The sequence below is a fragment of the Pinus tabuliformis genome, chromosome 5_1 (genome assembly GCF_031772625.1).
Source record: "Pinus tabuliformis cultivar Carrire ecotype Pingquan chromosome 5_1, CPIR1, whole genome shotgun sequence".
Classification (NCBI taxonomy): domain Eukaryota; kingdom Viridiplantae; phylum Streptophyta; class Pinopsida; order Pinales; family Pinaceae; genus Pinus; species Pinus tabuliformis.
In genome coordinates this window covers 299,401,161-299,473,249 of record NC_142305.1, presented here as the reverse complement: position 1 = coordinate 299,473,249, position 72,089 = coordinate 299,401,161, and the positions used below count along the sequence as shown (strand labels likewise).

Below are 72,089 nucleotides of genomic sequence, written 5' to 3'. Positions count from 1 at the left end.
TTCCCGGTCTCTAAGAAGCTCGAACCCTTGACCCAATATCTGGAGAAAACCACAAAGACACCACAACACACAGACCAACCTCTTCTTCGCCATGGGGGGCAACGTCCCACGTCAATCTGGCGTGTTTCCTGGCTTTCCACCGCTTGATTCCTGTGAATTCGGCCTCGCAATGCACACATAGTCCATTGACCGCCTTCAGCACTCTGGCTCTTTCCAACTGTAGAGAGATATGACGAAACCAGTGCACCTGACCTTTATATTCTAACGCAAAAGCATAGAAAGATAGTAATGGATTCATTCTCATCGGTATGGACGCTCACTGTTTCTAATGGAGAGAGGGGAAGCAGAGGAAGAAAAAAGCCGACCAATAGTACCCACTTCTAAGCTAGCTTCGGATTACCTAGCTATACCGGGTGCATTTATGTTATTTTTCTCTTGCTCTTATAAAAACAACATCAGTGGTTTCAGTGTCCTGCCTTGTAGTTGTTATATATGTCATGGCAAGCTATCTTGTTATAGTAGAATACCTGATATGCTTGATATGATAAAAGTCAAACAGTTGACTTTGTTCATGTCTATCAAAAAACAGTTGACTTTGCTTAATGATCAGTTAGCTTTGCTCATGTATATCAGAATTCTCGAATAGTCATATCCCTGTATTGAGATTTTATTCACATGATCAATAATCCCCTTCTTATCCACCTATGGCTTTACATGCAATACCGTCCTAAAGCGTTATCCTGTAGGTACACTTCAGTAAGTTTCATATGTGGCCTGTTTTGTGCCCTGGCTCACAACCTCTTGTTTCCAGTCTACATATACTATTACACAATACTAGATATACTTGCACTGATATGCCCATTGATGGTACCTTCTTCAGCGATCTGTGGTCACAGCTTGTAGCAGCTTTAATTTTATTTCAAATGTCTTGCCATTCTAACATGTTTGTTTTTCCTTTGCAGATTTTCTTGTCCAGTGTGCTCCAAATCTGTCTGTGATATGTCTAAATTGTGGGAGAAACTTGACCGAGAGGTAGATATTTTCGACAAGATGAACATCTTGAAGTCAACTTGCAATGGGTTGTATAAAGAGTAGCTTATTAGATGTGTTTTTGCTAATTTTGATTTCTCATATTTGAAATTTTCTTTCGTCCAATGGCAATTGATTTTTTAAGTTTCTTGAGTGGATTCTGATATTTTTTTTTGTCATGTAGGTTGCTTTGACTCCAATGCCTCAAGCTTATAAGAACAAAATGGTAAGTTGTCTGATGGTAGCGTGAGAGAAAATACCTCACCACTTTCTCGTCGGTCATTTGAGCAGGTTTGGATCTTATGCAATGACTGTGGAGTAACTTCTAAAGTAAATTTTCACATTGTTGCACACAAGTGTCAAAGTTGCAACTCTTATAACACCTGGCAGACCAGGGGAGGTCCTTTTGCAAGTTCATGTGGATCTCATCTTTGATATTCTCAAATGTTCAGATTCGTGTATCCCACTTTACCACTTGTAACGTTGCCTTAGCACTGCCTATGTAGCATGAAAAACAGCGGTACTGCAAATTGCTATGCAGTGGCATTACTGTAAGAATTCATTGTAACCGTTGAGTTTTCCACAAACGAAAAATTCAATAATTCCAATTTAATAATACCATTTCATAAGGTTTAATATTTAATTAAATTTTATTTTAAAAACTAAAAATAATTAATATTTAAAATATATTAAATTTGATTTACAATAAAAACAATAATATAAATTATAAATTTTATTTTTGTGATTAGTCAATATAAGTCGAATGACTAAGGCTAATTTTATTTGGTGCTACATGCCATTTTGTTGCATTAGGCAAATGACCATTGGTTTGGATCTCTCGCTATCCATGAATGTGTTCGAGAGTACTCTAATGCAAGTTTGAAACTAAACCATCCCAAAGAAAGTGGAATTCTTGGATCCCATAGTACAAAACCTTGATTTTAGCTATCTGTGCAGTTCCCTAGTTGATTTTTGCGCATACACAAAGAAGACCATTAATAGTTGCACATAAGTACGCATTGTCTTCCATTATGACTTGCGAACATGACTTAAAGTATGTAAAAATGAAAAGTAAAGTTTAGAAGCATTGTTGAGAGCATCTATCACAACCAATAAGCTTTGAATGGGTGCCTATTTAGTATTGATCCCTCCTATCATGGAGTAGCTCCCTTTCCTTTGTGGAACCTCTATCCCACTAATAGTGGATCTCATCCCTTGGAGAATGGATCCAAAACTTCCCATTCCTGGCCTATAAAGCCACTACAGGTCTGAGGATTTGGAGAGGACGGTTGGAAGTAGGTTTATGTTGTTGAGATTAGGTTGGAAGGCTTTTCTTGCAAGGGAGAGTGTTGGATATTGTAGAAGGGACTTGCAACATCAAGCCTATATGGTTGTAAGGCTTTTCTTTAGTTTTATGAAGATAAAAGAAATTGTTCTTTCTCAATTACATCTTTATTGATTTAATTTGTAAGATTTCTTGATCACCTACATGGATTTCGGATGCATATTCATCAGTTTATATATAATTCGTTAATTAGTCCATTTATCTCTTTGGTTATATATTGTATGCTTTGATATCTTATTTGCCTATGTCTTTGCAGATCTCTTTCAAGATAGTATGGATAAGCTGTCAGGAGCGATGAGAGGACATCTAGAGCATCAAGGAGAAAATGGTCAAAAGCTTTGAGGGACTTCATCAATCATTTTGTTAAATTGGTAAGAGGGTTCTATCATTCTAGTTGCTTTCAGTTAATTAGAGTCTAGAGAAAGGTAGTAGTACCCTGTTTATTTTTTACAAGGGTTATTTAAAGTTTAGGGAGATCGCTATTGTCTACAAGAGGGATAAGTCCACATAACATATGGTCTCACGGTTTGTTGAATTTCCACTACAACTTAGACACCACTAATTCTACAACTTGGTTCCCATTCATACTGTGTGCAATGCAATGTCTAATATTAAAGATTTACATTAGACTCTATAATTTATTTAGGACAAGTTCTTTAACAATGTGGGTTAATTAGAGTTGACATTAGAGGTTTCTATGAATTTGACATTTGAATTTCCCAAAAAATCAGGATGAAAAGTTATTTTACTTAAAAGTATTTTTTTCAAAAGTAATAATAATAACAATAATTCCTAAAATTTTAAGATTTTAAGGATTTAAAAAAAAATAAAAAATCCTATTACAATGATTGAAAAATGAGCACATGTTCATTTGGTTCAAAGTGCAATGTATTTAGTGTCTTTATGGTTGGCAGTTATGAAAATATTGCTTGTTAGTTGGGCATGCAAACCCACAGGTATTGGTCTCCTTTGTTTAGTGGTTGGATATGTAATGTTGTTGTTGTTATCATTAGCCTTGTTTTATAGCAATTTTCTTTTTTGGCTAGTGGAAATACATTTACCAACTTGGTGTCATCAAGATTTGTAGAAGGTTGTAGGAAATTTGTGAAAAGAAAGAAGCCAAACAACTTTGCAATGAGGTCATTCATTTGCAATAAATCATTGTTGTTGTTAAAACACATACAAAAGTTAATAGGAAGAATTAGGATAAATCTTGTGATTAAAGAGGTCTCTTGGACTTTTGTGAATGTTGGAATTCCTCCATACAAACCCTAACATATAACATGTCCAACATATAGCTCATTTCGAGGAAGAAAATATATATGTCGATCCATAACATCACATCTAGGATCTGTACTTGCATAAATAGGTTTTTTTGTTACAGTAATTTACACTTGAAAATTTAAGATAGGCAATCAAGCCATCATATTGTTGAAGAAGATATCAATAGTTGACTTGGGAAATATTCTTATTTCTTCTAATGTCAAACTAAGGATGAAAACCAAACTAAATTCTACTACACTGGGCTAAATAATGCATCAACAAGCCAAGAGAATAATTAAATGAACATTTCCCATCCCAAATCAAGCCCAAGAAAGTGTCAATCTTGACACATTCTAGACCAGAAAACCAACCCACAAATAAGCTCTAAATCAAACTGCAATAACCCCTTAAATCCAAAATCAAAGCCCATTTAGAATGCATTGTCATCCACTCTGAGTGCCATCAAAATGAACCTTACTTCAAAGACAATAAACTATAACAATAGAAATCCTGCTCTAGACAAGAAGAAATGAATAAAAAAAAGCAGACACAATATAAAGGAAATGGATTATTACCACTTCATTCACAAACACTACATAACTCATCTAACAACACAGAAATGGCATTCAAAAGTTTTAAAGCATCACCAAGAGGGATTACAAACTAGAAAGAAAAACAATTTTCACATTAATATTTTAAAAGGTGTTATAGAGATATTAGCAACAATTAGAAATAACTCATTCTGAGGAAGAAAAAATTGATGTCAATCCAGAACATCACATCTTGAATCCGTACTTGCAAAAATATTTTTTTTCTTATGGTAATTTGCACTTGAAAATTTAAGATAGGCAATCAAGTCATCATATTGTTGAAGAAGATATCAATAGTTGACTTGGGAAATATTCTCATTTCTTCTAATGTCAAACTAAGGATGAAAACCAAACTAAATTCTACTAAACTGAGCCAACTAATGCATCAACAAGCCAAGAGAATAATCAAATGAACATTTCCCATTTCAAATCAAGCCCAAGAAAGTGTTAGTCTTGACACATTCTAGATTGGAAAACCAATGTAAAAATTAGCTCTAAATCAAACAACAATAACCCCTTAAATCCCAAGTCAAAACCCATTTAGAATGCATTTTCATTCAGTTTGAGGGCCATCAAAATGAACCTTACTTCAAAGATAACAAAATATAAAATCTGAAAATTCATATTGATGTCATAAATTTCGAGCCCTATTGCCAATACCCATTATCAATTTTAATAAATTTTGAATTTCTTCCACATTGCAAGAAAAGAAAAAACTCGAAGGAACCAGAGAGAATATACACTATGAGGTTCAGAGATCACTTGTATGCAGTAGTAGAAATTAAAGATTGCAGAGACAAAGAAACTCATAATCTAGTAGTAGAAAATTAGAATTTCATGTGGGATGTGAACATTTTATATACAATTGATAATTTCTCAGGGGTTTACCATGACTATCGCATGTTCATCTCTCTGATTAACTAATAAAAGAATAAAAATCACTATAATATTCACTGTACTAAAACAACAGTTCTCATATTTTGTGATAAACAACACTAATATCTTGGCATGCTTATTTTCTCTATTCTTATAATGTCTACAGAGAATCCAAGAAAGAAGTACTGAAATAGATACAACATAAGACAATAATGAATATAAATCCAACTATAACGAACTAATATCCTATACAACACGTACGCATAATAATACAATGAAATGGGTGTGAATTCCATCAAAAAGAAACATTGTGGAACCCTTTTAACTACATAGCAAAGTTGTGGAGATAAAATCACTTCGCAAGCAAAGCACCTTTAACAAAGAGTCTCAAGAAACTGCAATAATCCCTTAAATCCCAAATCAAAAACCATTCACAATGAATTGTCCAAACGGAGACATTTTTAGTAACAAAAATTATATCAATCTCAAATACTATTGCAAAAGCAAAGTTGCAAACAAATTTTGGCCTCAATTAAGAAGTGAACTACAAAGCCCAAGCCACTAAACTAGCCTCAACTTAGAAATTAACATCAAAAGCCCAAGAATCTGTAATAACCCCCTAATTTCGAAATCAACATTCAGAATGCATTATCCAAATAGAGACATTTTTAGTAACAAAAATTATATCAATATGAAATCATATTGCAAAAGCAAAGTTGCAAACAGATTATGGCCTCAATTAAGAAATGAACTACAAATTCCAAGCAACTGAACTAGCCTCAACTTACAAATTAACTTCAAAATCCCAATAAACTACAATAACCCCTTAAATCCAAAATCAAAACCCATTTAGAATGCATTGTCCAAACAAAGACATTTTTAGCAACAAAAATTATATTAATCTCAAATCCTATTGCAAAATAAAAGTTGCAGACAGATTATGGCCTCAATTAAGAAATGAACTACAAATCCCAAGCGATTGAAATAGCCTCAATTCAGAAATTAACTTCAAAATCCAAAGAAACTGCAATAACCCCTTAAATCCAATATCAAAACCCATTTAGAATGCATTGTCCAAATAGAGACAAGCCTCAATTTCGATTCAATGATAGTAGAGGGAAAACTCATATACGAATAGACATCAAGACCCAAACCCAATAACACTAAAAACCTTAAACCCTCCAACAAAACCCAAGTCGTCAAACAACAAATTCAAGTGTTGAAAAACACAAAACCGCAACCAGAGCTAAATTCCCAACAACAAATTCAAGTGTTAAAAAACACAGAGTGGTTGGTAGGATTTAGAATCCTACTGGAGAGCTGCAAAAGACACCACCATGTCCAAATGTTTCCCAAAACTTTATCAGACGTCTTCAACGTTAATGATACAAATTACCTGCAACAAAAATAGAGAAAAAATAGTTGTGAATAATAAACACAAAAAGTATAGCCAAATTTGCCAAAAAAACCCTAGAAATTCACCAGTCAGCCACCGACCTTCATGTTGACCACCGAAATTCATGTTGACCACTGAAATTTCTCACATCTCCCACTGGATCCTTTAAAAACAAGGAAAAGCTTCGAAAAAACAACCACAGAGCCCCCATGGACCAGGTGAACAAACAAAGGAGAAACCATAAACCCAAAATCAACCTCTGCAAATAGCAATGTCGTCTGAGCAGCACTAGAATAACAGACCAAGTGCATAGACAAAGGTGAAACCATAAACCCAAAACCAACCTTTGCAAACAAAAATGTCAGGTAAGCAACGCTACAATGGCGAACTAGGTGAATAGTCAAAGGCAAAACCACAAACCCAAAACCCACTTATGCAAACAATGATGTCGGCACCTCATCTCAGCAATGGCGGACCAGGCGAATAGGAAATGCAGTCGAATGGAGCCATCGTCAGCCAAGAAAAATTCCCACACACTGGGCCCGAACAAGATAACACATGGTGAGAAACAAATTGAAGAAAACCGCCCAGAAGAAACCCTAAACCCTTCGTTAATGAAATGTTTTATAATGAAAAGTTTTATAACTCCCACCAACCGTGATTCATGGTAGCGTACAATGTACACCTATCGTACGATAAATTTTTTGGGTTGGCCATTGATTTCCAAATTGGAAGGGAGGGAACGCAAGTAATGGTATCCCTCCCCTAGTCATGTATGGGAAATTTTTTCCGAGTTGGCATTTCCAAGGGATGACAATAGATAGAGGGGAATTGAAAGGTTGTTAACATGAAAGGTTGGTAGCAATAGGCCAAACATAAAGTCTAAAAGTAGGTTAGACAAAATATAAAGTGAATAAGAAATGCTCTTAGTGCGTAACCTACCCCAACACCAGAATAAGACACATCAGATAAGCATGCCAATCTATACACTCTTTCTGAATCTATAATTACAACTCGACTGAAAGGACACTTGGGTTGGGAATGTGGATTTTGATTTATCCATAATTGCGTAAGTAAAATCATCCATCTTACTAGTTCGTTTTCCTCCTGCTATCTCTGTGGAAATTCAACACCTTACTGAAAATAGAGCCATCATTTTACGCTTTTCTTTATTGATGGAAGAACCTATTATTTACAGCTCTTTGTAAATCAAAGGGACAAAGTCACTCATTCATCATATAGGTGATGGTGCTAATGCACACTCAACTAAAAGGAGAGGATGCCACTATCAACCTTGTTTTGTAGGCCTAAACCACCTATAGCTTAATTTTACTTCTCATGTTTCTACTATTGGAAGATATTAACTCACTTTTACTTCTCACATTTCTACTATTGGAAGAGATAAACGTGTCCTTTAATTTTATGCAGACAGCTAGATTGGGTGATGCTTTCTAAGTCTGATAGAAAGCAATGAGAAAGTTGTGATACCTGGGGGAAAATTATGGAACAAAGGGTTTGAACTAATATATTTCAGAGAAAATACCAACCTTTATGTCCTAGGTTTTGGATAACTTGAGAATACTAATGTGAAATTGGCAGCTAGTGCCCCCTAATAAAAAAAAGTCGCAACCCAATAACAAAATTGTAAATTTAAGAGAAAATATTGATCTTTACATTCTGGGTTTGGGATAGTTTGAGAATATTAATGTGAAATTGTAGCTAGTGCCCCCTAATCAAAGCCACAACCCATCAAAATTGTGGTGAAAATGCATATTGAGACTGGTACTCAGAACCATTATTACCAAAAACGGGATGGTAACCACTGTTCCCACGAAAAAATGCAATAGAAACATGATGGAACCGAAAACGTCGTTTCTTACACCATTTTAATTAACAAGTGCATATGTTTATTACGAACAAATAAGAGGGACTTTTCCATGGGTTCGAGCTCAATTCATCATATTTCATTCCTTTATAGTTCTTTCTCAATTGTGTATTTTTTCTCTTCATAGTAAGGCTTTCATGCATATATTTATTTAATAGTCTAGAGGCCAGTTCATCGTAGTTTTTTCCTTAACAATGTGTTCCCAACTGTGTGTATTTTTTCTCTTTATTGTAAGGCTTTCATGCATATATTTATTTAATAGTCTACAGACCTATTTTTCTCTCATGTATATATTTATTTATTAGTCTAAAGGCCTATGGAAAGTCACCAAAAAGTTGATCTAGTTATTCAATGCCTTTTCTTAACATTTTCCCTAACTTATGACAGGTTTTGTTTTTCACATGGGCCTAACCCTTGGATGAAAAAGGGATCTATTCAAGATAGAGTCAAAACAAGCTTGAAATTCAAACAATATCTTATGTCTATTTAGCATGTATATAGCATGTATATTGGTAAAACTCATAGCTTAAAATATAATTCCATATATGGTTTAAGAAGTGTCCATTCAATTGAAAATTATACTTATATACTTATTGTTTCTCTCTGAATGGTATATCTTGGACTTGGGTGATATATATATATATATATATATATATATATATATATATATATATATATATATATAATCCTTTGAAATTTCCACATAGAAACAATAATTAACGGAAGGCAATCAACATAGAAACAATAATTAGGAGGAGGCACAAGAATATATGTACTTCATGGTAAATTTGGTGAGCATCAGTATGACATAAATGGTACTCAAATTATTTAGTCTTTTAATTAAATTAGGTTGTAAATCTAGTTGAAATTATATTGAAAATTGAAACTAAATTTGTGTTTTTCATATTTTTGTTGTTTTTTCTGTCTCCTCATTTCTTGTGTGCGAAACCTCTAAACTCTATTTCTTGTACCATTGCTTTTTCTCATTTCGTTTCCCGTTTCTCGTTTCTGGTAACATAGCTAAGAAATTCTTTAATTACATTGAAAAGCCCAACAATCTTCCCTACATATTACGTTATGATCAAATTTTCATAGACAAATGCGCTCAGAATGTCTGCATAAGCTCCAGTCAGAGCTTCCCGATTAAGAACACAATGAATCTACCCCAAACCTCCCATTTTCAAAGATATTCCAAGAACTTCAATAGAAAGGACCAAAAAACTAGTTTTCCCTAAATATGTCTTTAAGTTTCTATGTAGCAGGATTTAAGCCCTGAAAAACATAGAAACTCAACCGCAGAAGAGTTAAAATCCAACCAAAACAGATACCCACTAGGCCCTCACAAGAACCAAAAAGTTACACATGGAAAACACTTAAAATACCCTAAAACAAAAACCCCTCAATATTTCAATTGCATCACTCATTTTAAAATAGGAACCACTCATTTTTTTTAGCCAAATCTGATCAAAACACATGCTAGAAAGATTCTTGGGAAGAATTTGTATAAGAACGAGTTGAGAAAAAATCCTGAAAACCAAAAACCAATTCCCTGAGGAGGCTGGATATTCAAGAAATAGGCCAAAATACTGCCCATCTCAAATACAAAGAGAATTTTGTTCTGCCGAGTTCAATTGTTGGAACTTTAGACCCATGAATGCCTTTTACAACGAAATCGCCAAAGAACCTTGAGAACGCAAACATACCAGTTAAATGAGTGTTCATGAACCAAGGACAAAGGGATGAACTTACTACAAAGCAACAATTAACAATACAACATCGTATTGTATAAAAATAACGGATTACACATATCACATGTATTAAGTTGACCATGTTGACAACTATGTTATGAACTGCCACATATTTAATTTATATTATTAAATAGTAATGTATACCACATAATCTATTTATATGTGTTTACATGCCCTTAACAAATGCCATATATGATCTATACACATAATCAATATGCATTCAAATTCCCATGTAGGAGGGAATGAGTCTCGCACCTGTAGTTACATTTGATCAGGTATATATATGCTATCATCAGTTCTTTGTTTGAAGGTTGTGAATATGCCACGAAAACGGAATGCATTATCTTTGTAGGGAAGGCAGAATGCCAGTCCCTGAACAGTCGAGCTTCCTCCTTTCTTGAATAAGTTCTATACTTAATGGCCACCATTAAAATACTTCCATAATTTTGTTTTTTGATTTATTTTAAACATAGGTGACAACCAACGGTAAATTCCTTCTCGCTTTGAGGATTACTGCTACCATTTCTTGCTTCAATCTACTCCTGAATCTCCTAAATCATTATTAGTAGAAGAATTACAAGTATTCTGAATCAAGAGAATTGAATTTGAATTGAAGTCTTGTGTAAGTGGAAGGAAGCAACTAGGGAAAGCGAATTCATTAGGGTTACAATTTTCCATGGCAATTGATAAAAACAACAATAGAAAACCCTTGAGCAGGCCACTTCTCTACGACATTCTCGACTCATCTGGTCAAATAGATAGCCATCCTCTACACCTCAAGTGAAGCGTGCAGTTTTGTAGTTAATGGAGGTTACAAAACAGGAAAGAAATGAAACTGACAACAACCATACAAGTAATAACTCAGGATTTACGTGGTAAAACCGTGACAGAGTGTCAAGGAAACATCCACGGGGACAGGGATTGGAATTTCTATTCAATCAATGAAATGATTCTCCATTACAATAGTTCAGGAATTCATCAGTTTTATATGAGCCTCCTCAATTACATAACTGTTGATTCGGTATCAAACCGACTTGTCAATAACTAATACAATTTACCCAAATTTACATTTACATTAATTTGTTGTCAATTACCAACAAACTCCACCTTGACAATAATTTTCCTAGTCCCTTACCCATGCCCATTTATCATCTTTTCTACAAGCCAAGAGAAGCTAAACACCTTCGCAGCTTCTCTACTGTAACTGGCTTTGTGAATATGTCTACACAATTCTCACATGTCTCAGAAAATGATACCTTACATCAATGCGCTTGGTTCTTTTGTGATAAGCAGGATTTGTAGCCATTAGTGAATAGCACTTTGACTATCACAAAGTACATTCACTTTCTCGTGCGTCCTTCCAATCTCATCAAGTAGACCCTTCAACCAGATTGCTTCTTTACTCGTATTTGAAGCAGCTATATATTCTGCTTCGGTAGTGGACAACACAACTGTTTCTTGAAGCTTTGACATCCAACTAATTTGTCCACCTGCAAGAGTAAAGATATAACCTGTAGTAGATCTTCTTTTGTCCAAATCATCTGCATAATCAGCATCTACATATCTGCACACTGATCCTTGACTACCATTAAATATGATGCAATGGTCACTTGTGCCGCTTAGATATCGAAGCACCCATTTCACTGCTTGCCAATGTTCTTCCCCTGGATTTTCCCTGAACTTGCTGGCAACTCCAACTGCATGTGAAATGTCAAGTATCGTAGATACCATCACATAAATTAAGTTGCCTACAACATTTGGATATGGTACATGAGACATATACTGCTTTTCTTCATCAATTCTAGGACTGAAAACCGAAGAAAGCTTAAATTGGGAAGCCAATGGAACATTAATAGGTTTCACATTTTTCATAAAGAACTTTTCAAGTACTTTCTCCACTTACTTCTGATGTGATAACCAAATTTTACCATTTTTCCTGTCTCTGTGTATCTCCATAACCAAGATATGTTCTGTTGCTCCAAGATCCTTCATATCAAATGTCCTAGAGAGCTGAGCCTTTAACCCGCTGATCTCTTCCATGATTTTGCTTGCAATAAGCATATTGTCAACATACAAAGCTAAGATAATGAATATGCCATTGAAATATTTGAAGTATACACAATGATCATACTCACTTCTAATAAAGTTTTGGCTCACCATGAAGGAGTCAAACTTCTTGTACCATTGTCTGGGAGACTGCCTCAGACCATACAATGATTTCCTGAGCTTGAAAACTAATCTTTTGCTATGACCTTGTAAAAAATCTTCTAGTTCTTCCATATATAACTCTTCATTCAAATCACCAAGTAGAAAAGTTGTTTTAACATCTAACTGTTCTAACTCAAGGTTAAGTAATGCAGTTAGTGCCAACACAGTACGAATAGAAACAGGTTTTAGAGCTGGTGAAAAAATCTCATGAAAGTCAATACCTTCAACCTGAGAATACCCTTTTGCTACCAGTCTCGCCTTATACCTTTCGATACTTCCATCAACTTTTCATTTTAGTTTGAAGACCCATTTGCATCCAACAACACTTCTCCCTTCAAGAAGTTCTACAAGATCCCAGGTATTGTTCTTGGCTAAGGAATCCATTTATTCTTCCATAACCGTTTTCCATTCTTTGCTATCTGTATCATCTACTGCTTCCTGATAACAATAAGGTTCCCCATCTTCAGTAATCAAAGCAAAAGATGAAGCAAAATCTTCATACCTTTTGGGAGTTTTTCTTTCCCTTGTAGAACTTCTTAGAGTGACTGGTTGCTGAACTGGTTCAGAAATTTCAACAATTTCCTTTGTATCTTCAACACTTTTTTCTCCAGAAGTCTCTTCTTCCTTTTGAATGTCACCGAAAGGTCTAGCCTCCAACTGAATTTGTTGATTTGGTGATACCTGTTCCTGTTCAATTCTTTCAACATTTGATTTTAAAAAAGAAGATTCATCAAATGTTACATCTCTACTAATGACTATCTTCTGCGATGTAGGATCCCACAACCTGTATCCTTGCACTGCATAGTCATACCCAACAAAGACATAACATTTCGATTTTGGATCTAATTTTGAACGTTGATTTTTAGGAATAAGAGCATAAGCATCACAGCCAAATATCCTTAAATGTGAATAATCACAAGACTGACCTGACCAAACTTCTTCAGGAATTTTACAATTAATTGCTACTGAAGGTGATCTATTAACTAAATAACAAGCAGTGGATATTGCTTTTTCCCACAACTCCTTTTGCAAGTTAGCATTATTGATCATGCTTCTGCCTCTTTCCATAAGATTCTAATTCATATGTTCAGCAACACCATTTTGCTGAGGAGTATAAATAGGAATTTTGTGTCTAACAATTCCTTCATCCTTACAGTATTGTTCAAATTCTATTGAAGTAAATTCACCACCATTGTCAGTTCTTAAATATTTAATTGATTTTCCTGTTCTTTTCTCTACCATTGCTTTAAATTGTTTAAAGATATTGAATACATCAGCTTTCTTTTTCAGCATAAAGACCCAAACTTTACAGGAAAAATCATCAATAAACATTAAAAAATATAGATCACCTCCATATGATATAATAGGAGATGGTCCCCACAGATCAAAATGAATATAGTCTAAAATGTCTTTAATATTATGATTTCCAGTTTTAAATCTCTGTTTACATTGTTTTCCATACACACAATGTTTACAGAAATCCAACTTCAAAGATTTCAGATCGGGAAGAGATTTACGTTTCATTAGTATCTGAAGACCGTTCATGCTCATGTGACCCAATCGTTGATGCCATAGGCGAGTACCTTCTTTTTATTTTTCTGACACAATCGTTGCTTCACTGACATGAGTACTTCCTTTGAGTCTGTAAAGATTTCCGACCTTTTCTGCTTTCATAATGACTAGGACACCTTTAGAGACTTTCAGCACTCCATTCTGACCTATAAACTTATAACCATCCGAATCCAACACTCCCAAAGAAATCAATTTTTTCTTCAATTCAGGTACATGTCTAACACTAGTTAATGTTCAAATTGTGTTATCATACATTTTAATCCTGATATATCCCATCCCAATAGTCTGACATGATACATTATTACCCATACACACAGAACTAACATTTACATATTCATATGAAGTAAACCAATTTCTCTGTGGACACATGTGATGAGAAGCACCAGAGCCTAATAGCCAGCTTTCAAAACCTTGAGAGACATTACATACAGGTGAAGTTTCATCTATCATACATAATTCTTCAGTAGATAAAACTTCGTCTATCATACCTGAATCAACCTGATTTTCTTCCTTTTTCGGGTTATCAAACTCTTTTCGTTTCCAATAGTCTTTCTTCAGGTGTCCAATTTTATTGCAATGCCAACATTTTGCCTTACACTTCTTTCCCTTTGATTTAGATCTGGAAGACCCCCTTGTTTTTTCTCCTCTTTTCTTTGATCGTCCTCTAGCTATCATGGCTTCTATTGTTTTTGTTTCAGTACTGGATTTCCTTCATACTTCTTTACACAAGAGAGCTCCCACAACTGATTCAAATTTCAAAGAATCAGTGGTGATCAAACTGATTAAAGTTATGAAGTGGTCCCATGACTCGGGCAGAGAACACAACAAGGTTATAGCTTTGTCTTCTTCCTGAATTTTAACTTCCATATTTGCTAATTGGCATATAAGTGTATTAAAAACATTTAAATGCTCTGCAAAATTTGAACTCTCCTTAATTTGAAGACAGTACAATTATTCTATTGGTTAACGACTTTGTCATATATAGTTTAAATTCCAGTTTTTTCCATAAGTCTGAAGCTGTACTTTCTTCAACAATGTTGAAGAGAACTTCATCTGCCCAGCATAACCTGATGGTACTGAGAGCTCAGACATCCAAGTCCTCCAAGTCCGAATCTTTCATGCTAGAAGGTTTCTTATTTGCCCTGTTTAATGCTTGCACTAGCAAATCCCTAACTTTCAGTTTCCATAGAGCAAAGTTTCTCTTACCGGTGAATTTATCCACCTCGAACTTTGCATTCAACATCTTGGCCATTTTCTTTCCTCTAAATCCTTCTTTTAACTAGGTTTCTTTAAAAAAACAAGGGTTTAGGGTTTTCTCTTCAGAAGTCTGAGATTTTTATTTATTTTTAACTCTTTTCTACAATTCTGAGTTTTTTTTTTGTTTAAAAACAAAAAATCCCTATTCATATTTTTTGTAATTCTTCCAAAAAAAAAAATCCTCTTTCTTTTATATTAAATAAAAAGAAAACCCTTTAACTAGAAAAAAAAATACCCGTTTTTAGTACGCAGATGACCAACAATAGCTTGGGCCAGAGGACTTCCACAAAGGTCCCTTCACGAACAGGAGTAGCACTACGGTTCTGCTTGACACACCAGGCCAGAGGGCTTCCTTGGCTAGCACACAGGTCCCTCCCTTCACATGCAACCACGCAGGGCTTCCTTCACATGCACGCTACGCTGTTTCCACCTTCCACGCATTTAATACCCATCAGCGAGCTATATATTTGTTTCCTTTAGCCTACCAATGGGCATTAAATGACCGTGGTTGTATATGCCCAACATAAGATTTTGGCAAACCTGTTATCGAACAATAGGCATATACAACCCCTGCTCATTTAATGCCCATTAGCAAAGTGTATATTTGTTGCCCTTAAATGCGGCATACCAACGTAGATATTTGTCAAATTTATACATTATACCCCACCTAGAAGAAGCCCAATATGGGATCATGTTAAAATAAAAAACCAACTTGGATCTCAGTGGAAAACATCGAAAACAACACACTTTACAAAAGGAAAATTAATAAAGGTTAGTACCCAATAACATAAACGTTAAATAATAGATTAAAAAAACCTTGAAGATCTATTCTAACTAAACGACGTTGTCTAACTTTTGAAGTTTTTAGTTAGAGAGAGAAAAAGGTTAAAGAAATATAAATTCCAAGTTTTTAGTTAGGGAGAGAAAAAGTTAAAGAATCATGTTAGAGAAAAAAATTATTCATAATCATGTTTTTAGTCCTTTCCATAAGGCAGGCAGGGACTATAATAACTAGGAGGGTGTTTGGTATCTGTGACTGCACATAAATCAATGCATCAAAGCTAAAGTTTTAGTTCAAATGTGATAATAATAAAAATTTCACCCTATTAAATTTTGACATCACTTTTTGTTAGCCAATTAAAAATTTTCACATCTTATTTGGCCTCTTCCTGGGGGAGAGAGGCACAAAACTTAGGGAGATAAAGCATATTATGATATTTTTTTTACATAATTCTAAGTAACCAAGTAATGCTAGAGGGTTAACATTAATTGTTTGTTGTTAATATTATTATTGGCACTGCTTATGAATTTGGCCACCGCTAACGAGTTTACCACCATGACGATCCTAAGCTCTCTCTGCTACACGCCACTGCCCAAATTGGCCAGATGTTCTTCTCTTCAATTTCCTTTTGGCAATGAGCTACGAGCTATGTGGTACACATAGCATTGAGCTATGAGATCTTTGGTACATGAGGCTCTGAGCTCTTTGGTACACGCGACTACCCAAATTTTCTTATCTATTATTGATCCATCCCTCAAACCGGAACTAGCTGTTGATCCATCTCTTAAACAGGAAATAGCTTCTCAAACATGAACTATTGGGCATGAACCCAAGGAACTGGATTCTCAAATAGGAATTGGTGGGTGTGGACCTGAAGAAAGAAGTTAATGAGAGCAGTACTTATCCTGTGTAAGAGGGAATTATTGGTGGGAAATGCCTGATATTAAATAAGTAGACTCTGTTTTATGGATGAACTAGAAATCGATGTCCATTCTGCTTCATGGAAAAGATGAAGATCACAACACCAAGCCAAAACCCAAACTGTCCTTGCTCGTTGACTAATTTTTCTACTTCCGATCACCGAGGAAGTAGTCCCAGGCAGGTTGACAGATAAGCAAGTAAGACAGTCTCTGATTACAAGCAGTAAGCTTAGAAGAGAATAAGATTGTTAGCTTGCGAGCTAGCTTGTTGAGGTTCCAATCCAAGGAAAGTTAGTTACAGCATAGTAGACACCATTACAGGAACAACGAAAGCTGGAAATTATTTCTCTCATCTCTAGAGTTGAAGGATTTCCAAAGTATAACTTTTTTTTCTAGGTTAGATAACTAATTTTACCAGGAAGGTGGAGTTGAGGAGGTATGTGCATTTGAACCAATAGTTGATTATGTTAATCCTATTGAAGCATCCCTGCATCAACAATGCATAGAGTGCTAACTTCGAGTGCCTTACCCTTGTTCTTTCACCGGATAGAGAAACATAGCCTTGTTCCTAGAGAAACGATCCATAATTTGGAAGAATAGGGGAAGCATATATAAGTTATTAGAGCTATTGTCCCTCTGTTTTTGCTGAAGCATATATTGAGCAACCAGGTAAAATCTAAAGCTCCATTTTTACAAGGAATGTGTTTCAATTCAGAACCGATAATGAGGTAAGGATGAACAAAGGATTGAACAACCATCACAGGAGATGAAAGAAACTTGGAATAGATATTATGTTGTTCGATGAAACTGATGTTGCATCCCCGTGATGTGTGGCTTCTCTAGTATTTTGTTCGATGAAACAACTATTGTTCCCCATGACATGTGGCTTCTATTGCTAGAGATTTAGCGAGTCATCATCCACTGTAATTGGTATGGCCTTTGATGAAACCTGGTATCTTTTTAGTATTGGAATTTGTGAACGAGTATTTCATCATTGCAGGATTTCGATGTGTTCGAACACCAGGTCCCTGCCTTTATCAAAACCACAACAATAATATTTTATGAAACCACAACAACAACAATTGTTTCAGGATTTCTAATGCCATGGCGAAAAGTCTAGGCGTGTCCCGATATGGATGGAAGTCCGAACAATTATCAAGACTCACAACAATGAAATTTCATGGTCCCTCACTTTATGTAAACATATTGCATAACAACCCAACATAGCCAAAAACTCCAAATCCACTCAAATAACAACCCAACATAGCCAAAACGGTCTTTCTATTACCAAATTTATTGTGCAACCCCAACTTAAACAAAATGATCCCTTTATTACCATATTTGCAGCACAATATATACATAAATAGAATAGATGGGAGATAAACAAGACACAAATCTACTGGTCTCAGGAGTTCATTAAACAAGAAAGGAATATCGAGAAACTGAAATAAACATACACCAGTGAACACAATGAATTTACATGGTAAAACCTTGACAACGTGTCAAGGAAACCTCCATGGGGCAAGGGATTGGAAATATTTTAATCAAAGGATGAATATCCCATAATACAAGTCTCTCAAGCTATCCCAATTAATATAGGCAGTTCATTACATAACTCCTCATTATCAATCCCGTTATAAAAACTAACTGACAATATTTTTCAACTTTACCCATAATTACATTTTTGTTTTCATATTTCAACAAACTCTACCTCCACAAAAATTTTCCTAATCCCTTGCCCATATCCATTCATCATCTCTTCTACAAGTCAAGAGAAGTCAAACATCATCGCAACTTCTCTACTGTAACTGGCTTCGTGAATATGTCAACACAATTTTCCGTGTATGGACCTTCTTCAGAGCTACTTTTCTGCCATCGATCACATGTCTCAGAAAATGACATCTTACATCAATGTGCTTGGCCTTGCTATGATAAGTTGGATTTGTAGCCAAATGAATAGCACTCCGACTATCACAGAATACATTCACTTTCTCCTACGTCCTTCAATTCTCATCAAGTAGACCTTTTAACCAGATTGCTTCTTTACTAGAATCTGAAGTAGCTATATACTCTCCTTCAGTAGTGGATAAAGCAACTATTTCTTGAAGCTTTGAAATCGAACTAATTGCTCCACCTACAAGAGTAAAGACATAACATGTAGTAGATCTCCTTTTGCCCAAATCACTTGCGTAATCAACATCCACATATCCGCAGACTGATCTTTCACTACCATTAAAGATGATGCAATCATCACTTGTGCCTCTTAAATACTGAAGCACCCATTTCAGTGCTTGCCAATGTTCTTCACCTGGATTTTCCATGAACTTGTTGACAACTCCAACTGCATGTGAAATGTCAGATCTTGTAGATACCATCACATACATTAATTTGCCTACAACATTTGCATATGATACGCAAGACATATACTTCTTTTCTTCATCAATTCTAGGACTCAAAACCGAAGAAAGTTTAAAATGGGAAGCTAATATAACATTATCAGGTTTCACATTATTCATGCCAAACTTTTCAAGAACTCTTTCCACATACTTCTTTTGCGATAACCAAAGTTTTACTTATTTCTGTATATGTGTATGTCCATGCCCAAGATATGTTTTTCCGCTCTAAGATCCTTCATATCAAACGTCCTAGAAAGTTGAGCCTTTAACCTGTTGATCTCTTCCATTCTTTTTCTTGCAATAGGCATATCATCAACATACAAAACCAAGATAATGAATATGCCACTGAAACTCTTGAGGTATACACAATGATCATACTCACTTCTACTAAAGTTTTGGCTCACCATTAAGGCGTCAAACTTCTCGTACCATTGCCCGGGAGACTGCCTCAGGCCATACAATAATTTCCTGAGCTTGAAACTAAGCCTTTGTTGCAACCTTGTACAAAACCTTCTATTTGTTTCATATAAATATCTTCATTCAAATCACCATGTAGAAAGGTTGTTTTAACATCTAATTTTTCTAACTCAAGATCAAGTAATGCAGTTGGTGCTAATACAATACAACATAAACAATTTTTACGACTAGTGAAAAAATCTCATGAAAGTCAATACCTTCAACTTGAGAATACCCTTTTGCAACCAGCCTCACCTTATATCTCTCGATACTGACATCAGCATTTCGCTTCAACTTGAAGATCCATTTGCATCCAACAACACTTCTCCATTCATGAATTATCCCAGGCTTTCTTCTTGGATAAGGAATCCATTTCTTCATCCATATCATTTTTTCCCTTTTTTCTCTCAACATCATCCACTGATTCCTAATAATAAGAAGGTTCCCCATCTTCAGTAATCAATACAAAAGGTGAAGCAAAACATTCACAACTTTTGGGTGTTTTTCTTTCCCTTTTAGACTTTCTTAGAGTGTTTGGTTGTTGAACTGGTTCTGAAATTTCAAGAATTTCTTTTGCATCTTCTTCACCTTCTTATTCAGAAGTCTCTCCTTCCTTTTCCCTTTCTAAAAAAGGTCTAGTCTCCAACTAAATTTTCTAATTTGGTGATACTTGTTCCTATTCAACTTTTTCAACATCCGATTTTAGAAGAGAAAATTCATCAAATGTTACATCTCTACTAATAACTATCTTTTGTGAAGAAGGATCCCACAACCTGTATCCTTTCACTGCATAATCATACCCAACAAAGACATAACATTTCGATTTTGGATCTAATTTTCAGCTTTAATTTTTACGAATAAGAACATAGGCATGACAACCAAAAATCCTTAAATGTGAATAATCAAAAGACTAGCCCGACCAAACTTCTTCAGGAATTTTACAATTAGTTGCAACTGAAGGTGATTTGTTAACTAAATAACAAGGAGTAGATACTTCTTCTGTCCACAACTCCTTTTTCAGGTTAGCATTGTTGATCATACTTCTGGCTCTTTCAATAAGAGTTTGTTTCACACGTTCAACAATTGCTGAGGATTATAAACAATGGTTTTATGTCTAACAATTCCTTCATCCTTACAATATTGTTCAACTTATAGAGAAGTAAATTCACCACCATTGTCAGTTCTAAAAAGTTCAATTGATCTGTCTATTTTCTTTTCACCATTACTTTAAATTGTTTAAAAACATTAAATACATAAACTTTGCTTTTTAACATATAGACCCAAACTTTCCAGGAGAAATCATCAATAAATCTTAAGAAATGTAATGCACCTCTAGACTATAAAATAGGAGATGGTCCCTACAGATCAGAATGAATATATTCCAAAATTTCATTACTATTATGACTCCGAGTTTGAAATCATTATTTACATTGTGTTCCATACACACAATGTTTACAGAAATCAAACTTCAAGGATTTCAAATCATGAAGCAATTTGTGGTTCATCAGTACTTGAAAATATTTCTCGCTCATGTGACCCAATGGTTGATGCCATAGGTGAGTACCTTCTTCTTCTTTCTCTGACACAGTCGTTGCTTCATGACCTGAGTACTTCCTTCCAGTCTGTAAATATTTCTGACCTTTTATAACTTCATAACAACCAGGGCACCTTTTGAGACTTTCATCACTCCATTCTGACCTGTAAACTTGTAACCATTTGAATCCAACACTCCAAAAGAAATCAATTTTTTCTTCAATTCTGGTACATGTCTAATATCAGTTAATTTTCTAATTGTATCATCATACATTTTAATCTTGTTATTTCCCATCCCAATAGTCTGACAAGATACATTATTTCCCATAAACACAAAACTACCATTCATAGCTTCCTATGATGTTAACCAATTTCTGTGCGGACTCATATGATGAGAAGCACCAGAGTCTGACAACCAATTTTCAACATTTTGAGAGACATTAGAAATAGGGAAAGCTTCATATAATATTCCTACTTCAATAGATAAAACTTCATCAACCATACCTGAATCAATTTAATTTGCTTCCTTCTTCTAGTTTTCAGACTCTTTCCATTTCCAACAGTCTTTCTTGAGGTGTCCAATTTTGTTGTAGTACCAACATTTATCTTTACACTTCTTTCCCTTTGATTTTGATCTAGGAGAACCCCTTGGTTTCTCCCCTCTTTCCTTTGGTTGGCCTTTGGCTATCATGGCTTCTGGTGCAGATGTTTCAATACTGGATTTCCTCTGTACTTCTTTGATAACAGAGCTCCCACAACTAATTCAAATTTCAAAGAATCAACAGTGCTCAAACTGATTGAAGTTACGAAGTGGTTTGTGACTCGAGCAGCGAACACAACAAGGTTATAACTTTGTATTCTTCCGGAGTTTTAACTTCCATATCTGACTATTCGCAAATAAGTGTATTAAAAACATTTAAATGTTATGCAACTTTTGTACCCTCCTTCATCTGAAGACTGTACAATTTTCTTTTTAAACTGATTATGTTGGTTAACGATTTTGTCATATACAATTTTTCCAGTTTTTCCCACAAACCTACAACTATACGATGTTGAAGAGAACTTCATCTGCCAGTCATAACCTGATGGTACTGAGACCTCAGGCATCCAATTCCTCTAAGTCTGAATCTGTCATGCTAGTAGGTTTTTTCTTCACCATGTCTAATGCTTTGTGCAACCCTTGTTGCACCAGCAAATCTCTAACTTTCAGTTTCCATAAAGAAAAATTGTTCTTGTCGGTGATCTTCTCCACCTCGAACTTTGCATTCATCATTTTTGTCATTTTCTTCCTATAGGGTTAAAAAATTATGCTTCTAGATTTTCATTCTAGGGTTTTTTCAACTAAGGTTTCACTTCAACTAGGGTTTCACTTTTTTCTTTCAATTTCTGCTTCTTAAATTTCTTTTAAAGAAAACAAAAAATATTTGATTATGTTCCTGCTTCTAGATACAATTCTTCAAACCCTACTCCCTACTCCACAATTTATTTTTTTTCTTGAGATTTCCCCAAGAAACAAAAAAAAGTTCAGAAACTTCAAACCTTATTATTTTATTTCACAAATTCACGAGGGCTCAACAAAATTCACATTTATGTTGTTAAAATTTATAAAAATAATTAACCAGACTTTACAAGGTGTTTTGGTGATCGAAGGCTCTTTCTGCTGATCGAAGGCTTCTTTCTGAAATAACGTCATTTTTTTTTAAACAGCGGATCTTTTAGCCTCTAATCGAGGACAGCTTGACTTATAATAATAATAATAATAGCAGCAACGACAACCCTTGGTGATAGTGGCTCTGTCTTTTCTTCAACACCACCAATGGTTCCCTTTCTATTTCTTTCTACTCAAACATACCTCATCAACATTGGTTGCGACTTTCTCAGGGGAGGTGACTCTTTACAAAGATGCGCTTCGTATTTCTACTCAGATAGACCTCATCGAAATTGGTTGTGACTTTCTCAAGGGTGTTGACTCTTTACAGGGATGCACTCCTTTCTACATACAGAGCTCTAAAATTCTTCGGCCAATCAGATGGCTCTTTGACCGGCGGATTGTCCACAACAACCCTTCAACAGTAAACCTTAAGAGATTTCTTCACGCACAGGCTTTGATACCACTTGTTCGCATTAAAAAAGAAAGAAAATATAGAGAAACTGAATAGAAACTGAAATAAACATACACAAGTAAACACAATGAATTTAAATGGAAAAACCTTAGAATGTGTCAAGAAAACCTCCACAGAACACAGAACAAGAGAATAGAGAGAATAGAAATATATTAATCAAAAGATGAATCTCCCATAATACAAGCCTCTTGGTCCATCCCAAATAATATGAGCACTTCTTTACATAACTCCTTCTCGTTGTGAATCTCGTTATAAAAACTACCTGACAATAATTTTCAATTTTACCCATAATTACATTTTTGTTTGAAATATCAATTTTACCCATAATTACATTTTTGTTCTCATATTTCAACAGGATCAGATGCTTCATAATAGCCATATAGTTTTTACGGCATAGAACTAAAGCATAAATACAAACACTGCAGATGCTTCATAATAGCCATATAGTTTTTACAGCATAGAACTAAAGCATAAATACAAACACTGCAGATATGATCATTAAGAGTCGAAGAGTCCATCAGCTTTGAATGGGAAGATGTCAGTTATGGGCATCAGAAGAATCTTGGCTGAGTCTTTTATGGTGTAATGTGGCGGTTTCTTTTTCCAACATCCGCTGGGCTGCCGCCTAGCTGCAATACTCTCTTTTTTCAATTTTTGTTTTTTTTTTTCCATTTGTGTTTTTCAAATTATAAGATGAAAAGAACTCTCGGTTTTCTTTCTCCAATTCATTCCACACTACAAATAAGTAACAAATTACAGACATAACAATGAATGAGCAAAGACAGAATATGATTTCATTTGAAATGCTGCAAAGTAGTAGGAAGTATGGCATTTTAGGGATTGCAGCTTGATACTGTACAACTCGAGTGAATTTCACATTTTTATTTACAAATATAATCTATTTATATTCATCGCAAATACTCAACCAAGAAACCAAGTTGGAAGTGAATGATACCTACGCTAATAGAATACAGGTCAGTCATGCCAGGTCAAAGAAATACCCAAGTAGTTACCCCCTATTTCCTTTTCTCTTGGACCTCAACCACCTGATCTATTCTCCTTTTTCTCTTGTTAGGCTCTTCCACTACGTCCTACAATAGTTTCATCACTCAACTCCAATTGCACATGTATCACTACCTCTAAACCATAAGCGGCCAACTGATAGAAGATCATTACCATAGTGGCCAACTTTAAGCACTCCTAACTCTAGTTAGGCAAGCCGTCCACGAGGATACACAGAAATAGGGAACAAATCCAATGGGAGAAGGATACTACTAGAGATCGTAAAACATGTGAGCTTCACCGCTAATTCATTCAGTAATGCCCTCTTAACCAACAATTACAATAATGATTTTCAATATTGCCTCGGTAGCTTAAGCATTCTCTCATATCAACTCATATCAAACTCAACATGCATTTATATGTCCCTTGCAAATACTATCAGGAGTCTATTATATAAACTTTTCCATGTTTAATTCTATGTTGCAGTCATATGTTAAAGGGTTATGTTTGAAATATAGTTTCAACCCTGGAAACAACGAAAGCTCAACAAGTCCATGCTTCACTGAATGCTTCCAGACTAATACATTCTATGTGTTTGTGTAAAGAGAGTAAACAAAAGAGAAGAGCTTCAACTCCATTGTTTCAATTAGAAACATTGTTAATGTGACTTTTACTTCCAGTTTTTGTGTATGATTGTTCAAGTGCGAAGTCTTTAGATATCCATCGGACAGAGGCAGAGGCTTCCACAAGAATTTCGAGCCAGCGATTTGATACATAAATTATTCATAAATTAACATATACAACCTTACAAAAGCACCTATTTCCATCTATTTACAGATCTTTCCGTTGCAGCTCAATTTGACCAACGGTGAAACTACAACGTAGAAATAGAAATGGCCACTGGATCTGTCAGTACTAGATGTCGATCTCAAATTGCCTTTCACCACAATGCGTGCTTTTAAGCTTGCATTGCTATGGCCAAACACCCTTCAAGTATGGGAGGGACTTACAACTTTGCAGCTCGTCTTGTTCTAGGAAATTCAATGGTTCTTAGTTGAGGATGACATCCATTTATAATAATCGTCAAAATACATACATACATTTATTTTTTTATTTTATTTTTTATATAAATAAAAAGGATTTTTATTAAAATTTTGTTAGAGAGAGTAGCTATTTAAGAAATCAGTTATAATATTAAAAAATATTTAAAGAAATCAGTTATTAAAAATTTACGATGAAGGTTAAGTTTTTATATTCAGAAAATTAATTAAGGTTAAATTTTATATTTAATATATATATATAGATATATAATTTTCTAGTTTTTATGATTGTATCGGAGGATAGTTATTAGTATGTTGGAAATAGTTACTATTGGAATTGTCTTATTACAAAAAGAATATGAAAGTTTATTTGGAATTCAATTAATAGTGGGTTAATTTTTTTTTTATCTATTTTAAAACTTAATTTTCACACGTATTATTGAATAAATTTGGATCTTAATAGGATAGTGATTGAGATATAAATTTTATTATTGAATAAAATTGGATCTTAATAGGATAATGATTAAAATATAAATTTATTGGTATGTGGATATTACTTAAAACTTATTTTTAATATATAATATCTAACTCTTTTAGATTATATTTTAGTTTTGAGTTTTTATTATTGATATTATCAGATTTTATTTATATATTTTCCCAATTCTTAATATTAATAAATTTGATGCATTTTATCTCACTTATTTTTAGATATTTTAAATCCACACAAAAAAAATAACATTGCAAAATAAGTAAATAAAGTATTTTTTTCGTTTTTAAGAGAAGTAAATAAAGTATCTTTGAGTTAACCATAAGATTTATTTTTTTTCAATTGTATTATATAATATATACATTGATTTTGATTGTTTTCCTTTAACTATATATAATACTTAGGTATATATAATATATAATTAGTTGACATCGGAATACATGTTAGTATTGTTTAATCCTACATATTGAAAATTTTTATTTATGAAATACTTTAAATTTTTTATTATTAATATTTTAAATGCCACATATCAATTTTATATTGAAAATTTGAATAAATTGTAAGTGAACTTTTTTACTTTCAATTGTTTTTTTAGGTTAAAATATATATTATTTTTTAAAACAAAAATGAGTATAAATAGATAAAAACTTCACCTGTTCACAGCTAAAAAATCAGGAAATACATCCTCGAATTTCAGATCCATCTAGATTTCATGATACCCCTCGACATAACATCCTAATAACCAGAACCAAGTAGTAGAGAGACACTTGATACTTGACACAAGTGTATAACTACAACAGAGTCACCAGTGCTATCTAAACAAAATTACAAAACATAGGACTTAGACACAAGATTCTTTCCATCTCATGCACAGGAGAAAACTGACTGACCATTATTACAAAACATAGAACACTACAATACACACTTTTCATCTCGAGACCATAGGCAAAGGTTCCAGTTGTAAGTCAACGGGGGATATGAGTTGTTGTCATTAACAGGTTGGTTTAAATCAATGTATCTCTTCACGTTAACTTCCTGATGGTTGTCCAAATCCACTTGAGTATCACTGGTCAGCTTTAGATCGATTACCATGTTCCTTAAAGCATCCATTTCGTCCAATAAGCGAGAAAAAATAAATTGAAGAGCCAATAGTTTATCTGAGAGCTTGATGTGAGAATGGGACATCTGGCATAATTTAACTTGCAACGCATGATCTTCCTAGTGAAGAGAGTCATGAGAAGCGAGACAATGAAACCAAGTACATTCATCTGAAGAGGACCCAAAATTAAAGGCATTTTTCAATGTTTTAATACTGTAGCGGTCGAGAATCTAAATGAAGGGAGGAGGCAACTGAATTAGGGCACTGGAAACACTTTCTCCAATTGAGATTAGGGAAGGGAATCGATTTACCACGGAAATTAAAAGGGAAACATAAACAAGACTAATCCAATTATCTAAATCAAAATTCCACCTTGCAGAATGATGTGTTCTTTAGTTCCCAATTACAGACCAATGCCCAATACGAAAGTCGGAGTCCCAGGGATAGGAAATAATTCCCAAAATATTACAACTAAAAAACTGGATATACTGTAATGCCCAATACTAAAGTCGGAGTCCTAGGGATAGGAAATAATTCCCAAAATATTACAACTAAAAAACTGGATATACTATAAAGCCCAATAAGAAAGTCAGAGTCCCAGGGATAGGAAATAATACCCAACTAAAAAACTGGATATAGATACACCTTTATCAAGATAGATATGCAACAGTCTGAGATGAGGTGTTAACCCCCCCCCCCGAGACAAAATTTACCTCCGAACCAGAAAGTACCGAGCGTCAGAACTCCCACGAACTGAAATGCCCTTCCCACTTGAATACAGAGGAGAAGAGAGACGAGACGAAATTGAAGCTCTTCCCAAAGATTCTGCCAAAGAGAACACCTTGACACCACATCTGAGAATTGAAGATTAGCCAAAACCTGATGATCCAGATCTTGGAATGGAGGCACTCTTAGAGGAAGGAAATATGAAATGAGTGCTCTAGAGGAGAGGCCCCTTGCGGATTTAACACTACCATTTCTATCAGCACACATAAATTTCATTATCACAACCATAAATTTCCCATGGTTTCGCTTCTATTTTGTCATCATTAAATGACTCGGAGAAATTTCCAAATGCTTGAGCTGAGAATTTTTTATGTTTGGAGCATGAGGTTCAGGCAATACAAATCGAGCACGGAAAATGATGTCAATTAAGGACACGGAATGGGTGGGGTATGCTCCAACTAAAGACCTCTCAAACAAATGGAGGGGGGATATTCCATCGTAGTTTGATAGGGAATTAATGCATGTGGAAGAATTAGATAGAGAGAGGGAGGTCAAAAGATTGCTAATTATCATGATATGATCCTGATATTATTCCAAGGAGGATTACTTAAATCCGTGATGGATAAAGCCAAATGATTAGGGAATCCAAAAATATGAATTGATCTCATTTATCCTTAACTTGGATTCTTCCATTATGTAACCCAAATTTTTCAAAGCTAGGTAGACATGACAACCATCGAAAGGGCTCATTTGATGTGTATATGAAGAGACTTGGACATAGAATATTAATAAGTAGGTCATGGACCGCAAGCCACTTTGAGAATTACCAACAAAAGCATCAGAGCATAACTCAGCGCACTATATAATTAATCCACACTTCAAGTGCATACAAAATAAGAATTTATGCGACAAAAGTATTAAACAACATTATAGAATATAGAACCAACAAAATACATCTGGATTTTGGCTCATAAAATACTTGTAATAAAAGTCTAAAAAGTGCCAGTAGCATCAATGAAAATATTACTATTATGGTAATACAATATTCGTAACAGATAACTCAAAATACTCACTAATCAGGAGAAACAACTTAGCACAATTACTTTCATATATAGAAAACATGTCAATTACAAACAACCATGAACAGACAACAAGAAACTTCACATATATTAATTAAAAATGAAGAAATGTACATTGTCTATTAAAAACAAAACAAACCCTATTAAAAAACTATATCTGGCAATAAAATTACCAAAGATAACCTGTGCACAAAAATAAAATTTGCAATGAAACAAACTAAAAAGATAAAGAGATTATTTTTAGAAGAATTACACAGTCATAAAATTTGCAATGAAAGAAACTAAAAAGATAAAGAGGTTACTTTTATAATAATGACATGGTGTTCTACCTCCTTGCATATGGTCCAATATAGAACCTAGAAGTCCACAAATGAAGTGGAACCCCATTTGCCAGAGATTTACCCAAATACTATATATTGACCAAATCAGGCAACATAAACACTAAAAATTAAATACCCAGAAAAGACAATGACTTGAGTATGGCTATAATCAAGAGAAACTTCAACATAGAATTATCTGAAAACCACACCAAGACAAGGCAGAAACTTGCCCTTCCATACATGGACCAAGGTTCATTTCTCTGCTAATAGAAAAGATGCATAACATTACCTGAATCTGTGAGCCAACTTCATGCATCAATAGCCACAAAGGACTAAAGCGCTGACTTCACTCTATTTTAGATTTTGTTTATTTCAAAACTACTAACCTATATAATCAATAAGATGGAATGAGCTTCATGCTAATCTTCTATCGTTCATTCTTGCATAATGTTTTGAAGCATCATTGGTCTCAGGAATGTATTTGACAGTCCAATATTTTATGCACTATTTTGTTTGAGAGAAGCGAGCTCTGCTCTGGCTCTTGCTTGTTATTCCAGATAAAGCAACCTTCAACAAGATGAATCACCTGCTTTAGCATCCAGCATGAATTGTTTATAGGTATTGACTGGCCATCTTTCCTTCCTTCACAATATAATTCTGTGAAGGGAATTCTTCACCCTTGAAGTACATGTCTAGCATATCCTTCATTCCAGCTGCATACCTTATCGGAAGTAGAGATTTTATGAAAAAATACTCAGAAAGCTCTCAATAATATCTCTGTATTTTTTATGATTCCTATTTTTTGCTTCCAAAGATGACAAAAATGATAAATTAATTACAACATTAAAGCTTTTTGCAATGGACCATGATGCAATATAATTGACTGTTTGAATTATTTATGGGGTATGTTTGTCAATCAAAGCAATTGCTAGAAACAAAGGGGTGAAATTGGATGAAATCAGACACTTGACCATCTATTGTAGTCCTAGATATATGGGGAGTCATAGCATGGTTTGGCATGGAGCACCATGGATGATCTTTTGGAGCAGGTTGATCAAACCAAACATCTGCACTGTAACCTGCATTGTAGAAAGTCCCAAGAGTTAGCAATGTACCTATTTCCATCACTGCAATTGGTAGGTAGCAATGTGCCTATTTCCATCACGGCAATCAGCAAGCTAACTTGTTATAACAAATAGGAACATAGTTTAGAAATTTAAAACACAGAAAAAAAATTCATTGCATTTTAATTGCCTCCAAGAATGACAAAAGGACTGCCAAAGCACAAAAATAGAGTTACATTGTTTTATTAGCAATGTATCATCATGCTCTTTCTGAATCTGAGAGAAATATTTGATGATGGGAATTGTATGTCCATTATTGACATTGGGAAGTAAGAATTACATGGTGTTCTACATCCTTGCACATGGTATAATATAGAACCAGAAGTCCACAAATCAAGTGGAACCCCATTTACCAGAGATTTACCCAGATACTATATATTCACCAAATCAGGCAACACAAACACTAAAAATTAAATACCAAGAAAAGACAATGACTTAAGTATGGCTATAATCAAGAGAAACTTCAACATAGCATTATCTAAAAACCACATCAAGACAAGGCAAAAACCTGCCCTTCCATACATGAATAAAGGTTCATTTCTCTGCTAGTAGAAAAGATGCATAGCATTACCTAAATCTGTGAGCTAACTTCATGCATCAATAGCCACAAAGGACTAAAGCGTTGACTTCTCTAGATTTTATATTTTGTTTATTTCAAAACTACTAACCTATAAAATCAATCATATGGAATGATCTTCATGCTAATCTTTTGTCATTCATTCTTGCATAATGCTTTGAAGCATCATTGGTCTCAGGAATGTATTTGACAGTTCAATATTTGATGCACTATTTTATTCGAGGGAAGAGAGCTCTGCTCTGGCTCTTGCTTGTTATTCAGATAAAGCAGCCTTCAACAAGATAAATCATCTGCTTTAGCATCCAACATGAATTACTTATAGGTATTGACTGCCCAGCTTTCCTTCCTTCACAATGTAATTCTATGAAGGGAAATCTTCTCCCTTGAAGTATCTGTCTAGCATATCCTTCGTTCTAGTTGCATACCTTATTTGTCTATCATATCCTTCATTCCAGCTGCATACCTTATCTAAAGTAGAGTTTTTATGAACAATTACTCAGAAAACTCTCAAGAATATCTCTTTACTTTTTATGATTCCTATTTTCTGCTTCCAAATATGACAAACATGATAAATTAATGACATCGTTAAAGCTTTGTGCAATGGACAATGATGCAATATAATTGACTTTTTGAATTATTTGTGAGGTACGTTTGTCAATCAAAGAAATTGCTAGAAACGAAGGCGTGAAATTAGATGAAATTAGACACCTGGCCATCTATTGTAGTCCCAGAGATATGGGAGTCATAGCATGGTTTGGCATGGAGCACCATGGATGATATTTTGGAGTAGGTTGAGCAAACCAAACATATCCATTGTAACCTGCATTGCAGAAAGTCCCAAGAGTTAGCAATGTACCTATTTCCATCACTGCAATTGGCATTTAGCAATGTGCCTGTTTCAATCAATTCAATTGGAAAGCTAACTTGTTCTAACAAACAGGAACATAGTTTAGAAATTTAAAACATAGAAAAACGATTCATTGTCTTTTAATTGACTCCGAGAATGACAAAAGGACTGCCAAAGCACAAAAATACAATTACATTGTTTTATTAGAAACATATCATCATGCTCTTTCTGAATCTGAGAGAAATTTTTGATGATGGGACTTGTATGTCCATTATTGACACTAGGAAGGAGGCAATATGAAGAGGTTTTGAATAAATATAACAGACCTCCAATGTGTCCACTTGTAGAAGCATCAACGACTGCTTGAGCATCCATGATGGCCCCTTGAGCATTATTCACAATCAATACACCCTTCTTCAGCTGACTGATTTTCTCATTGTTAAACATTCCCTTATTGTAACCAAAAGGAAAGAGCAAGAGAAACAATAATTAGGTTTTTGTTCACAAGTTGTATAAAATATATAGGTTCTATTGATCTCTGACTGAATAATGGGAGACATTATTTATGAAATTGTCAACGCACACCTAGTTTTGTCAGAAATATGCATATTAATGACAAGTATATCACATTTAGGTAGCATTTCGTCAAGTAAGCTCCAGGTCATCGGATCCCATCTCTCCCCCGCACTCCTCATGAATCCTCTTGCCTTGCCACTACTTGACCGCAACGCTGCCGAAAGAAAACTCGTCTAAAGCATCCATGCCTTCTTGAAATGGTGGTAATAACCTTTCCTCCTCACCTGCCCGGTTATTGCAAGGATACAAGAGTCCACTCAGCCCTGGCGTCCATAGCCTATTGCCCTCTGTTGCTAGGCTGTGCTGAAATTGTGCGGCCAGGGTCAAGGGATTGAAAGTAGGTGAGGAATTTCATGTTGAAGGGAATGCCATCATCCAAATACCACCCATCCTACCTCTATACGCTCTGTTGGCTTGCATCCCTGCACAAACAAGAAAACCAGTGACAAAAAAAAAGGATAAACCTAAAAACAGAACAAAAGAAAGAAACCTTAGAAACAAAGGGAAAGGAAGTCTCAGGTTCGACAAATAACCTTGCAGTAAGTAGTTCTATCTCCCTCGATCGTCCAACTAGCTTCTGCACACAGGGCCTTAAGAACCGATGCAGGGCAAAACTACCAAAAAAACATCCTCCTAGCCCTCCTCCTCCTACAGAAAAAGTGGCCTTGCGTAGCCCTCCTCATCCTCGTGCAGCAAAGGCATTCGCCCACCACCCTCCTCTGCAGCAAACGGGCTATCTGCGTGCGCACGACGGACCTACTAGGTAGACAGATGGGCTGGGCTGGGCTGGGTAGGGTTTAATTAATTTTTTAATTAACTAATAACTTTAACAGTTTTTTAATGTTTTCTAATTAAATTGGATGGCAGATAATTGTTGAATCGTCTAACAATGGATCTAACGGTTAAGATTAGGATAGAAAGGCATTTAGGGAAGTCCATTCCAGAGGGGAAAGCCTTACGACACAAATATGGCATTTGGCCCATAGGCTTCACCTAAATAAAACTTCTTTTTTGAGTTTTCTTTAAATATAAAAAGGTTTATGGAGTAAATATAAAAAGACGTTCATATATTTATTTATATTTTTATTTATTTACCATACCTCTTTTGAATGTTCATAAACCTCTTTATATTTTGAATTTATATTGTGTTTATACAAAATGATTGATTTTTAAATAGGGCCTACATTAGATTAAAAATTTTAAAAGTTAAATTTTAAACATTACATTTACATTTATGTTTACATTTACATTTACATTTACGATTACATGATTATGTGTTTACATTTTTACGTGAGATCTACCCCCTGTAAAGGGCCTCTGAACACAATAAGGAAGCAAAGTTCTAAAACCAATCTATCTGATTTTATTCGTAATAGTAATGCATGAGAGAAAAAGTATAATTTAACAAATTACTTGCATAAGAAATTATGTGCATAAGAAAATATAGAAACATAATATTTTTATAAATGGCTAGAAGATGGTCCACTACTTTGAGTAAGGATCAAAGTTCCTTTTACTATGATTTTTCGACTTACTAACATTTTATTACATTATACATGTCACATTATTAAAATTTAAAAAATCATAAAAAATCTTTTAATTATAATTTATTTTAAATTATTATTATTAATAAAAGATAATTAAAATAATTAAAATAAAAGTTGATTATTTATACATTTAAAAAAATATGAAACAAAATCATTTATATTTAATCTTACTTTATAATAGAGATTTTTAATTTCTAAATAAGCTTTGCTATAGTACTATGAATCGATATCATAGCTTATGGATACCACTAACCAAAACCAACCATAACTCACTTCATATAAAATTTCTTTTAACTAGCATTTGCACCTAATGTTGTAAAGGAAACGCCATAAGGCATAGAGTGTGGAAGAATAGCAACATGTGAATGGGCATTGTTGAAAGCAAGGGTCGATGATAATGAGTTTCAATTGAAATTGTTAGTTATGTGTATGCTGAATATGGTTTTTTTGTAAATAAAATTAGTGTGTGGAAGAATAGTGACATGTGAATGGACATTGTTGAAAGCAAGGGGTGGATCATTTTGAGTTACGATTGAAAGTATTAGTTATGTGTGTTTTGAATATGGATATTTTGTAAGTAATAGTAGTGTTTGGATTTTTTTCTGCTTTGGATGCATATTTAGCGATATATTTTCGTACAACATGTATGGAGAGTACTAGTTGGTAGTCAACATTTGCACACCAAATAGATAGGATGGTAGGGTTATGGGTATTGATTCAATCATTGTTGCGAGTAGGGGTGTATGTTTTTTGGCCATTGGAGTCAATGAATAAGGATGATTTTGGATGTAATTCCCATGGTGCTTTATAGTGACATTCGAATGAGGATCCTTTCTTTCTTAGGCATGTGCTTGCAGTGCATTTTGTGTGATGTTCAATGCAATTGATGAGTTGTTCGTAATCATTGAAAGGATTGGTTCTGAAGATTTGTGGTGTGTGGACAATAGACAAGGGTCTTCTAGATTTGTCCAATCAATTGGTTGGTTTGAAATCGAAGGAATACAAGGGTTCCAAGCTGAAATACATTTGTCGAAGAACTACCTAGTAACTGCTTTTGTGTCTTCCTAGTTAAGGTTTTCCATATCAAGTAGATTTTCTATCCAAAGGAAACCAGGGATGTGTGCAGATCTTTTATGTTTCCATTCATACCTGTCAAGTATGAATTTCTGTAAGATAATTTTGTAGTAGATGAGGTATGATGTTTAGAGAGTTATGAAAAAAATGTAGTAGAATGCATGCCTATACCAGTAGTCTTTTGTCTACAAGTGTTTCTCTAAGATAACTTCATGAAATTCTGTGAATCTATGGTGCATATATAGTGATGTTAAATGTGGGTTAGAGATAATGTTTTGTTTTGCAATATCAGAAGGTTGACATCCGAGCATGACTACATGAAGATCAGGCCATTTTGTATCAGTTGCACTTAATGTGAAGAAGCACGTCGGGCAACCAAGCTGAGATATCATGTTCGTCAGTTCATTTTTTGCTTTGTGCCAAAAAAATCTTGTTCCACGCAAAGAGCAACCGAATCACATGACTTTCTCTACAAATTTCTCGTCTGGAAATTGTTTTAATGAGATGTTCAAATCTTGAATAAATCTTGGAAAGTTATCTATGATGTTCTTTTTCACAAAAACCGAGGTTATTGCTTGATTTCGATGTTGCATCATGAGATTATATATGTAATAATGAAAATGTGGGTGCTTGCAGAATCTATTATTGTAGTAACGTATGAGATGAAGTTTATATTCATGTAACTGCATTGCTTCCATTCTTGGTTGATTTGGCATTGCATCTCATGTGGGGAAAGCCATAGAGAGTAGACCTTTTGTGTTGTATTCATTGATTGGGCATAAGCCAATTGGTGGCCATTCAATTTTAGTATTAGAATGGTGGTTGTAAGCATGTAAATAATGGTAGAATTCTTGGATTTTTGTATTTGTATTAGGAATAATGGGTATGAATGATGATGATGTTTAGTGTAGGGATGGGTTTGTAGAATCTTCAGTGGGCTCAAGTGGTGGTTCAGGTGAAAGGTGGATAGTTGTTTCTGTAGTATTGGAATGGCGAAGGGAGGAGGAGACATAGGTGGGGATTTCTAGTAAGGATACTAGTGCATTGTTATCAATACGAGCATTCTTATAGTAAGGGTCATTTGCCCATTTGTATTCTAATGCAGCCAGAATGCGATGTCTACTGACAATGCAATCATAAGCATGATGATCATTACTATGATGGGTGACAATTAGAATGTCCAAGTCTTCAACACATCATGGCAACATGCTTGCAATTTTTGTAATGTCCTGTGGAAAACAAATTGTGTGGCCACTGTATTTATATTGGCCACCAAGTGCATGTGTGTTAAAATTGGCAACTAGGGCCAAACTCCATGTGGACCATATTATTAATGGAAGCTGATATTTGTCTTAGATCCCTCTCATAGAGAGGTGTAGGATTGATTTAAAGATCATCCGATTCTAATAAGTATTCATGGAGATATGAATTTATTTGTGTTATGGGACAATTTGTCAAGGTCGGCCAGCAACCAAATAAACCCCACTTGTGCTCAACGTTTTAGTATAAATAGAGGTGGCCTTTAAGTCATTTCAACACACTTGGGATCTCTTCCTCTCTACTTGTCTTTGGGTTTTAGTAGCAGGAGAGATCCTAAGGGATAATGCTACCCTAATCCAGAGGGTAGAAGTCGGAACTACCACGAACTGCCAAGAATTGCTGGAATAGCGAGGAAAGCTAACGTAGAGGGTAGAAGTTGGAATTGTCGGGAATTGCCACGAAAGCTAACAAAGACGGCAAAAGCTGGGACTGCCAGGAACAACCAGAACTGTCGGGAACTGCAAGAATGGCCAGGAAAGCTGATGCAGAGGGCAGAAGCCAGAATTGTCGGGAACACCCAAAAATGTCGAAACTACCGGGAACTACTCGAACTATCGGAAACAGTGGGAACTGCCAGAACTGTCAAGAACTGTCAGGAACCGCCGGAACTGCTGTTTTTTGGGAAAACTAGTATTCCTAAAGAATGCTAGCCCTCCAGGTTTGGAAACTACCCTAGAAACAATAGTTTAAAGCAATTCAATGATTTTTCCTATGTGTAACAGATAAGAGAAAGATAATGGGACCAACCTTGAACTTCCGCTTGATCCCTTGCTTGATCTTTCTCCCCTTTGACAGATCCTAAAACTCCTCCCCGTACTTAACACGCTTGGAGAGTACCTGCACAATTACAGCAACAAAGAACCTTCATAGCATCATGATCTATTACAACATAAACATTACAGAATCAGATATATAATGAATAAATGATAGCATTCACAATTGTACAATCATATGGGAGAAAAATTGAAGAGCTTTATTAATAGAAAGGAGAATTACAACCCTGTTGTCTAATCCAGTGCCATCCTCCCAACTTAAATCCTTCTTCACCTCATGAAATAGCAAGATCACTCGAACAAGAATACAATTCTCTCTCCTCAGTGACAAATTATTAGCACTTACTTAGAATTCACAACATTTCAACCTCTATATATCTTGGATGAGGGATCCATTTATAGATGTTTGCAAGGGTGTGAGTCATCCATGGGGTTTGATTAGTGTCATTCCACTTGTTACAATTGGTTCCACAAGAGAAGGGATTGAAGATTTCTTAGCCTTATTCATCCTTTGGTGAATTCAGAGAGGCAAGTGGCATAGGAGAAGTTTCTAGAAGATTCCATGAACATCCACCTAGCAAACTGTCCCGGACATTTGTCCATCCTCACCTATTGCACCCTATAGAAGGCCTAAACAGTATGCATCACACCCTGGTAGTGTACCACTCAGAATGCATCGTACTTTGCCAGTGGAGCAGTCAGTATGGTTCAATTTAGGCAATTTCTGGATGGTTTCTCAAATGGAACTTTTGGGGAATGATGTATTCAGATGACTATGTTCCTTTATGGTATGGAACAACTCTTTTAGGGGTTGATGAGCCCTAATACATCAGCATATAAGTTTGGGGTTGATGTGCCCAAATATGTCTATAATAGTTGCCCCCTAAAGCATGAGGTCGTAAATATTCATGTTGGGTGAAATGCTTTATCATGAGGATCTGAAGTTTCGAACTGGAAGGTGACTTGCATCAGTTACAATACAATACATTATCATAATATGATTTTCATGATCTAGCTGAGGGAGGCATTCCCATGCTTAGCTTTATAAATTTCATTTCATGTACATAGATCAGATAGTCGTTTGCAGATACAGACTGGTGATTCTTCAGATATAGAGTCATCATCCATGATTAGGATGACCATCTGTGCAGAGCCTTTGTACATTTGATGTTTTTATATCCCTGAATATATCACAGCCCGGATGGATGAAACTAGATCTGGGGTCTTCAAAACTCGTTCAATCTTTGCTCGATGTACAAGTCAAACCATGTGAAGAGATGTTTTGAAGTTGAACATGGAAAGACATCGCCTAATTACCAGCCAATGATGTGAGTTGTTAACAGATGTGAGAGGGATCACCGATAATGATAATGATCCTCAAGGTACTATAGTACAATTCATGTGGTGTGAATACATGATCCGATGTCAAACACCACGCAAAATCTTTCGGTCGAAGGCCATTGATGTCAACCTATCGTCGGAAGTGAGAAACTTGCCATTGATGTATGCAAGCTTCAAAGCACTAAAAGGGTTATTTCTAAGTCAACTTCTTGGATAATGAGCCGATGTTGACAAGAAGTGACTCATCTTAGGAGGGCCTTGATGTATCCCACATCTACGACACGAAATGAAACAAATGATTTCTGGAGGTGAAAAATGAGCTAACGACACAAGGTTCAGGAATGGCGGTCATGAAAAGATGAAGGTTGAAGGTATTGCAGTGTATGAGACATTAACTGGATGGTAATTTCTCAACTAAATGACTTCTCTTGAACATGTCAGTGACACTGAGATGAATTGGTAGCGTTAACCCAAAAAGATGGATGGTATGAAGGAGCAATGGTATGATGACCAGTGAACAGAATAACCCAACCCAACTCAGTCATGGAGATGAAATGAAAGTGTCATGTTTAAGAGAAAATTGCTACCATAAATTCTTCAAGTTTTTTCCCTTTTTTCCCAGTCATTGCTGACCAGTACCTCTTTATTTTTGTCAAGCTTGAGGAGGATAACATATGTTTGTTCTATAATTCTCCCTTCAGGAAAACCTGTCCCTATTTAATGTTTTAACGAGTCTAGCAATAGTGAAACTCGGTCTCATTTAGATGGACAAGTTTTTTGCTATTGTTTTAACGAGTTTAACGATAAGGATAACTCAGTCCATTTCATGTTTAGAGAGTTTGAAAAGGGAAGAAAAGAAAACTACATAAATTCTTTTTCGCAAAGTAATCCCTCGGGTCCGAAAAAGGATAAAATAATACAAGAGGGATGACATTTCCAATACTTTAACGAGCTGGAAAGGACAAGTGTTCAACGATCTTTTCATGTTTAACGAGTCTAAAAAGAGTTTAAAGAAGACTTTATTTTGAGGAACGAGTGGTGTCTAGGGTAGCAACTAGTTCCGGTGGTGTTGGAACTTCTCAAAACATGTTGATTTATGTGAAGAGGTTGGCTAATAAGACCACTCATTACAACTGTTCCTCAAAAAGGGTAAAACAACCAAGTGAAAATGTATGATCAGCCAAAGAGATGGCGGTGATGAGATGAAAACAACAAAAGCTCAAAAGGCTGACAGAATGGCAATGACAAGGGTTTGAAAATGGGTTCATTTTTAAACAAGCTTGAACCATAGGGAACTATGCTTGGATTTAGTTCACTTTTTACAGAAGCTCGAAATGAAAAATTATGCTTGAAAATGGTTTACATGCCCCTAGCATAGCGAAAAGGAGAGTCTTCTGTAACTATATGGAAATCGTTGTGGTGAAGAAGGACAGTTATCCAACACCTCCTTGGCTTCGTCTAGATAGACAAAGGTGAATGGCTTCACGTAACCTACATGGAAACTTATATTCTGTAACCAGATGGAAATTGTTGCTTTGAAGCAGGACAGTTATCCAACACCTTTTTGGTTTCGTCCAGATAGACAAAGGAGAATGGCTTCATGTAACCTACAGGGAAACTTATCTTTACTACTAGGTGCATGCCCCCCAAGCTTCATTACATTCACCTAAGTAGACTACTTATGGCCATTAGGTGGGTGGAATGAAGGTTCTTTTGTGAGATCAAGTGAAAGACTCGACTTGGAACTTGGGACCTTGTTTCATTTTTAAAAGAGCTTGACACAAGACAAGGAATTATGCTCGTAAGAGCTGTTTCGTTTTTAAATGAGGTTGACATAGTAAAAGAACTATCCTCATGCTCCTTGGTTTCATTTTTTAATGAGGTTGACACAAGAGAAGGAACTATCCTCGAAGACTTTGATCACAACTCATAAGTGGTTATGAAAGAGAGATCTAGTTCCAATGCCCCCAGTACATCATGTATGACATCACTAAATTGATCATCAGAGAATGTAGGTATGGAACATGTTTCCACATAATTAACTTGTGGCGGGGATGATACCATTGGTATAAATGGACCATTTAAGAATGATGATCGACTTGGAGCTATATTTAGACCGGGAAATGAAAGTTAGTCAATGGTGACAATCTTGCCTTCATGCGGGAAACACATCACTCGAAAGAGTGTCGAAACAATAGCTTCCATGTTATAAACATAGTCACACCCAAGAAGTAAATTGTAGTCTAAAGGTCTTGGGACTACCATCACATTCAAATAAATGGTCTTTCCTCCCAAAGTAATAGGTAACTTAGGAAGGATCCCTAACGGTCGATTGGTTCCTCTGTTAAAGTCCAACAAATTCTGCATAACAGGCACAAGCGGTGGCAAACCAAGAGCTTTCCAAGTAGTTGAGGAAAGGATACTCACTGATACACATTCATCTATAATAGTTCTAGATACGATCATTTTACAAACTTGTACTATGATTTGGAAAGGCACATAAGAAGGAAGGCGGGATCATGCCAGTCGATTCCAATCAAAGGAAGTGACTAGACCACCTAGAGGGGGTACCGAAGAAAAGGGTGAATTAACCCCTTGAGTTACGAGAACTGGAGGATTTTCCTCCTGTCTTGATGGAACAGGTAGATTGTCCCCAAGGTCGTTAGAATCTGAAGTAACAAAAAGAACTTGAGCAGTATCATTTTCACTCTCTTCGGGAAAGGTACGATTAGCTGAAGGTGAAATCGGGTCAACCTGTTGATTTTGGTTGGGTATAGACTCATAGGATTCACTTTTAGAGAGAGTGGTTTCAACCGATGGTTGATTTAATTCAATCGGTTCATCGCCTAGTGAAGGATTCAGGGAGAGTTTCCTGTAACTAGATGGAGGTCACTGCGGTGAAGTAGGATGGTTATCCAACACTCTTTTGGCTTCATCCAAAAAGGGACAAAGGTGAAGGGAATGATTACCTTCACATAACCTACATGGAATCCTAACCTTTCCCTTCTGTCCATGAACTTTACTATCACTAGTTGATGGTGTATTATCGACATGATCTCCAGAGGTTGATGACATGGGATGGTGCGAACAGGAAGACCATTCTTTCAAGATCCAAGGAAAGTAAGGACAATTTCGATGAAAATGGTCTCCCGCACAAATTATGCATGGATATCTGGCTTTGAGAGCTTTAATGGATGGATTTTCATCAGATGTTGCATTTAGTGCAATGGTTGCTTGGTTGCCCCCTTGTTGAATTGGCTTCTTCTTCTTCTCTTGCCCTTTCTTCTTCTTCTTAGCCACCTGGTTACTAGTATCAATACTTTCACAGTTAGGATAGTCCGACACATAGGATATAGTTAAGTTCAACTTGGTCTAGTGTAGAGTTAGGTATAGAGTTAGGTAAAGTGTGTTTCTTTACCGTTGTACATTTTGTAACTTACAATCCGACGGTCACGATATGTAGTGATCCGATAGTTCATTCTCTCCTCGGTATTACCGACACTTGATCCGTGGCTTGACACCCGATTGGTCCATGAGTTCTATTTAAAGCGCATGGATGGTCATTGTTCGGGTAATCCGTGCATGAGAGAATATTATGTGGATTTTCATTCTTTGATTAATAAATTGCCCGTAGTAGCCACGTTGGCGCAGGCCGTGGACTGTTTCCCTCTTTGAGGGTTTTAACCACGTCAAAAATACTGGCGTTTTGATCTATGATCTGATTGTGAGCGGTGTCCTTTTGGTGTTCTTTCTGAGGAACTTACCCTGTAAATTCCTACATGGTATCAGAGGTATTTGAGGGCCGCGTCCGTTGGTGATCCAAATCTGAAGCCGGTAGAACTGCATGCGGCTGTCGTTTCCTAGATCTGCTGTTTCTGACTGCTTTCAGGCCGAGAGGACTACTCTGTTGCGTTCGAAGCATCTGTTCCAGTGAGGAACCCCTTTCATTTCACGCGAAAAGGTTTCCGGTAGCCCTAGCTGCGTCATTTTTCAGATCGGGAGGTATACAGTGTTTTTGTAGTTTACTGTTATTTTCTCTCTGCTTATTTCGGTTTCGGTTTATTTAGCCCTTTTTTTTAACCGGATCTATACCTTTCATCTTTGCGTATGCTCTTTGCCCTGCGACTCTGTGCGATCTGGGCAAATCAGAAACAGAAAGGAAGGATTTTTCTCATGCGTATGCTCTTTTCCCTGCACCTTAGTGTGATCTCGGAAAATCAGAAACATTGAGAAAAATATTTAGTTTTTCAGCTAAAGCTAACTTTGAGATTTTTTTAAAAAATATCTAGTTTTTTGGATAAATCTAACTTCGAGCCGCAAGGTTCGTTTTTCTTTGCATGTTCGTGTTGGGTTTTGTGTTTTGTGTTTTGTAGGGAAAAAGAGCTTTCTCAAGGCAAGCACGCAAACCAAGGCCCCCCCCCCCCCACCTCGCGCTCTCTCTCTCTCTCTCTCTCTCTCTCAAATTTTTTGTATACATCAATTGGTTCAAAGTTATTTTAAGAGAGTAGAGGTCTTGGGTTCAAGTCTCCATTTTGTGGGGGCGGATTTTTTCATTCCCGCACATTCGCGCACTTTGCCGGCAACTTCAACAATTTTTTTTCAAAAAGCCATAACTTCTTCATCCGGAAGCCTTTTTCAGAGCTGTTTTTTTTAAAATAGCCTAATTTTTCGAGATCTATCCATTGGAACACTTACTTTCAGCATCTTCAGCTTCAATTTTTTAAAAAAAATGGAAAGTCCATGCCAAGTCATTCTTGACAGCACTAACTACTTCCAATGGATAGCCTACATGGAAGATTTACTTAGAAGTAAAGGTCTCTAAAGAATAGCCACAAACCAAGAGAAGAAACCAAAAGATGAAGACAAGGCTGCAAAATGGGAAAATAGACAAGATCAAGCACGTGGTTTGATAGGGATGTCTATTTCTCCTGATCTTAGATTCCATATTGCAGAACTTGAGACTCCTCATGAAGCATTGGAAAAAATCGCTAAAGTTTTTGGGATTAAAAATGAAATTAGAGCCCATCAACTTGAAAATGAATTGCTTACTTTGGATTCTAATAATTTTTCTTGCATTGAAGATTTCTTGTCCAAATTCAAGACCCTTAGATATCTCTTGGAAGGTGTTAAGGTTAAGAAAGAAGATGGTAACCTTATTTATTCCATCCTTACTAAGTTGGGACTAGCCTACTCTGTATTTGTTTCCACTTTCCATTCTACAAGGGAAGCTTTCATCTGTCAAGGAAAAGACTACAAGGTCCCTTCCTTTGACTCCTTTTGTGATCCTTAATAAGAGAACAAGAAAAACTCTTACACCTTGGTCTTCTTAGTCTTGGAAACTCTTCCACGAAAGCGTTAGCCGCCCAGCAGCAACCAAATTCAAAGAATCCTAAGAAGTCATATCCTCAAAAGAATGGTCCTAAACCAACTCAGCCTCAAAATGAAAGATCATTTCAGAAAAATGATAGGACCAATAAAAACAAATAGAAGAAGACTGATAGACATTGTAACTTTTGTAATCGAGATGGCCACTTAGAATCTAAATGCTTTAAGAAGATGGAAGCCTTGGAAGCCGCAATGAAGAAACATAACATCCATGTGGAGCATTCTTCAACTTCAACTTCATCTTCAGGAATGGCACTTTCTGCATGTCGTTGTCAATCATCTCAGTTTGGTTATGCATTAAATGTATCTTCTTCTTCTCATTCTCATGAGTGGCTCATTGATTCTGGAGCCTCTTATCACATGGCCAAAAACCAAGCCATGTTTTCTTCTTTAAATGATTGTAACACCAAAAATATATATGTTGGTGATGATAGATCTCTTAACGTTGTAGGGACTGGAACTGTTCATCTAGACAATGGTCAGTTTAATGATGTACTATGTGTTCCAACCTTATCTTACAACCTTCTATCTGTATATCAGATAACTCATTCAGGTGAAGGTAAAATTGTTTAATTTTCACCTCATGATGTTGTAATCAAGGATCTAAAAGATCCTAAACAGATTCTAGCTACTGGTCTTGTTGATGATTCCACAAGGTTGTATAAGTTTCACAACTTTGGGTCATCAAATCTTCCCTCAGTATTTGTTGCTCATAATGATGAAGTGAGCAAACTTTGGCATGAGCGATTTTGTCACTTAACTATCGCTCCCTTCAGCATCTATGTAAAGAAAATATGGTGATAGGTCTTCCTATGGTATCTTGTAGAGATGGTGTTTGTTCCGGATGTGTACTCGGAAAACATCATCGGGACAGTTTTGACAAACGTGCCTCTTGGCACGCCTCAGCCCCTTTACAGCTTGTGCACAGTGATTTATGTGGTCCACTTCCTGTTGCTTCATTCTCTGGCTGCAAGTATTTCTTAACTTTCATTGATGATTTCTCCAGACGCACTTGGGTGTACTTCTTAAAACTCAAGAGCGAAGTATTTAACACATTTTTGGCCATCAAAGCCTTTGTTGAAAAACAATCTGGACATCAAATTCTTAAGCTAAGAACTAATAATGGTGGAGAATATGTTAAAAACACATTCATCAAATTTTGCACCGAAAATGGAATTCAAATGCAACATACTGTTCCATACACTCCACAACAAAATGGTGTAGCTGAAAGGAAAAATCGTACCTTAAAGGAAATGGCTAATTGTATGCTGCAATCTAAAGGACTCAGTCTTAGTTTTTGGGCCGAAGCAATTAATTGTGCAAATTATATAATCAATTGCACTCCTACTAAGGTTCTAGAGAATATCACTCCAGAAGAAGCTTGGAGTTCCATTAAACCAGATGTAAGTCACTTTCGTGTTTTTGGAAGTGAAGCATGGGCCCATATTCCAGATGAAAAGCATAAAGCTTTAGAACCTAAGAGTGAGAAATGTACTTTTGTTGGATATTCTGAAGATGTAAAAGGTTATAGACTTATTCCATTTAACTCCAAAAATGTTATCATTAGAAGAGATGTAAAATTTGATGAAAATAAATCGGCCTGCGAGCCTAGTCCGGCGGATGTGCCACCTCTTCCTATCTCTTCTACTTTTGAAAACATTTATTCTTCAGATGATGAAAGTGAGGATGATAATCCTCCCCCACCTTCTCAGGATCCTCAACTTCCAAGATGGGTCTGTGCTACTCGGGATGCAGCAGGTGATCTTGCCGGTGATCCTACAGATCAGCGACGTACACGTTCTCAGTTTGAAAGAGCCTCTTCTTTACTGGCTCAAGCTCTAGTAAATCATGATCCTGACACTTTTGCAGAAGCTTCAGGCCATCCACATTGGGAAGCAGCTATGAATGAAGAATATCATTCATTGTTGGCAAATGATACATGGGATCTTGTTCCTCTACCAAAGGGATGCAAACTTGTTAGATGTAAATGGGTTTACAGAACCAAGTATGGACCAGATGGGAAAGTTGATAAACATAAAGCTCGTCATGTTGCTAAGGGATTTTCACAGGTTGAAGGAATTGACTACACTGAAACCTTCTCCCCTGTTGCCAAAATGAACTCTATCCGCCTTGTTCTTTCCCTTGTTGCCCCTTTAAAATGTGAAGTCCATCAGATGGATGTTAAATCTGCCTTCTTGCATGGGGACTTGCAGGAAGAAATCTATATGGAACAACCCATTGGCTTCATACAAACAGACTCCAGCCTTGTTTGTCGACTTAAGAAATCCCTTTATGGTCTCAAGCAAGCTCCTCAGGCTTGGTATGCCAAAATGGATAGCTTTCTTTTAGAATCTGGCTTTTCTAGGTGTTATTCTGACAATACTGTCTACACCAAGAAAGTGGGAAACTCTCTTATCATCCTTGTTCTTTATGTTGATGATCTTATTCTTACTGGTAGTGATCCCAACCTTATAAACCATGTGAAGTCCAGCCTTAAAAAGAAATTTGAAATGACAGACTTAGGACACTTACACTATTTTCTCGGTCTTCAAGTCTTGCAATCCAAGGAGGGTATTTTCCTTTCCTAGTCCAAGTATGCTTGTGATATTCTTCGTCATTTTCACATGGAAGACTGTAAGCCAGCCCCTTCTCCCTTTCAGTCTGGAGTCAAACTTTCAGTCTCTTGTACTTCTCCTGAAGTTGATGCTACCTTATACCGTCAACTTGTAGGAAAACTCTTGTATTTAACCCATACTCGTCCTGACCTTTCCTTTGCTGTTGGCCTTGTTGCTCGTTTTATGCAAAACCCCCGTGAAAGTCATTGGAAAGCAGCTAAAAGGATACTTCGTTATGTTCGAGGTACAATACAGTTTGGGATTCATTACAGTGCCAAAGCAGCTCCTCTATTAGTTGGTTTCACTGATTCTGATTGGGCTGGTGACCCTGATGATCGGAAGTCTACTGTCGGTTATGTCTTCACTCTTGGTTCAGGACCTATTACATGGGCTTGTAAGAAACAGGCTGCCATTTCTCTTTCGTCAGCAGAAGCAGAGTATCGTGGTGCCGTGGAAGCTAGTAAGGAAGCCTTGTGGCTTCATTAGATCCTATCAGAGTTTGGCTTTAAGCAGCAGCATCCAACCACACTTTGGTGTGATAATCAAAGTGCCATTCAGCTATGCAAAGATCCAGTCCAGCATCAGTGCAGCAAACACATTGAACTACACATGCACTTCATCAGAAAGCTCATTCATGACCATGTTCTTGAAGTGCAATATTGTCCAACAGATGATCAGGTTGCAGACATCTTCACAAAGGCTCTCACAGAGGCGAAGTTCACTAAACTTCGATATATGCTTGGAGTTCAGGAAGTTGTCACTAAGGGGGGATAGGCTCTAGTGCCTCCTTCCTTCTCCTATTGTGTCATATTTGTAAATCCTTCAATCCTATCCCAAGTTGTTCTTAAGGGGGGATGTTAGGATAGTCCGACACATAGGATATAGTTAAGTTCAACTTGGTCTAGTGTAGAGTTAGGTATAGAGTTAGGTAAAGTGTGTTTCTTTACCGTTGTACATTTTGTAACTTACAATTCGACGGTCACGATATGTAGTGATCCGACGGTTCATTCTCTCCTCGGTATTACCGACACTTGATCCATGGCTTGACACCCGATTGGTCCATGAGTTTTATTTAAAGCGCATGGAGGGTCATTGTTCGGGTAATCCGTGCATGAGAGAAGCTTATGTAAATTTTCATTCTTTGATTAATAAATTGCCTGTAGTAGTCACGTTGGCGCAGGCCGTGGACTGTTTCCCTCTTTGAGGGTTTTAACCACGTCAAAAATACTGGCGTATTGATCTGTGATCTGGTTGTGAGCGGTGTCCTTTTGGTGTTCTTTCTGAGGAACTTACCCTGTAAATTCCTACATTCACCAAGCGAAGAGGAAGAAGGGGAGGAAAAAACAAATGAGGAAGAAGGAAAAGGGTTAACTTCAGGATCAAATGGAGGTTGATTTTGTCCAGTTGAAGGTGTACTCGATTGTGGAGAAATCATGACATTTTGAACCAAAGAGGTTGAAAACAGCCATACTGGCAGGCCAATGGTAAATCCTGGAAGGGATAATGTAGCCATATAAGGAGCACCAATATTTCTGAAAGAAGGAAAAGGACTAGGATTCCCATCAAAAGGGATTCCTTGATGAGTGGACTCTGGATTTGTCACCATATGTCTCAACCCAAGATCAACTAAGGAATAGGGATGTTATTCGCAGTCAATTAATTTTGATGACACTTTGGATAGAACTTTTCTTTTTTAATTTTTAAGAGTCGAGAAAAAGCTAAAGATGACTCTAGTCTCCTTCGATTTTTAATGAGCCTGAAAGGACAAGTGCTTAGATGGACCTTTTCTTTTAAAGAGTCGAAAAGGAACAAAAGTGACTACTCTAGAAAATCTAGACAAAGGGATTAACAAACCAATCACAAAACTGTAATATACACCTTGGCGATAAATTAAAAAGAAATTACCAAGGACTTATGTACGGCAGTCAATCTTCCCGAATTTTGTGTTTAGTGCATTGCGATCAATAAGGTGGTAGACTCAGTTTCCTATGGATAAAGGATTTAAGCCTATTGTGGTCTCCCAATATATACGCGACGATATGGGGAGCACAAGTCCATGCTAGCACTTTTCATATCAAGGAGGAGGAATCACCCAACCTTCAATGAAAACAATAGCCAATTGTTCTAACGACGCCGGAACATGTCACTAGCCTAGACCTCTAGATATATTGCGTTAAATTTCAAAGCGTTGTTAGGTTCATTGAAATTCATTTTAAAGTTGATCTTGTTTAGAGTTTGCCTTTCAATGGTTCACCGCGTGATGATGATCTGAAATTCCTAAGTTACAATCTACAATGATAAACAATCTTTGTTTATTTGAGCAATGAAAATCCTAGCTACTAGGGAAAGAAGATAACAGTGCTTTTAAGCAAAGAGCAAAGAGCACACACTAGTGCATTTCCCTAAATCCTCTTTTCACACACAAATCAAAAAATGTTGAATGAAAATGCATGTATTTTTTTTCATTCTCCTTAATGTGAAAAACGCCAAAAGGAAAACTAAATGCAACAAAGATCTGAAATATTTCTCTCAAAAAGACATTTTTGACAATTTCTTTTTCAAAAGAGAAAGGAAGCCTCAAAAATGACACTTTCAATTTTGAACAAAAATGCTCTCGACACTTTGAATGTAAACAAATCAAATCAAATGCATCAAGAAAAGTTCAGTCGATTATCAAGGGAAGGAATAATTTATGACACTTCTCCTTTCGACACAAAACGACAATTATGACACTTTTTGTACCAAAGCGACAAATCGATTTAAACAAATTTTCAAAAAAGGATTGTAAATGAGGAAAAAATACACAAAAAAACATTCACTAATCCTAATGTAATTGAGGCTGATCTAAGTGATACAAGTAAGCTTCAGTAAAGAGGCACTGTTCATATACAACAAAACAACCAAACAAAACTGAAAACAAGGTCAAAACCCTCAATTTCTAGATGGAAAAAGAGTTCAGTCAATCATCGCACCTAGGCTTCACAAAAATTGAGATGCATCGCACTTACTACACTCGGGAGGTGCTATGCATACTTAGTCATAGTGGAAGACAGTGCGATGGTCTAGGGAGTGCAACTAAAATGGGTTTTGGCTCAAATGTGGAGTTGTTTTCAATGAGTTAAGGTGGGTTTTGATGAACAATGATGAGCAAAGTATGATGGAATGTCTTGAGAGGTTACTGAGCTACCAAAAGGGCATCTAGATGTGCTTGCAAGTCAAATTTTTAATTCATAAACTAAACTAGAGATTGACTGAAGCAACATTCATCTACTATGCAATTGCAAAGCAAGAGCAGTTCGAAAGCTACCTGGATGACTTCAGAATTTGTCTATAGTTTATCAAATTGAACATAAAACAAACAATAACAACAAACAATAACAACAAACAAACATCTATTCATTCCCCAGATTGTGGATTCGGTCCCTAGCAGAGTCACCAATTTGTTTTCTAGGAAAACTAGTATTCCTAAAGAATGCGAGCACTCTAGGTTTGGCAGCTACCCTAGAAACAAATGTTTAAAGAAATTCAATGATTTTTCCTATTTGTAACAGATAAGAGAAAGATAATGGGACCAACATGGAACTTCCGCTTGATCCCTTGCTTGATCTCTCTCCCCTTTGATAGATCCTGCAACTCCTCCTCATACTTAACACGCTTGGAGCGTACCTACAAAAGTACAGCAACAAAGAACCGTCAAAGCATCGTGATCTATTACCACATAAACATTACAGAATTAGATATATAATGAACAAATGATAGCATTCACAATTGCACAATCATATGGGAGAAAACTTGAAGAGCTTTATTAATAGAAAGGAGAATTACAACCCAATTGTCTGATCCAGCACCATCCTCCCAACTTCAATCCTTCTTCACCTCATGAAATAGCAAGATCACTCGAACAAGAATAGAATGCTCTCTCCTCAGTGACAAATTATCAGCACTTACTTGGAATTCACAAAATTTCGGCCTCTAGATCTCTTGGATGAGGGATCCATTTATAGATGTTTGCAAGGGTGTGATTCATCCATGGTGGTTGATTAGTGTCATTCCACTTGTTAAAATTGGTTCCACAAGAGAAGGGATTGGATATTTCTTACATCCCTTATTCATCCTGGGGCGAATTCAGAGAGGCAAGTGGCACAGGAGAAGTTTCTAGAAGATTCCATTAGCATCCACCTAGCAAACTATCCCGGACATTTTTCCATCCTTGCCCATCGCACCCTATAGAAGGCCTAAACAGTATGTGTCACACCCTGGCAATGTACCACTCAGTATGCATCGCACTTTGCCAGTGGAGCAGTCAGTATGGTTCAATTTAGGCAATTTCTGGATGGTTTCTTAGATGGAACTTTTGGGGAATGATGTATTCAGATGACCATGTTCCTTTAGGGTATGGAACAACTCTTTTAGGGGTTGATGAGCCCTAATACATTGACATATAAGTTTGGGGTTGATGTGCCCAAATATGTCTATAACAACTGTCGGGAACTGTCGGAACTTCCAGAACTACCGGGAACTGCCGGAACATCCGGAGCATCTTTCTTCGAAGGAGTGCAGCATGCAAGGGACAACTAACTAACATTGGGATAGTTGTATGATACTTAGCAGCGAATACACCAAGTATGAAATGTTACAGCTAGCATGCAAGGGACAACTAGCATGCAATAACAAGCATGCTAAGGACAACAAGCATGTTAGGGACAACAAGCAAGCAAGGGACAACAAGCAAGCAAAGTGCAACCAACACATAGTTCAGTATGGCAACATGGTGCAACAATGGCACATAATGTAGTACAGTGATGGGTACAGTCATGATTAATGAAGTGTAATGAGATGCAGCATAATGATGATGGGTGCAGCATGGTGCAGCACAGTGAGGTGCAGCATGATGACGAAATGCAGCACAAGGATAGGTGAAGGAGTCACCTTGGAGAATCAGTTGAAGCAGCGTGTCCTCAACTGATTTCGTGTATCATCTTCTTAGAGATGATCTATGCTCTTATCTAGATAAGTCAAAGTGTTGACTTCTATTGTAAACGTAATATCTCTCTCTCTCTGCTGAACTATTGAATAACATATAAGAAGAATTAATCAAGGGCTTCCCCACATTGGGGATTTTCCCTGGCTAGCGCCACATCTTGTGTCATCTTGTCTTGGCTTGTCTTCTACGATTTATGTTTATGTTCTATCTGCAGTTTACTTTAACGCTAATGTGATTGCTAATCTAGAAAATATATTGAGCTAACTCTGAAAATTGGAATAAATTTCTCTAAGCATAGAACATACCTAAAATTAACATGGTATCAAAGCTGAGGTGAAGACAAAGCCCAAGCAAGAGTGAAAGAGAAATCACCAAAGACAGTCGGGAAAGGACAAAAGGATCAATGGATTCCTCATCCCCCTTCAAATTCACCAAGGGTGAAGTCGAAGCAGAGTATATTATCAGAATGGCACAGTGAAAGCTTTTGATGGCCTACCTAAAGATCACTTCATTAGGAAGTCCAGATAGAAGGGAGGAAGGAAAGGCAGATGCTTTGGTTGTAATAAGTTCAGCCATTATGTGAAGGAGTGTCTGATGTAGGGACACATCACTTGATGATGATAACAATCATTCCGGGGACATCTTCAATGATCCGAGGAATGACAAGTAATGCAAGTCATTAAGGAAATGGCTGACTCTTCATAGAAAGCAAGGAACCCCAGGTATGAAGAATCAAATGTTGTTTTTGATAAGATAAAGAAGCATTATCTTTTATTGGCCCTCTCCTTCAAATTCTTTGCGAATCTGGCTTATTGATCGTAGTGCTTCAAGGCACCTCATCGGATAGAAGGGTGCTCTCTCGAATTTGGTAGAGACGGAAAAAACCATGGGATTATACTTGGAGTCGATGCCACCTATTCCAGAAAGGGTGTAGGGAATGTTACCCCTCAATTGAATGAGCGTAACTCTATTCATTTACAAGAATATCTTTTATGTACCTAATCGCAAGAAGAACCTGGTGTCCATCTCAGAAATGGAAGTCAAAGGTTTCAGGGTGGCATTCATTGATGAAAAGGAATTTTCAAAGATGCTTTATCTCATGGGTTCAGGGTTGGCAATTTCTATCAAGTTGCAGGATGGTCCATTGGGGATCATGTCAGTTGACATATCGCATCTATAACACTGGAGGTCTACCTATGGGGCCCTACCCGATGTGAGTCAGATGGTGATAGGGATGCATGAATTCAAGAAAAGCATGAAGGTACATGTCTAAGATGTATCGAAGGAAAATTTTATAAGGGGACCATTCCCTTCATACAACAAGTCCACAGGTTTGGAACAACCCGAGGAGTTTGAGATTCATGATCGGGAATCTCATGTATATAGGTGGAAGAAAGCCCTCTATGGCTTGAAGCAAAACACCCCAGGTGTAGTATGAGAGGATTGATAGTTCTCTGATGAAGCTGAGATTCACTAGGAGTGAAACTGATCCAAACCATTACCCGAAGGTTGTGGATGATAGACCTCTCATACCAAAACCTTATGAGGATGACCTATTTCTAATAGGTGCAGACCCTCTCATTTGCAGAAGTAAGAGAGAGTTGGATTCCAAATGTGAAATGATAAACTGCAAGCCTATGAATACCTCGAGGATCTTAACTTTCAAAAGTTATATGGTAGTGATGTCGAACCAGATTTGGGAAATACCTTCGAGTTTCATAAACTCATTCACGTTGATGTTCCTGGTGAGCTTCTGTCCAGACAAATGTTTTGCACTTAACATGGTGAGCTCATATTTGGTTGAGCCTCATTAGATTAATGCCAAGAATCTTCTGAGATATCTTCGGGGCACAATCTCTCATGGATTGAGATACACTGCCGGAAATATGAAACTGCATGATTATTCAAATGTTGACTGGGCACGCAGTGTGGAGGATCACTAGAGCACTTCTCAGTGTTGGTTTTCTTTAGATTCTACTTTGATATCATGGATGAGTAGGAAGCAGAAGTTGGTTGCTATAAGCACTATCGAGAACGAATACATAGCTACGAGTATGATCTCGTGTGAAGCTGCATGGTTGCAGAAGATTTTAATTGAGTTGTTTGTACACGTGATGACTAACACTGTGATTCTTTGTGACAACAAGTGGGGATTCGATTATTGAGGAATCGTGTATTCAATGATTGCTCCAGCAGATAGACATCAGATACTACCTTATCTGGGATATGGTAAGTCGATGAGTGAGGAGGCTCCATTGCATTGAGACTGATGTATAGGTCGCAGACATTTTTTCAAAGCCCCGGGGAAAGGTCAAATCTGTGACTTTCCCGAACGACTTGGAGTCATTGAGAGACCTTCTTATAAGGGTCCTGCATGTTACATACATTGAGCTTTGGGAGCTCCGGGGGGCTTGGGGTACTTACTGGAGCAACATACAACCACAGGGCGACTCACCCTCCCCTGGTGGTGCACTATGTACAAGATGACAGGTTCAACCTTCCCCTGTGATACCCCGTGGTGACTGTGGAATAGGATGATTAGTTCTCCTGTGCACCAGGATGATTAGTTCTCTCTGGCAACTATGGAACATGATGATTAGTTCTCTTGCGGGTCGGGATGATTAGTTATCCCGTGGCAACTGTGAAATAGGATGATTAGTTCTCTTGTGGGTTAGGCTGATTAGTTCTCTCGTGTCAACTATGGGGCAGGATAATTCATTCTCCTGTGGACAGGATGATTAGTTCTTCTGTCGAGACATCCTACCCATGCAATCTGGGACTCATGGGAAGTACCTCTCATCTGATCAATGAGCAAGGAAATGGGGTTAGGAACCATAGTAGTACTATCGATGGACGCATTGATGTATCTACTATACTCCCTATGCTAGGATGACCTCCATTGATCTGGGATCAATGAAACTGATGTGGGATCAGTATGAGTGGTTTCATACACTCTCTTGTGATATTGATCTGGGATCAATAAAACTAACTTCAGGCCAGTAAGAGTGATGTGACACAATCTCTTAAGATGAAACTGACTTCAAGTCAGTAGAGAATGGTATGAGACATTCTCGATCAATTCTTCTTCTTCATGGTTCAGTAGAGCAGAGCAAAGCAGACCTCAGCAGAGCAGAGCAGTGTAGGGCACTAATGGCAGAGATAGTATAGTCAGACATATGGATCAGCGGATGGAGTTCTCCCTAGTTGAGAGGGAGTGTTAAAATTGGCAACTAGGGCCAAACTCGATGTGGGTCATCTTATTAATGGAAGCTGATATTTTTCTTGGATCCTTCTCATCGAGAGGTGTAGGATTGATCTAAAGATCATCCGATTCTGATAAGTATTCATGGAGATATGAATTTATTTGTGTTATGGGACAATTCGTCAAGGTCGGCCAACAACCAAATAAACCCCACTTGTGCTCAACGTTTTAGTATAAATAGAGGTGGCCTTCAAGTCATTTCAACACACTTGGGATCTCTTCCTCTCTACTTGTCTTTGGGTTTTTGTCAGAGAAGAGATCCTAAGGGATAACACTACCCTAATCCAGAGGGCAGAAGCCAGAACAACCAGGAAAGATAACGTAGAGGGCAGAAGCCGGAACAGCCAGGAAATCTGACGTAGAGGGCAGAAGTTGAAACTACCGGGAAAAACCAGAATTGTTGGGAACTGCCGGGAAAGCTGATGCAGAGGGCAGAACCCGAAACTACCAGAACAGCTGGGAAAGTTGACGTAGAGGGGAGAAGTCAGAACTACCGTGAACTTCTGGAACTGCCGGGAAAGCTGACGCAGAGGGCAGAAGCCGGAACTGCCAAGAATAGCTGGAACTGTCAGAACATCCAAGAAAGCTGACACAGAGAGCAAAAGCTAGAACTGTCGGGAACACTCAGAACTGTTGAAAACTACCTGAACTATGAGGAACAGCTGGAACTGCCGGAACTACCGGGAACTGCCGGGACAGCTGGAGCATCTGTCTCCAAAGGAGAGGAGCATGCAAGGGATAGCTAACTAAAATTGCGACAGGTGTATGGTACTTAGCAGTAAATACACCAAGCATGCAATGTTATAGCTAGCATGCAACATCAATCATGCTAAGGACAACAAGCATGCTAGGGACAATAAGCAAGCAAGGGACAACAAGCAAGCAAGGTGCAACCAACACACAAGTCAGTATGGAAACATGGTGCAACAATGGCACATAATTCAGTACAGTTATGGGTACAGTCGTGATTAATGAAGCGTGATGAGATGCAGCATAGTGATGATGGGTGCAACATAGTGATGGTGAGGTGCAGCATAGGTGACGGTGTCACCTTGAAGAATCATTTGAAGTAGCATGTCTTCAACTGATCTCATGTATCATCTTCTTAGAGATGATCTATGCTATTATCTAGATAAGTCAAAGTGTTGACTTCTATTGTAAACGTACTATGTCTCTCTCTTTCTCTCTTTGCTGAACTATTGAAGAAAATATAAGAAGAATTGATCAAGGGTTTCCCACATTGGGGTTTGTCCCTAGCTAGCGCCACATCTTGTGTCCTCTTGTCTTGGCTTGTCTTCTGCGATTTATGTTTATGTTCTATCTGCAGTTTAATTTAATGCTGATGTGATTGCTAATCTGGAAAAGATATTGAGCTAACTGTGAAAATTGAAATAAATTGTTCTAAGCATAGAACATACCTAAAATTAACAATGTGTTACCTGCAGTATAGGGTTAACCCTAACAATGATCATTTCTTCTATTTGTGAAAGAGACGTAAGGATAGCTGGCTAAGGACCAGGGTCCATGTCGTTTGATAATGAGAAGCGATGACCCTTTGTTTCAGAGATGCATCTAGAGTAGCAATACATTTGGTTCAAATTGCGGATATGTAGTCCAAGATATGATTCAAGACAAATGGAGCATGGGCATTTAGGTGCAAGTTTATCAATATTTGCATGGAATTATCGATGTGCTTCATTAGTGTAAACGTTGCTGAAAGCATGTGCAAAGGAGGGGTTAGGGCAATGAGGTATGGATGTATTTGTTTGAGAGGTTTGCTGAAAAGATAGAGAGTTTGATAATTGCAAAGGAGGATTGTTTTTGAGGTGGGAATTGGGAAATACAGAGAGGTTTGATGGAAAATGTGAATGTTCACCATACGTTTCAGACGATGAATGTTGGTTTTCCTTTTGATTTTTGTTTTTTTGACATTTTGTGATGCCTTTTTTTGCCTGATCACGTGGATGTGCATTTATTCATTCTTTATTTGCTGCATAGTATCTTCGGGCACATTCATCATTACAAGAAGAAGACATTTGGAAAAGTTATGGTACCTATAGGCAAGAGTGGGGAAAACAGGAATGTTATTTGGAGAGAACAACCATGTTGTTGAAGAGAGATTCCATAGAGGCTGGTAGAGAATTTTAATCAATGGAAAAAACCTGTGAGCAATTTTTGAAATCGACGTTTCGGACTAGCTAGGTGAGTCCATCATTAGGGTAATGAGATCTGTATTTTGAGAAGAGAGAGTCAAGAAATTGTGAACCTATTAATAGAAGGATAGAGAGGATAGAGAGATAACTTTGGGCTTGTGAGGTCAGCTAGATTTTCATATATTTATAGATAAATTAATTAAATTAATTTTAATTTTGTTTTAAATTTTATTTTACTTTAATTGATCAACTTAAAACTAAATTAAAAATAAAATTAATCTGACCTAAATTAAAAATAAAATTAAAAATTAATTTAACCCAAATTAATTTAACCTAAATTAACTTAAATTAAATTAATTTTAACCTAAATTGATTTAACCTAAATTAATTTAACCTAACATACTTTACTTTAACCTAAATTAAATTAATATGACCTAAATTAAATTAAATTACTTTAATTTTAACCTAAATAAAATTAATTTAACCTAAACTAATTTTATTTAGGTTAAATTAATTTAACCTAATAAAATTTTTATTATAATCTAAGTTAAATTAGTTAACCTAAATTAAAAATACAATTCAAATTAATTTAACTTAAATTAAATTAATTTAAACTAAATTAAATTACTTTGTCCTAAATTAAATTGAATTAATTTAACCTAAGATAAAACTAAATTAAAATTAAAATTAATTTAAACTAAATTTAAAATAAAATCAATTTAATTAATTAATTAATTAATTAAATTAATTTTAAATTTAGTTTAAATTTTGTTTTAATTAGTTAATATATATATATATATATAATTTTTATTTTAATTAAAATGGATTTTATTTTTATTTATTTATTTTTAAATTATGAGTTGTTCCTTGAGATAGCATTTACAACTCATAATTTAAAAAAAAAATAAAAAAAAATCCAATTTAATTAAATTAAAAATTATATATATATATATATATATATTAATTAAATTAATTTTAAATTTTGTTTAAATTTTGTTTTAATTAGTTAATTAATATATATATATATATATATATATATATATTAAATTGGATTTTATTTTTATTTATTTATTTATTTATTTTTAAATTATGAGTTGTTCTTTAAGATATCATTTACAACTCATAATTTAAAAAAAAATATATCCAATTTAATTAAAATAAAAATTATATATATATATATATATATATATATATATATATATATATATAAAAACTAATTAAAACAAAATTTAAACTAAATTTAAAATTAATTAAATTAATTAATTAATTAAATTGATTTTATTTTAAATTTAGTTTAAATTAATTTTAATTTTAATTTAGCTTTATCTTAGGTTAAATTAATTCAATTTAATTTAGGACAAAGTAATTTAATTTAGTTTAAATTAATTTAATTTAAGTTAAATTAATTTGAATTTTATTTTTAATTTAGGTTAACTAATTTAACTTAGATTAAAATAAAAATTTTATTAGGTTAAATTAATTTAACCTAAATAAAATTAATTTAGGTTAAATTAATTTTATTTAGGTTAAAATTAAAGTAATTTAATTTAATTTAGGTCATATTAATTTAATTTAGGTTAAAGTAAAGTTTGTTAGGTTAAATTAATTTAGGTTAAATCAATTTAGGTTAAAATTAATTTAATTTAAGTTAATTTAGGTTAAATTAATTTAGGTTAAATTAATTTTTAATTTTATTTTTAATTTAGGTCAGATTAATTTTATTTTTAATTTAGTTTTAAGTTGATCAATTAAAGTAAAATAAAATTTAAAACAAAATTAAAATTAATTTAATTAATTTTTCTATAAATATATGAAAATCTAGCCGACCTCACAAGCCCAAAGTTATCTCTCTATCCTCTCTATCCTTCTATTAATAGGTTCACAATTTCTTGACTCTCTCTTCTCAAAATACAGATCTCATTGCCCTGATGATGGACTCACCTAGCTAGTCCGAAACGTCGGTGTCAAAAATTGCTCATAGGTTTTTTCCATGGATTAAAATTAACAACCATGTTAATGTATAAAAGTGAAAGAGGAGAAATAACTTGAAGTTTTGAATAGTTTTATGTGAATTTTTTTATTTGAATAATGTGTTTGAAAGAACATTTTAGTAATTTTCATTTATACATGTAGATAGTTGCATGTGTAATGCAGCGAGTTACCTCATTTATTAAAAGAAAGAAGATGAAAAAAATGTGAATAAATGTACATACACAATGCTAGATACAATGGAGGACGAATATTTATTTCAATACTATATAAGAGAATTTGTCGAGAAGGCATGCAATAGTATATGTGCAAAATTGCACTTATAAAAGAAGATAATAGAAATTGCCAAAAAGTGAGGAATACATTTTGCGATATCTATCTACGATATCAAGATGTTATCAATTGCTCGAAGGATGTTGTTACATTCTATTGTGAAATGCAAGCTTTATTCTTTCATGATAACACATTTCAACCATGGTATTCCTTTAAAAGTCTATGTCTTCACTGATAGTGTGAAGATATGATTTGTCCATAGTGCTTTGGAGACAATTTCCTTGATTGGATCTAGATCTAAGGATAACAAACAGAAGTCTTTGGCATTATTCCCAAGAATTGTAGATCCCGCGTCTTCAAAAGCAACAGTTGAAGCTAATTCACCAGTGTGATCTTGTATGTCAATCTTCAATAAGTATCTGTAATCACATACAGTTACTTTGGCATTGCATTTTGGGAAAAACCACATGCCTGTATTTTGTGGAATAAGTTTTTTCATGCATTTTTTCCCATCAACGATGGATGGGAAAAAAATGTAGTAAAAACTATCCATCCCAATTTTTGTTAATGTGCCCTTCAATTGGAAGAATGTTGGTTTCTCTGAGGAATCCATACTGTAAATATTAGCAATTGTTATTTTTTTTTGTTGATGACCAAAAGGAGATCTTGTTGTCAAGGATGCAGAAGCTGCAATCGAACCTTCTTTTTTAAACCATGACTTTAGCGTGTGGGCCTCTTCAATGTCAGGATCTACAAGAATAATGGCTCTCATTGTAGTGCCAACATTTTTTCCATTTAATTCTCGAACAGGGGCAAACTTGATTGCAATGATGGGGTTATTTCCTACAACACATAGGGAGGATATTTCTTCTGATATGACATCAAAATTTCCTCCCCAAAAGATTGCATCCATGTTATACCTAAACATGTCTTGAAGTTGTAGTGTTTATTTAGTAACTTCAGTGCCGCCTTTTCTACATATAGTGCACACACTGGAAATGTCTGTGACAATACCAAGAATATCATAAATGGAGTTGACGTTTGTTGTTCTGATATCATTGATTGATTTTATAGTGAATTGCATTGTTGGCTTATGTTTCTTTTTGTTGGAAACATGCTCTATGGTAGATGTTGCATTTGAAAAAATTTCTCTGTCATTGTTTAAGTGGTTGTATTGCTTATTAGCCATTTCCACATTCCCTTTAGAGATAATGTAGACATTTCCATGTTGGATTTTGTCAAAAAAATAATTGGCGACATTGTTGAAACAAATAAGATGTATTTCTCCACCTTTTGTATCGGACAGGTCAAAACCAAACACTTTACCGGGTCCGTATTGATTCTTAAATTGTTGAAGCATTGTTTTCCTTTGAATGTATCCTTTTATGCACCAATTTGAATGGTGAGGGTTTAGTGATTTGATGGGAATTTGGACTGGCATGACGGATGGGGTTGGAGTAGTTGGAAGAGGGCAGTGCCTTTTTGATGAAGGATCTTGGTTCAATGAGGAGGGAGTGTCTTCTTCATATGTGATCGGGATACTCATATTTTTTGGATTACCAATTAAGGGTGTAGATGAAGTAGAAATCTCAAAGTTTATTAGCTTTATAGACCTACACGACAAATGAGAGTCATAGGAATAATTGTTAGAGGTGGAAGTGTTATCGATAAAAATCTTAAAGATGAAATAAGAAATTTATAACAAACTTACGTTGATGGACCAATAGCTGAAGTAGTCCAACTTTTAGCATTTAGAACAGAACCGTTTTGTAGCAAGCCTGTTGCTACGAGGTCATTGAAATCTATTGGAAACATAAGGTGTTTCTTATGTGTGCCGTCAGAGATGGCAATTCGATATTGTGGAGTTGAATTTTGCATTGATTGTATGGGTTCAAGTTCAAAAATTTGTAGGTATGGTTGAATATGAGTTGATCCAGATAGCATTGAGAAAATAGCATTCTCAGTAAGGTTTGTTGTCATTTTCTGAAAGTAGAGATAACAAAATAAGTACTATAGGAAACAAAACTCAAAAATGTGGTTTTTTTCACGTAATATGTTTAACATTCATTACATTGCTCTAACACTACATGAAAATTTATGAACTAAAGGGCAAGAAGCATGTTCAATTTGTTTGTAATTGAGTGGTTATCTAGGCTTGTAAACATAAAAATGAAGAGATTTATGACAACAACTTCTATATGATCATTCTTTTTCAAACATAGTTAAAACTGTAAATTAACAATTTCATAAACCTACGCATGTTAGAAACAATCAGACAGGCGTAACATACTTAATACTATAAATTGTAAATTTCATAAACCTATGCATGTTAGAAACATTTCGTATGAAAAATTCCTATTAAGGTTGAAACCTAAGCTACGAAATATGTTCTAAATGCTATAGTCTCCATGAAATGAAAAGTGGAGAACTGTCATTCAATGCATACCAACATTTCCTTTTCAGTAGAAGCAAGATCCATGCCAAATGCATGGTTTTTCAAATTTCTGTACTCCACAATCTAATTATTAAGCTATCAAAGACAATTTTCCAATTGTTATGTATCAAACAAAGATATTGCCTGGATGAAATATCATTGAATATTTTAACAGAAAAATGTGTACAAATATTTATAGGCACACTCCTTATACCTCAATTTTTTTGGTTTCAGCTTCAGCTTTTGAAGTTTGCATATTTATCCAAGCTTCAATTCTTGCTTCTTCTCGTTGATATCTAAAATATACAGACAAAGAATAATTATGAAGAATAAGAGAAGAGTGAAAGTTTAGCAATAATATAATCATATTATATTGTAAAGTATTGATGAAATCATGCTCAAATCAATACAAATATTAGCCCATAGGACCTCATTGCCTTTGATCCTTAGTTAAACATTCCCATATTAGTTGTGAAGCTAGTAAAACATTTAGAATTCCATAAAAGATTTACAATAGTGACTATGTAAAAATGACCTGGGGCAGATTTGGACAAAAATCTATCCAGTTCTCCCAAAAAACGGTTACAGACCATATAAAGATATGTAATGCCTAGTTATTATTGGAAATAGAGTATGCAAGATTCTGTTTCTAAATCTAAGCCTATTTAAATAAACTCCCATGTTCTTTGAATGTTGTGTTGCTTTTCATGAAAGCAATATCATCACGCATAAATAAGCTCCTCTGGATATTGATAGTTTGATCAAATAAAAACAGGTTAATTGTTGTACCATATGTAAAACATACTGAATTATACAATGGGTTTGGTTCCCAAATCCATCCATATAGACACCCAGTTGTTGTTTGCATGTATTCAGTTGGTAACCTTGACCTTTGACATGTTGAAGAGATTTAAATCTTATCCTTTTTAGAATACAAATTGGGTAGATTTCCGCAAATAGATGATCGCATGCTCAACTCAATGATTGAATATTATGAGCATGCCTTTAAGAGTTCAATAGTGCATATTTGGTTCTCATCCATGTATATATGTCCTATGTTCCCTTTCCTTATCAATGTGAATGGTTCAATCTAAATGTTTTAAGTTAACTATATATATTTATATATATTTGTTAAAGTACTGTGCACTCAAGGAGGACTACTTCCACTATTCTATTTTTGTTTTCTTCCATCTCCTAACTTTCTGACAGAGAATCCTAAGCACCTCTAAAATGTGAGATTACACTAATATACGCAATGCAGATTACAGTGATAGACACAATGCTGAACTTTAAAAAAATATTTTGAATCACTCCAAAAGGGAGAAAGATAACCCACACAAGGCATGCACAGTCTGCACAGCCCATGGGTGAGGAAAAAAAACTTAGAGAAGATCAATCCATTCAAGTAGGTAAGGAATCAACCTAGCTGGTCTAAAGTCAACCAATAAGAGACAAATTGACCAAATGGAGTTGATTCGACCCAAGAAGATATTAGAGTCAACTCAGACAGCTATGGCAAACAAGAAAGATATTGGGTTTTCCCCACTTGTCGAAATGTTTGGAGAAACAAAAATAACAACACTTAACAATAGTGCAACAACTTAATTTCTATAGCCATTGATCTTAAAAGCTTAAGGGAACTGAATGGTGGACATAATGAAACTGTTCGCATCTAAACCATATGAGGAAGAGAACATTCTCAATTATGAATTATCAAATGTAATGTGAAACTCATCATACTAACCATTAACAATGATAAGAGCAGTCTATTCCATTAAACATAAATATTGAATGATACAAATTCTGCCCTACTGTCTTCTCTATCTTTAAACAGTAGCAATAGACAATTTATATCACTGATTTTCAGATGGCATTTTGGCAATACAATGGTAAATGGAAGATTCAAATCATTTGATTTTATGGATATTTATCATTGCATAATTGAGTATATGTTCAACACCTTCATGGTGTTTTAAATTTCTACAGTCCATTCAAGTGAGATCACCTATCATAGCTTCACATTGTTATGCATGTCTAATCTTGAAATACCCTGCACTTAACATGTCAAAATGAGTTCGGAATTTTTCACCTCTACCTATCAATCCTAGCTAGATTCGAACTCAGGAAATCTTCCCTTAGGTAAGGAAGTCCCTTCTTAGCCTTAAAGCGAGAGGCAAGGCCACTGAGGTGATAGTGGGTGGCTTGCCTGTAGTTGCACCTTGGTTCTCCCATTGTCTTAGGACTTTTTCCTTAGGAGAGGGTTCAAGAAGTAATAGAAACCAAAGGTAAGTCACCTTAAAATATTTAGATATGTTTCTTATAAGGTGGTTATGGGGGAAGTATGAGTGAGTATCTAACTATTGTTAATATTATAAATTTTACACCTAAAAAAAAGAATTTACATAGTCCATCTTATCAGTTAATTTACTTGGTCTCATCTCCCATAGAGGGAGGAGAGTAGGATAGCTATACAATAGCGACTGTGTAAAAATTATTCACTTTACAGTGATGATTTTTGGGGAATATCCTCATACTGTCTTCTGGAGGAGACAAATTACAGAAGAAAAAGAACTTGTATATGTTCAAAGAACTTATTTTGATGAGTCCATCTAAGGAAACCAAACCTATTTATATAAACTCCCATGTTCCCTAAGTATCCTAGGTGGAGAATAATTCTGACTGTGTAAAAATGTTTGGATGTTGTAATTACACCACTTCAAATATGATTAAGGTTACTATTTGGAAGCATATGAGATGAGTTAAAACAGGATTGGTATATGTTCAAAGAACATATTTTGACGAGTCCATCTAAGGAAACCAAAACCATATGAACAAATACAAAGTTCTAACTTCTAAACAACTTGAACATAGTAAGGAACATTGTTGAAGTGAAATGCATGCATCTACAAATATGGTCCTAATACCTTAAAATTAGATCTCTGTGCCATTAATATTGGTGGGCAGTAACTATAGGTAACTATAGTTTAATGATGTAATGGTGGGCACTAAGTAAGTATATTGTACAATAGCATTAGGCATTTTGTAGCAATACCTTGATGGATCAGTGGAAAATTATATATGTTCGATAAAACAACCTATATCACTTAAAGTGTGATCAAGATATTTGATATCTTTGGTAAATGCATTAGAAAATGAAATTGTAGGACAATACATTAAGTGTCAGATTGTTTCAAAAAGGATATATAGCATTGGTAAAAATTTCTGATTTATCACATATTATTTTTCAGATCTAACACCATGTTAAAAAGACATCGAAGAGACACAATGAAAGATGTTGTGTACCAAAATTTGATTTTTGATTGACAGAGTAGAATTTTTCTTCTCTGATTGATCAAAATTTGTACTCTACTATCTACTCCCATTGACCTAACCCTTGGTTCTTTGTGGACATTCATAAAATCATATTATTATCTGGTTGGAAGTAGGCAAATATAGATTCCTAATATTATTGTCTGAAGAAGGTCTACAAACCCAGATAATAAAAAACAAAACTTAGTATCCAAAATTGAGTTGAAGTTCGAGAACATATATGAGGTGAAGAATATGATCTGATCCACGAAATCTAAGCGATGAATGCACATGAGAAAGATACCGTGGAGTATGGTTAGTATAAGAAAGTAGTTCATGCAACCATACTTGATTGTGTACTTGAGGAGAAACTATCAACAACTAATAATATTCTTATAGTTGTAAAGGAGTTGTGGTTTCAAAGTGATTTGAGTGATGTTCAATCTCAATGGTATTTAACTGAATTAGATTTGCATTCATTATGTGGTGAAAGCAAAGGAAAATCATACACACTATTTTTTGATGGACTGTCTGACTATGATGATCATAAGGAGTCTAAATCTAATCATCTGACAAGTTTGATTCAAGAAGATTTCGAGACCCAATCATATGTTAACATGTTTGATAGACCATTGAACGTTTTAAATACAAACAATGTAGAGTTAAGTGAAAACTTGAGTAGACCAATTAGCCTTACAATATGATATATCTTAGGGGATGCTCCATAAGTTAATACCCTTGTAATTGAAGATGGGGATCAAGAGAAGATGAATGACCATCCTAGAAGATGAGGATTCTGTTCTTAGAAAGTTTCTGGAGACTCAACCAAGTATTTATGGGTATGAGAACACCACTGAAGTTCATGTGGATAGAATGTTGTATGTTGGACACAAAAATCTTAAGAAATATTGGATCAATTCTTAGTGTAAACCAATTTTTGATGATGAATCGAAGATACAACATATTCCTAAGGACCAAAATCCATGTTCTGAGTCTAACAACAAGAAGGATATTACTATGGACATTCACACTATTGATGATGTTGAGAAACAACATTATTCAGGCTTCCCAGGATTGAAAACAAATCAAATTTTGGTCGTGAATTATGATGTCAAGACAAAATTGATGATATATGATCAACCTGTTGATGCTTCTGGACACATATTAGTCAAGGAATAGGCAAGTGAGTAGGACCATTCAATATTTGTGACATATTATCAACCTCATGTAAAAAAAAGCATCCTTGTATAGGAGCTTTGAGTACGATGAAAAAATTGTTCAAAATAGGTTTTGGTAACTATCTTAGGACCAAACCTTGGGATGACAATGCTGAATTGAATGATTGTTTTGATGGTACTATGAGATAACCCACACAAGGCATGCACAATTTGCACAGCCCGTGGGTGAGGAAAACAACTTAGAGAAGATCAATCCATTGAAGTAGGAAAGGAACTGTTAGCATCTAAACCATATGAGGCAAAGAACGTTCTCAATTATGAACTATCAAATGTAATATGAAACTCATCATACTAACCATTAACAGTGCTAAGAGCAGTCCAGTCCATTAAACATAAATATTGAATGATACAAATTCTGCCCTACTGTCTTCTCTGTCTTTAAACAGTAGCAATAGACAATTTATATCACTGAGATTACTTCCATTATTCTATTTTTGTTCACTCAAACTCTAATGGTTGATCATCTCCCATAGATAGAGGAGAGGAGGATAGGTATAAATTTCATTTCTATGAGAGGAGGATAGCTGAAGGCAAAGGCAGTTTTCCATCAATAGTTTTATTAGAAATAGAGTGTGCAGGGTTAGATGTTGGACACAAAAATATTAAGAAATATTGGATGATGGACATTGATTATTTGATCAACTTAATACCAACTCATTTGAATTGAATGTTAACGCATATCCCTCTGTTCCAGGAAAACATATCCTACTATTGTCTGAAGAAGGTCTACAAACCCAGATAATAAAAAACAAAACTTAGTATCGAAAATTGAGTTGAAGTTCGAGAACATATATGAGGTGAAGACTATGATCTGATCCATGAAATCTGAGCAATGAATGCACATGAGAAAGATACCGTGGAGTCTGCTTAGTATAAGAAAGTAGTTCATGCAGCCTTACTTGATTGTGTACTTGAGGAGAAAGTATCAACAACTAATACTATTCTTATAGTTGTAAAGTAGTTGTGGTTTCAAAGTGATTTGAGTAATGTTCAATCTCAATGGTATTTAACTGAATTATATTTGCATTCATTCTATGGTGAAAATAAAGGCAAGTCATACACTCTATGTTTTGATGGATTGTCTGACTTTGATGATGATAAGGAGTCTAAGTCTACTCATCTCACAGGTTTGATTCAAGAATATTTAGAGACCCAATCATATGTTAACATGTTTGATATACCTGTTAGTGTCAGTCTTCCCAGCCTTCCTCCAGTGATCAAATATGCTCTTACAAAGTGGTCTCAGAGTTTCCAAGTCAAATTTTGTCATTTCAAAGAGTTTTCAAGCAAAATTTGGTCTCTAGGCATTAGGTCTAGGGTTTGCCTTAACTCCGTCTAAAGTTGTCAAAATGTTGGTCCATGTCACCATTCAGCTGAGTCTATCATCATTCATAGGGTTTTCATTGTCATGTCAGTGTATAATGAGTCATTTTACATCTTGTTCATGCTTCAGTTGTGCCTTGGCAAGGTCATTTCCCTCTCCTAGGGTTTTGAAAGTCAATTTCTCTTGGACGGTCAAATCATCGGAAAAACTTGTTTCCTGATGTTCATACACCTTCCCCTATCCTTAAAGTACCTTATCAAACACTTCCCATCCCTTAGATCCGTCAAATTCCTCATTTTTGCACAAACCCTAGTTTCTAGCTACAACCTGGCAAGTTTCTAGGTTGGGCCTGTGTTTTGCCATTTTGGACCACTTCCCCTCACTCAACCTCTGATATTCCACTTTCCCCTGCTTCCTAACATCCCTCCCTACTTCCAAAAATTTCCCCAAGAATTTAGAAGCCCCCTATCCCCTTCATTTCGCTCCATTTCGACAAAATTCCTTGTTTCACACATCGGGACAAGTCACACTCAAATGATGTTCCAGAGCAATAAAAGATGAATTTTGGAAAACGGAGAGAGCATTTTGTCCAAAAAATTCCAAAGAAGAAAAACCTCCTTCACTTTTTGCACAGGTGTCATGGTTTTAGAGAAATGTCAAAATTACAATCGCCGGATCCAAGGCGGTTGGCCAAGGCACAAAAAAGGAGAAAGAGGCCCGATCCCCTCCATATCTTGGCTGAGACCTCACTGAAGGATCAAGGCACTCAATAGCCTAGCCACAGCTCAAATCACAAAAAAATTTGAGAATTTTGGGTAATTTTGGCATTTTTTTGGTAATTCACAGGTTTTGGCTCCTCAACGGGTCTCACCCCCGGTGAGAACCTTTGTCATGGCAGCTCCTTTTTGCAAAAACTCAGCATTTCTAGATTTTTTATGCAAAGTTACATATGCCTATGGATGGACTTGAGTTTTTATGGAGTTTTGGGCCTCCAGAAGGTCAAAATACATGCACAATTTGACTTTCTGCCCCTTTTTTGAGTTGCAGAAACCAGTCTTGGGAGAATTAATTTTTGACAAGGCAAATGACCTCCAAATTCAAAACTTCCAATTGGGCTAGAAATTAGACTCACAGAACTCTCCAACGAGCTATCCTGCACCCAATTCTGACACATACAAGTGCCTCAAACAGAGCTCCCAATGTGCGCGACCCGTTGAGCAGGGGTGCGCGACCCGTTGAGCAGAGTTTGCGAGAATTGACTTGTTCAGCCCAGAAAACGCAGATTTGACTCTTTTTGACTTTTTGAGGTTAATGATGGTCCTCTTGGATGTAATTGTGACACTTTTTAGATACTTTTACTCTTGTTTAACACTTCTAGAAGATTCATTTATGTAAAGGGTAAAAATTGAATGTATGAACTGGTTTCCAAGTTTATAGAAGCAAGTTGTTTTGACTGCCTATTTTGTAGTGCTTAGTTTAGAAGTGGTTCAAACAGCTCCTAGGATAGTGAGCTCGACCCATGGAGGCAGGGAAAGAGGTTAGATCATCTATATTATGTACTTTCTTGCTCATTTTCATGGTTGGACTCTTGAGGGAGAAGCGTTCATTGTATATTTTCACTGTATCTCTGCAATTTTGGCTAAGGAAGACCAGGGTTTTGCAGTCATCTTTGGGATTCTTGTGGACTCATGTGTTGATCGTGTGTTTCTCAATGTTCTTGTAAGATTTGTTATGTGATTCATTTCCTTTCTTTACTGCTGCACATTAAACAAATGAAGTGTTAAAGTATGAATTCATGCTAGCCATGCTCTGCTTTTAAATTTGTTTAATTTCCATGTTTTCTATTGTCTAAAGGGAATTCAAAGTCATTGTTTGCTCTCTTTAGCTCCTCATCTTTCATTCCTGATCATCCATCTCAAGTTAAGGCATCAATAATGTTTCCTACCTCGCCCCAAGGAACCCCCTTCAGAAACTATGTCCAATTCCCCCACCCAAAATTGCAATTCCTCAATTTGCCACCAAAAACCCAAAAAACCCCATATCCACCTTTTTAATCAGTTTACTAGCCTAATATTAGTGTTACCTTGTTGATCATCTCATCCCATTGAATATCTACCGAGATTGACCGGAGAGAGCCTTCTCCTGCCCCGTAGGGCTAGCTACGAGGCTGAATGGTTTGATGTAGCCTTGAGGTTTACCTTTCTCAGCCTGAGGTGAAATTTCAAGCGCTAACATACTGGCAACCATACTGGGGAGAACAAATTTGTTTGTTGATTGATGTGTTTGTTTCATAAGTCTTAGACGGAGCCTGAAGTTATGACAGGTAGCCTTCGAAAACGCTCTTGTTTTACATCAGCGTTAGTAGATAAACGCTGCTTCAATCAATCTCCATGAGACTTGTGAATACGACCACTTCATTTGCATTTTACCCCAGTACGTGTATCAAGTTCAGATCTGATTGTTGATAGCGGACAATGATCAAACACTGACAAGGCTGAAATCATTCACTAGCGACTCCTTCACTGAAAATTCCAGAGATCAATGCTTCATGGTGACTTCACTGCAGAGAGATCAGTAGCTTTGAGCTTTTCAAGATGGATCGGATTGCAAGAAGATATGCTCCCTTGAGCTGAGATCGCATTCCAGGTTTTCCAAATAAAATTCCAAAGGTAGATTGGTCAAGGAATTTGCCTATATTTAATGATGATGGTAAGAAGGATGCTACTTTACATCTGGTTAGATTTCATATGCATATTCGCAAGTTGAAGGTGTATTTTCCTGAAGATTGCTTGATAAAGATATTCTTGGCCACTCTGGAAGGTAAAGCCCAATCATGGTATGAAAGTTTGCCACCTGCTTGTATATACTGTTTAAAAGATTTTCATGCTATGTTCATTGAAAGATATCAAGCATCTTATCCATCATTAAATTTGGTTCATGACTGTTGCAAACATGCTTCTACTTTTATTGAAAGCCTTGAGAAATACTATGAAGATGATAATTTTATGGATGTTGAGATCATGGAGGCTCTGTACGAGAATCCATTTCAGCAACATGAAGAGAACCTAGAAGATTCCCATAAAGATGATCATGAGAATTTGCAGCAGGACCAAGATCTTAGTACGGTGGGAAATGAAACAATTTCGCATCTTGACAGTCAACAGGAATTGCATGAAATGGATCAGTAGTATGAGGAAAATCTGTATACTCCTTCACTTGAAATCAATGAAGACAATCACTGTTTGAACAAAAGAAAACAAAAGGTATTATCTCCTCTATCTGAAGATGAGATAGATCTACTTTTGAGAGGTCTTGTTCCGGCTCAAGCTAACACAGATCAGCAGGTTGAAGATGGCCTTATGGCTTAAATGATGAAAGAGAGGGTCCTATTTCAGATCTTCCCACATAAGAAGACAGCATGCAGATTGAAGAAGACAGGACAGCTACTTCAGTTCTAGATTCAGATTGTGATGACCAAGCATACCTTGTGCTAAATCCTGAAAAGGAGGGTTTTGTTGTTGAGACCATAGACAGAGTTTTTGATCCAAATGTTCTCATGCCATCAGAACAGAGCCTGCATGAGAAGCTAATTCAGTTATTTCATGAAAAGCAAGATGACATCTTCACTCAAGTAAGTGAAACAGTCCCTTTGGATGAATTTATTGTAGACGATAGAAATGTCATTTTCGCACGTCAAGAATCAGCTGAAGTTTCTTTCCTTATGATTGAAGAATGTAATAAGGAACTTGATAATTTGGTTGTGATATCATATGAAGATGACCTTCCATATTGTCAGACTACAGAAGATCAAAGCATACAGGATTACCTTTCAGATTATTCATATGTTTCATGTGCTGAAATACTTTTCCAAGAAGAGATCTGCTCATCCATTTGTTCAGAGTTGTTTGAAGCCCATGAGCATACTTTCACCGAAGCACATGAGGAAGGCAGATTAGAATTTGAAACAAAAGATACCTTGTTCTTTCAGCAGGAGGTGGCAATGTCAAGACTTCATCTTTTCCAGGATCCAATGGCAGTCCTCTTGCAGTCAACAATGAAGGTGATTATTGCAGTATTCAGCGATGAAGGAGAATATGGTCAACTATGTTTTTGGATGCTCAGTGATAGGTTTGTATTGTTGACCAGAAGATCTGATCAGGAGAACCAATCAAGAAGGCATCTGCTTGATTGGTTGCATTGGAATTTTGATATAGTTTGATGTATATTGTCTTGTAAGAAACACAGGTGGTTGTCATCATGATTTCACATCTTGATGGACTACTGCCCTTCTCTTGTTTTAGTTAAGTCAGTCATGAGTCATTTGTGTTTGGTCTATTGAGTGAGTTTTTTCAAATTATTTCAGTTTGCCATCGAGTCGGTTTGAGTCAAGCTTCAGTTAAGTTTCAGTCAGTTTTCAGTCCAGTTTTCATTCAATAAATGTGTCAAAGTTTTGTTTCAAAGGTGTAAATAATGACTCCATCGCCCAATGGTTGCAAGCACTGGTCTGCTCTCCCAGATGTCTAAGGTTCTTGGCACCTCCAAGGAGCTACCATCCCCATTGGAGCCAATGTTAGTGTAAGTCTTCCTAGCCTTCCTCCAGTGATCAAATATGCTCTTACAAAGTGGTCTCAGAGTTTCCAAGTCAAATTTTGTCATTTCAAAGAGTTTTCAAGAAAAATTTGGTCACTAGGCATTAGGTCTAGGGTTTTCCTTAACTCCGTCTAAAGTTGTCAAAATGTTGGTCCATGTCACGATTCAGTTGATTCTATCATCATTCATAGGGTTTTAATTGTCATGTCAGTGTCTAATGAGT

At 35.8% G+C, this 72,089-nt stretch overlaps 1 protein-coding gene and 1 long non-coding RNA gene across 4 annotated transcripts in view; one reads left to right on the top strand and one right to left on the bottom strand.

Annotated features, from left to right (window-relative positions):
* Window positions 1–1,578, top strand: part of LOC149164543 (uncharacterized) — a 7,302-nt gene extending 5,724 nt beyond the window's left edge. For 2 of the 3 annotated variants that reach the window (XR_016260707.1, XR_016260706.1), the window contains exons 2-3: window positions 1–1,032; window positions 1,214–1,578. The exon at window positions 1–1,032 is cut by the window's left edge. Coding sequence is in view for 1 of the 3 variants with exons in the window: in XM_089432092.1 (XP_089288218.1) it covers window positions 963–1,032; window positions 1,214–1,223 (80 nt within the window). In the remaining 2 variants the exon portion in view is untranslated. The remainder of the gene's footprint in view (window positions 1,033–1,213) is intronic. The other variant, XM_089432092.1, reaches the window with a different exon arrangement.
* Window positions 1,579–29,439: 27,861 nt separating this feature from the next.
* On the bottom strand, window positions 29,440–61,703 carry LOC149164542 (uncharacterized). The gene is made up of 3 exons (XR_016260266.1): window positions 61,620–61,703; window positions 31,541–31,652; window positions 29,440–30,210 (listed from the first exon to the last, which is right to left on the bottom strand). It is a non-coding gene; the product is annotated as an uncharacterized LOC149164542 (long non-coding RNA).
* Between the last annotated feature and the right edge of the window lie 10,386 nt (window positions 61,704–72,089).